Below are 72089 nucleotides of genomic sequence, written 5' to 3'. Positions count from 1 at the left end.
AGATAGAGAAATCCACCATGGGGGGAGGGTTTTGGGAGGGGTCGGGGGGGAATCCTAGTGCCTATAAAACTGTCGCATAATACAATGTAATAAAAAAAATGAAACAGCTGGAACTTGAGCTAGCACTCAAATGAACTGGTGCTTCCGGTAGCGACTTTACCTAGTATGGCATAATATGGGTCTTCCATACACATCTCAACAAATGATTTTCAATCCAAGCGTATCTTTTAACCATACAAAATATTCAGTGCAATTGTAACAACACAGGTATTGTACTTCCAGTTCTTAGTTCTGGTCTGCAAAGTTCACTTTGGCTTTCAGCTCCACCAAAAGCTCCATTTTGGGGTACTAGGCCACATGAATGGTGCAGTGCACTGCCAGTCTTGGCTGGGTGCAGGTATAATGGTGTACATTCAAGAATTACCCAGTGGGAGTTCATATTTGGTTAAGAAGGGATAATGCCCTTTGACATGTTTGATGCTAGTTTGCTTATCAAGAGTACTGTATTCTGAAAGCTATTACTAAAGAGTAAACCTTATACAAAATAGACCTGGGAAGAAGACAAATGCTGGTCATCTTCGTCACAACCAAAAATGCTAATTTAAAGATTTACCCATTTGTTCAGAAGGAGGTCAGTTAATAAACTGTAGAACGAAAACCCAAATATCTGGATGGACTCAATCTACAATTTGCTAATCAAAGCTAGATTTTAACTGGGTCAAGGATGCTGGCTTTGATAGATGTGGCAAAGGGAGTGGTGTTAACAGAATCAATTTCTTTTGTCTTTTAAAAATTGTCTAATTGTTAATCATTTACTCCATCAGTAAGCCTCTGGAGCTGCTTTCTTCTGATATAGTGGTGTACCTGATTCAGTCTAGTTATTAACTTTTTTGCAACCTGGTAAGCTCCCATGTGGATAACTGACAGTACTTAATGCCTGCTGGGTGGAGTCCGTGCCCCGGTTTTGGTAAAGATTGCTTGAGGAGAGGTTACTTAGTGGAATTGTCTGACAGGCCCAGAAACTAACAGTAAACGAGGTCAAGATTCATGGCTGGAATTGTTCAAAATTCCTGCCTTCACACACACGCAAGTGGTTCCTCTGATAATGACATTCCTACTTTATTGATCAGAAAAGTGAGGCATTCTGCTGTTAAACCTATGATGGCCTTTTGGTCTTTTGCCAGTCGGTACTCCTAATACTGTTTTCTCTTGATTTATGCCAATGTAGGCAGTGATGTGATCCATCAAAGGGAGTAACAGAATTGTGGAAAATGGATTCCCTGAAATTTCTAGATTTGAGTGGCTTGGGGTGAGACTTGGAACAGAGCCTGAAAATAGCTATGTTTTAGCAAGAGGGCGGCTCAGACCACCCTGGGGGCATTAGTTTAGAGAGGTTAGGGGTGTCTGAGTTACGTACTTCTGTACACCCTGAAGTAAGCAACTTATTTCTAAGTTGTGACCATGGCTGATCACAGTAACCAATGTGGCAGAAGGGTACAGCCCATTTAATTCATTGACTTCTTCAGCAGGTGCTAATGGCACCCAGGGGGTCTCCTGTGTAGTCAGCTGCACAAAGCAGGGAACACTGCAACACTCCATGGGACAGACAGGTATCCCCAAATTTTGGGTCTGGAGACTCTGGCTCCATTTGCTGACTTAGGAAGAGCCAGCTGCTCAGGTGGAACCTGTCAGTCTCTCACCTCTCTGTTACAGCATGTGGACCAAGAAACTTCTGCAAAAGCTTCAGGTGTGGCCCCCAGCACAGTGGTCCCTGCCAGAACTGGGAACTACAGAGGGAGTGTGCAAAGTTGGGGGCCCCTGCTCCCAAGAGTACCAGAGGGGGACAGATATCCTAATGGCGGGGAAACTCCCCTCCCCAGTACAAGACTTAAGTCTTGCCTTGTTCTCATGGGGGTTTCTGTGGTCCTTCTTCATTTTGCACCAGAACTTGACCTGATAAGGAGCAACATATTCTGGGTTTCTCTCACACAGTGTAAGTCTTCATCACCTTGGCCACAGAAGCATCGCTTGGTCTGATGACACGGGTGCCAGCACATCCGCAGGTGTGTGGTCATGAATGGCATGTGCGCCGCCTTACTGTGCTGGTAACCTACTGTCTGACTGCCTGGAGCCACTGTATGCTGCTCCTTCCTGCCACGTGTCCAAGGAGAGCCAGGAGGTAGCTCGAAGGGCTCCCTTTGCCAGTCAGCTGATGGAAGCACGGGCTGAGATCAGAGGCGAGGAGGAGGAGTTTTCTTCTCCTGGCTGTCCTGCTGTTGGGTCATGTGGCAGTGGTGTAGCTGCTCTGCAAAAAGCCACAGCTCTACTCATCCATCTTCTCTTGGAGCTGTAGTAAGGTTCCAGCCAGACTCTTCCACCTGTCCTTAATACACGGAGATATTTAAAATAAGACACAATTATAGGATGTTGGTATCACCCACCAACTACTCAGGATGTTGAGAATAGAAAGAGGAGTTATGGTTTAAGATTGTAGAAAATGGGGCTTTTATGTGGTCAAAGGAAAGGAAAGGCATGGCTCATTCACTGCAGAGAACTTGGACTTGAGGATCAGCTGTTTGAGCCAGGTCCATTGCATACACTATTCCATGTCATTCATCCAGTAGCTTTGTTTATGGCAACATATGTTTTTTCCTCCTGGTTTAGAAATAATGGACTTGTCTTGGGTTGTGCTGCTGCTAACCACTGTCAGTTAAGGGGCAGAGTCTGGATTTTACTGCTTCACCCTCAAGAGGGGAGGAAAATTGATCTTCTGCGTTAGACGCCACCTAGGAATAGGATGCTCTTCCTTGGCATTATAGGAAATTACAGTTCAGAGAAAGGGAGGCTGGTATGTCCCACACAGTGACATATTCTGGATATCTGATGCTTTGCTGTCTGGGCAGTGGGTGGGATGGCAGGAAAAAGGTTGCATCAGCAAGATGAGGGCAGAGCAACTCTGGGGGGATGACAAGATGCAGAATTTGAGCATGCCCCAACACTAACCTCACACATGTACATGCACATTTTCCCAGGATCACTTGCTGACTTTGAACTGAATCACAAAGGGAAGGGGGGAGAGGCACTTGGTTTAATGGAGCCGTGGCTGGGGAGCATCTCGCAGGAGGCCCTCTGTGCTGCCTGTGGGTGCCCTGAGAGTTTCCTATTGCAGGGGTGGGTGTGTTTTATCCTGCAGAATCATGTTAGAGTGTGACCCCATATTTTGAACTGGTTACCAAATACTAATTCCATTTGAAATTCACACTACTCTTCTGATACTAGCACTTAGAACTCTGTAGATAAGAGTGGTTTTGGATTTGGGAGGAAATGGGTTCAAACTGCAGCTTGCTCTGTAGTGAGTTAGGGTACATCCCAACTATCAGATGTTTCAACAAGATAAAGGCTATTTTCTTTTTACTTCAGTCTGTAATTGGTGACAGAGCTGAAAGGGGCATTCCATGTTGAGTGGTTATCCAGAAAGCAGGCCCCTTCAGTCTTGTTGCTGCAGCATCCATGGAATGGTGCTGTCACCGAGTATCAGATGTCTCATTATATCCTCAACATTTCAAACAGCAACAGGGGAAAGGAAGGGAAAGCAGGGATGCTTTTTCCTTTAAAAGCAAGTCCAGGAAGTCACACGATTTCCTTTCATAACCCATTGGCCAGATCTTAGTCTTGTGTGTATAGCTGGCTGGTAAGTTGGGAAATGTAGTCTTTAAAAAAAAAAAAAAGACTTTGAAAAACAGAGTTAGAGATGCAGGGAAATCTCCCATTCACTGGGCCACTCCCAGATGGACACAAGTGTGGGGCTATTCAGGCTTAGGCTAGGAAGCAAGAATTCCATCTGGATCTCCCAAATGGGTGGCAGGGACCTTATAGTTCATCTTCTGTTGTTTTCTCAGATGCTTTAGCAAAAAGCTGGATTGGAAGTAAAACAGCCAGTACTGAAGCTGGTGCTCTGATACAGGCTGCTAATGTTGCCAGCAGTGATGCCAGCCCCAGAATGTAATCTTGAAGAGGCCATGTGCCTATCCCCAAATCAGAGGCTCTCTTACTATGGGATCGGCTATGTTTCTTTAGAATATTTTACTCACTTCCGTGTCTGTATATCTACAGAAAATGGGCCTGATAAAAATGTACTTCATGGAATTGATGTGATTTAAGAGGAATATGTTTGAAGCACTTAGCAAGCACTCAGTAGAGATGGCTATGATGATTATTTGTTTATTGAGGCTTGGGACAATTATAGCACCACTTACTGACCTACCCAGCATGCAGGATGGCTGACCTTCCCACACCCTTTCTATGCAGGTGTGTGTTTGAATCCTCAAAGGACCTTTCTGGTGAGGGTTTACTGACCAAAATGCTACCTGCCAACAAAGAAAAGCCAAAGGTGCCTTCCATCTTCTAGGAGAGCAGGAAGTAGCACAAGTGATGATTTCCTCAAGGAGAGTGAGGGATGGGTGCTGGGAGATAGATGGCTGCCCTGCTGCCTCTACCCCCAGGTACACTTAGGTGTCTCCACAGCTATGCTGCCCAGTTGGCAGCAGAAGCCTGCTTTCTTTGCCTGGTGCTCTCCCTCCATGGTCTGGATCAGTCTGGCCCACCGCTGCCACCTGAGCCAGCTGTACATAGGTTAAAGTTAGCAATGCAGCTTGATTCAAAAGTGAGCTTTACAACTGCTTGAGTTGCTCTTGGCTGGGTAATGAGGCAGGGCTGACTTAGATGGGAGGAAGACAGTGCCATGCTCCAAGCGTGGCTCAGAACCTTGTCTGAGAATGTGCTGGCACTCTGGTGTGGCTAAAAAGGCCCTGTAAAAATCTGCCACTGAGGAAAGCTCTCTAAGCCTCACAGGACTCATTTGTCTGGTGGCCTATAAAATGCCACCTGGGCCATCCATGGCATCCCTTTGTTTTCAAGTAGCCATGGAATGCCACCATCCAGTCAACTGCTACCTGTCACCTGTGTGGCTTACTGTATGCCAGACACTCTTGTTGCTGTCAGCTCTCCTAGCTTCCCCAGGAGGTGTGATCCTCCTGCTGTCCCCCAGGAGCCTTCTGACTGCTTAGCAGTTATGCCTCAGAACTCTGTGCTGGGTTTCCTGCATTTCAGGGTTTGTTTCCTTGCCCCGATTCCTCCTCATGGAAAGAATTAACTTCCTTGCTTCCTCACTCCATCTGGCAGCACACACTGAGAGCCCATGGCCGCTGAAATATGCATATATTTTAAATCCATGGGGGTTCCATCTTCTTGGCTGTGAAGCAGTGAAGAATTTCTCAGCTGCAAGAGCTCAGTTATTAACACACAGAGATGCTAATCAAAGCTGATCTAAACCAATAGCTTTCTAAATTTTATTTTCTCTTTCTCCCTTTCTACTTGGCCCCCTTTCCTGCCTGTCTCCCTACTTCCTTCCCTTCTTCACTCTGCTTTCCTTCTCCATCCTTGCACACCCCAAGTCTTTATTTTCTTTCTTTGGAGATAATGTAAATCATCGTAGTAGTGAGGAACATGAAGGTTTGAGGTTTTAATGCACTAGATTCATAGATCAGTTAATCACTAGTTTGTCCTCCCAGCAGTAAACTGAACTTGTTTCCCTCTGCACAGTGAAGGCAACAAATATGAATTCATCTCCACACACTGGTTATCCACAGAGAGGTTTTATCCCTTGATACGCATCACTTATGGTAAAAACTTTGGCTTTCCAAATGGATTCAATGTCCTCCAATTCCATCTGGAGAGTGGAAGCTTTAAAGTAAAACAAAGGCAGCCCAGGGTTCAGCAAAGAATAAGGGCCATGTGTGGATTTGCAACTGTTCCTTTGCAGTATAGCCCACTTTCAACAACAGCTTTGTGAACCTCCTTCTGTGATAGCTTAGCACATGGCAGCAAAGCCTTTCTGCCAGTCTTTCATCTCTTTATTGAGTCTTGGTCATTGAGACCCAAGGAAATAACTTGGATTAAGCAGAATAGCTATGTATTACGATAGCTTGTTGCTAGGTGTGGTCTCAAAAACAGTTTTTATTTCCAATGTATGCCCTTTCATAATAAAATAACATGACCCTTCTAGTAATTAGTAACGCTTTCCGGCAATTGCCCTCACAGAACAAGTTGGCAAAACTGTTAAGTGTGGTTGTGTTTCCTATTAGTATTTGTACATAGATACAGAAAGGATGTCAAGGACTTTCAGAAATATTATATCTAACAATAGACAAGCAAAAAGATTTCAATTGTGAAGTGTCACCTTCAGGTTAAAAACAATTCTAAAGCACTGTATTCATAATGTGGTTTGTTTATTAAAGAAAACTAACTTCAATGAGGTGTAAAATATAACATGAAGATTCTGGTAACTTGAAAGAACTGTAAGACTTCTAAATCAGCAGAGATTGGCTTAATTATTTTTTTAATTCTAGAAAAAGGCCATTTCTTTTGTGCTTGCCTTTCTTTTTAAAAAATTTGTTTTTGATAATGTTTACATAGTTGAAGAATGCATGCCTATGTGGACCACTGACTAGGGTGGGAAAGGTCAAGGAATGGGGGAAAATGAGTCACTGTTTCCAATTTTTTTCTTCCTACTGTATTTGGAGGAAGAGAGAAGGGAAAGATGCACCCGGCATCCTAACCACATCAGTATCTGGGGATGGTCATCCAGTGTCATCCTAGCGTCCCCGACGTGGAGCAAGCTGAGGATTCTGTTCCACTACTTTTGATTTTTCTGAAATGCTGTTGATTTCATTGAAATCAACAAGGATGAGGAAATCCTTCCAAGGTCCATTGGCAGATATAGTTCACTTTAGAGTCTTCATTCACCCAGATACTTGCTGTCAACGTTTGACTGGGAGAATGTTCAGCCCTCCATCCTTTACTGTAGTACTAGATGTCCTCTGCAGACCCTAATGGACTGCTACATCCCCCATGTTCATCTAGGCATGTTGTCCACTATACCATCTTCAGCAACTGAAAAGGCCCGGTTCTAACATATGCATTCCACAATCAGACCACAGAACCTGCAATTCTCCCCATGGTTGGAGTTCTGAGTTCAGCAGCTCAGTTGGGAGAGGAGGTTCCTAATGAAACCTGTCTGAGGTGACCCCAGAACTGACTCTGTGTGTGCTAGCCAGTATGGGTCCAGCTCAATCTGTCACCCACATCAGCCTACACACACAGGTGGTTGCAGTTACTGGGTCAGTTCTATCTCCTACCTCATCTCCTATGCAATCCAAAGGATGCTATGGCCCAGCCCATCCTTGCTCTACCCTCATGTACACCAGTAGGAGCTGCAGCCCAGTTGGAGTGACCCCCAATAAACTCCCACTGGGCTCACCTTCAGCCTTGCACCTGATGGTTGTGCAGCAGACTGGTCTGGTGTGTCCTACAAATCCCATTAAGCTTTTGTACATACTAGTGAGTGCTGCAGACTACTACCTCAGCCCAACCAACCTCACTATCCAGCCAATACTTACGCTGGTGGGTGCTACCACCTATCCAGCCAGGTCCACCCAGCCACTTACCAGTTCTCCTGCTTACTGGTGGGAGCTGCAGCCCCTCAGAGAGGTGTGCTCACAGTTTCCCTACTGTGCTCACTCCCAGCCCCAGATCTTGTACTTTGCAGGTGGTTCTGCAGCCTAGCTTGACAGGACTTGCCCCCGTTCCTAGCACTCACCAGCTAATGCTACCGTAAAACCTGTCCAGCCTAAACTTACTCTGGCTCATGCATGCACCAGTGGATACAGTCTGTTAGCCCAGCCTGGCTCTCCCCTGAACCAGTTCACATGCAGGCCAATGGGTGTTATAGCCCTGCCAAGCGTAGTCTGCTCTTCATCCCAGTTCTCTCCCTCATCAGCAGGAGCAGGGCCCAGAAGGGGAGTCCTTGCTGGTAGGTACCAGGTGGCTCACCCTCCTGACCCCACCTCCCAGGTATTACATCTGCTGGTGGGTGCAGTGGCCCAGTATGGCATGGCCCAACTCACCTCGGCATTTGCTGGCATGTGCTGCAGCCTGGCCTGGCCAAGCCTGCCCATTTCTGTGATGTTATAAAATAATTCATAAGGTATTATACAAAGCTTGGGGAGAAATATTGTGCTTTTATTTTAAATATTTATTTTTATTATTTTTTCATTGGAAAGGCGGATATACAGAGAGGAGAGACAGAGAGGAAGATCTTCCGTCTGATGATTCACTCCCCAAGTGAGCGCAACGGGCCGATACTATGCCGATCTGAAGCCAGGAGCCTCTTCTGGGTCTCCCACGCGGGTGCAGGTTCCCAAAGCTTTGGGCCGTCCTCGACTGCTTTCCCGGGCCACAGGCAGGGAGCTGGAAGGGAAGCGGGGCTGCCGGGATTAGAACCGGCGCCCATATGGGATCCTGGGGCGTGCAAGGCGAGGACCTTAACCACTTGCGCCACCACGCCAGGCCCTGTGCTTTTATTTTATTTATTTATTATTATTTTTTTATTGATTACATTGTATCATGTGACACAGTTTTACAGGCACTGGGATTCCCCCCTCCCCACCCCAAAACCCGTTCCCCCTCTTCCCCATGGTGGATTCTTCCATCTTGTTGCATTACCACAGGTCAAATTCAGTTGAGATTTTTTTCCTTGCAAGGATCTACAAAGCATAGAGTCCAGCATCTTATTGTCCAGTTAAGTTCAACAGTTTCATGGGGAGACAGTCTCTGGTCTGAAGGTGCAGCCAAAAGAGTATCATCCCAATCAATTAAAAGCACTGACATTACATCAGTAACAATTTATAATGTAATGGAATTAGTTGACATGGTATTGTGTAACCAGCATGTTCAAAGAGAGAGAGAAAAAACAAACAAAAAAGATTGCAAGTTCTGAACCACATCCTATGACTTCTACATTGACATTACAATTATTAGTTTATATACAGCTGGGTTCTATACACCTTAAAATGGCTATAGATTACTATTCAGCTGTCTCATGTCTATTTTAATTTTAGTATTTAGCAGTTCATTGCGTTGAAGCATGATTTTGCAGAACCTGGCTGTTTTTTTGTGTAGTCTAACTCTATAACTGTAACAAGACATATGTCAACAGTTTAGGTGAACGGTTTTAGGAGGGGTGTGCAGAGAAATCTTCAATACCCTAGTTAGGAGTAACTAATCTTCGTGTCCCACCCAGTGAGTTATAAGTGCATCCCTACTGCCCCTTTCCTGTTTCTAAGCTTTCCTTGCTGTTCTCCATCTATTCTAGGTTTTTTATTTGTTTATGTGTTTATTTGTTTTGAGGGATTTCTGGAGCAAGTGCTTTTATTTTAATGTCAACATTTTTAAGATGTGTTTACAGTTTAAGTGAAAAATGTGAAATATCATGAGTCCAATTTTGCAAAACTGGAAAGTATGTATTAAGAGACTGAAAGTTTACTTACTACAAACGTAGCAAGTATTCCTCTGGATGCCAAGAGCTTCTATTCTTTGTTCTTTGGTTCTGCTTTCCATTCTCATAGTGATTGGGTTTTATTTTTTTTATTTGAAAGGTGAAGTTGCAGAGAGGAGACAGATCTTAGGCAGAATTACAGAGAGGAGAAACAGCTCTTCCATTCATTAATTCACACCCCACATGACCACAAAGGCTGGAGTTGAGGTGGTCCAAAGCCAGGAGCTTCTGCTGGATCTTTCACATGGATGCAGGAGCGCAGGCCCTCGAGCCAGTCTCTGCTGCTTTTCCAGGCCATTAGCAGGAAACAGGACCAGGCCAGTACCCATTTGGGTTGTTGATACCACAGGCAGAGGCCTAACCCATTTTGCTGCAGTGCCAGCCCTTTAAGAAAACACAAATACAAGGTTTTCTGTATCATTGGAAATAAAACGAAAATTTAGCAAAAATGTTGCTTTGATCAAGTGCAACTTTGGATGTTTTCTTCCTCCATTGACTCTTCCTGCTTTTCATTTGCCTTCTAGGGTCGGCAAACTTTCTGGAACAGACCAGAAAGTAGATATTCTGGGCTCTAAGGCCTTGCAGCATCTGTGGCTACAGCTCTGTCCTGATGTATGTGGGGCAAATGCAATCACAGATGTTGCATGAGTGAATGACAGGGCCACACCCTGACAAAGCTTTATTTATGAAACCTGAAATCTGAATTGAATCTATTATCCATATCCTCTCTGCCTCCCCACTGTTTGAAACATTTGACACACCGTTCATAGCTGTGTGTGCCTTCTGAGACCACGCGCCAAGGCCAGATGTGGCCCTCAGGCCAAATTGGCCAATCCCTGCTCTATTCTATTACATATTTTCCAGGAAGTTTAAAAATAAAGACACAGTCATTGTTTTCCAGTTTTCTTACTTTAATAATTGTCATAATAACAAAGTATACAATTAATGCATGTAGTCGGGTCACTCCCATTATAGGAAATCTCGTATAGGTAGGAACCAAGTGGGTTCTGCCACTCTACCTGAAATCCTAGGAGGATGGGATTCAAGGTTGACACTAGCTCAGAATCCAACTTGTGTCGATGAAAGAAAGGTGCCTTTCCCAGCTCCCTAGGCAGTGTCAGAACTATCCTTGCACCCCAGGGAGCTGGCTGGGGTGACTTTCTCTGAGGACCTTGGCAGCAAGTCTCCCCTACTGCTGTTACTAAAGGGGCTGAGCTGGGGACCCTGTCGCCACTGGCATGACTCAGCAGGAACTGGCTGCTAGTCCCTCTCTGGTTCAAAGGGGATGTTGTCTCCAGGAGCAGGGTAGCACCACGTGTGAGGCCTTGTGGTTCAATGTCAGTCATTTTGTGGCTCTTCTGGGTGGCTGTTGGAAGCCCTGGTGATTGGGATGGGAAAGAATGGCGTTAGGCCTTGTTTCTCTTTTCCAAGTTTGAGCAGGCTTGTTCATCTTGTTCATTCCTGGAGTTGTTTATTGTTGCTTTTCTTGTAAACATTTCTGTTTTGTTGTTTAAGTAAAACAAATAGTCTCTCTCTCATACACACACACTTCTACCTTCTGGTTCGCTCTAAATGCCTGAAACAGCTACGACTGGGCAAGATTGAAGCCAGGAGCCTGGAATGCAGTTGAGGTTGTTGACCTGGGTGGCACAAACCCAGCTACTTGAGTCATCACCTACTGTCTCCAGGGTGTGCATCAGCAGGAAGCTGCAATTAAGGGAACAGAGCCAAGCCTTGAACTCTGGTTGTCAGATGACCACCTCATGTGCCTTTTTAACTAATTAATTCATTTTATTGGAAAGTCAGATATGCAGAGAGGAGGAGAGACAGAGGAAGATTATCCATCCATTGATTCATTCTCCAAGTGACCAACAGCTGGAGCTGAACCAATCCAAAGCCAGGAGCCAGGAACCTCTCCTGGGTCTCCCTCATGGGTGCAGGGTCCCAAGGCTTTGGGCCTTCCTCAACTGCTTTCCTGGGCCACAAGAAGGGAGCTGGATGGGAAGTGGGGCTGCCAGGATTAGAACCAGCGCCCATATGAGATCCTGGCACGTGCAAGGTGAGGATTTTAGCCGCTAGACTACTGCGCCAGGCCCCATGTGCCTTTTTTAAAAAATGTTTTGGGGGAGGTATTGTGGCATCATGATTTAAACGACCACCTTCAACACCAGCATCCCAAAAGAGTGCCAGTTGGTGTTCTGGCTGCTCCACTTCTGATCCAACTCCCTGCTACGTGCCTGGGAAAGCGGCAATTGATGGCCTCCCATGTGGGAGACACACATGACACTCTTGCCTTCAGCCTGGTCATTGCTGACACCTGGGGAGTGAATCAACTGATGGAAAATCTGACCCCCCCCCAAGCTCTGCCTTTAAAATAAAGTTTTACAAACTAAAAGACTTAAAATTTTTGTCTATACCTACTTATTAGCTAGCTGAATGAACGGATTCATCCAAATTCCATTTTAACTATGTCATCATAACTGGGATATAAGGAATAAGGAACCCAGTATGCCTAGGGGAGGGGAACTATGGCAGTCAATACCAGACACCAGTTGAAATGATCAGTCAAGGTCATTGTAAGCACTTGTTAAATACCGTTAATGCTCAAGGTCTCCTTGGCCCCTGGTCCATTGGACTTGTTTTCTCTGGGTGTGTGATTGGTTAGATGTAATGGCAGGTTAGTGAAAAAAATGTGGGAACATTTTTTTGCATATATTTTTTATTACATTTAATTTATATAACATTTGATAGGCTCTGATGTTCCTCCTTCCCCTCCCCCTGCCCTCCCCCCATTGTGAATTGCTCCACCTTATTGCAGTATTACAGTTCAAATCTAATCTTGTTTCTTTCAATGCAAGCATGTGCCTTGCTTAGTGTCCAGTATCTTATTGCCCAGCTGAATTCAACAGTTTCTTGGGGAGACCAACTCTGGTCTGGAGTCACAGCTGGCAGATTATCATTCTGACCAATTAAAGGGAGCATTTTCTTTCCCATTTTACAGCTTAACAAGGTATTGCCTATCAGAAGGGGGTGTGGCTGGTGATACTACAGTCATGGTTAGGATTCTTCATTTGTGTTTCTCAGTAGTCCTGATTTAAAAACAAGAACCAAGTTGAACTGGAGATTCTCCGTTTTGTTTGGGGAAGGTATGACTGTAACATGGCATGCCCTAAAATAATTCAGCAGGAATAGAGGACAAATCTGATTTATTTCTGAGGTCCTGAGACGTTCGTGCAGCCTTGCAGGTGACTTCTGGTCTTCACCAGGCACTGGCACATCCCAGTGTCCCGTAAGGGCAGTTCAGCACCAGCTTAGCAAGCCAGGAGAGCTGGAGTGTGGCCCAAGGTCCTGGAGAACTGGGGCAGATCTAAATAGCCTCAATCTTAATCTGCTGTTTAATTCCATATTAAACCAGTAAGAGCTGTAGTTAACCAGTTTAATGAAAAGATGGATTTAGGTACCAAGGCTCTCTTGCACAGTGCTGTTGAAGGTAGGATGTCTGGGGCCAGGGGCTCCTAAGGGTTCTTCACACCTAGCGCTGTTGCAGGCTGGACTCGGCCCCCAGAGGGTAGGGGACAGTGACAGTACCCTTCACTCCCCAAGGCAGATGGAGGAAGTTCCCATTGTAAAGTGCATATTTCTTTTGAGGTAAAGAGAAAACCCCTCTGTAAATACCCATATTTTGACTCACAAGTAAGAAAACTTGACTTGTTTTGCAGAAATTTATGTTGTCCCTTTGGATCTTTTAAGTAAGTTAAACTCTGTGTTATCCTTCTAGTTTCGGTGAATCTGCTGTTTCCTGGGATTTTGAAACTGGGAGAGGTTAAGAAGAAAGACAGGTATGTATGTGTACATCAATGAATGAATGTGATTTGGAACTGTGTAACAGATAAAACTCAAAATTTATGAATCAGGTATGGGTTAAAAATCCTAGCTAATACCAACATTTATTGATGAAGTGGTTTGGGGTTGCTTTGGTGACCTCAGCTTCCTCACCTGCAAAATGGGCATAATCTTAAATATTGAATGTTATCTTGGTCACTAATACAGAGGTGAGGTTGTACTTAGCACATGCTGAATTACATTGTTAGCATCATCATCATCATGCTTTTAAACTCAAGCTAAAAATTTTTATGAAATTTATGGCCAATTCCTAGTTTTTTAAATTATAATGTAGCTTTTGATTACTTGATTAGAGAAATTTTGTGTATTTATTTGTGGGTTATGAGTCAAGATTTTGAAATGCGTGTAGCTGACACCTAATTTTTTAAATTTAAAAAGTGAAGAGATTACAGATACACATGGGGCATGTAGAGGGACAGAGCAGGTCTGGCAGAGAGAAATCACCTACATTGTTAGTCTTTCTGTCATCTCAATAATGAAGCGGTTTCCTGATACCACTCCAAGTCCCCAAAAGAAGAAGTGTGTCCTGGGGGATGGGTCATTTGATTTACAAAGAACAATGGGAGTGTGACTTCCAACTCATGACCCTAAGACAAGACCCTACCAGTCCCATTTCATTCTCTCTCAGATTTCTGATTTTGAAGGGCGATTCAAGGGTGCAGAGTCATCACATCTTCTGTATTTACTTTTTGCTGTTATGGATGTAGGGCTTGTCTATCCCAGATTCAGAACTTGCTATCTCATTGGTGGATCCCTCTCTGCAGCTGTAGAGCTTCCATTCAGTGCCACTGGCTGTTTCTCCCTCATCCCCATCATTACTCTGACATATTGGCTTCTTTGTACAGGGGTCAGCAATGTAGACAAAACAATCATGTGACTTGCACACTGAGACAAGACCACACACCTATAGATTTGGTGCTTATGAATGAAAATCCTGGCATGTCAAAGATCAACTTGAAATGTAGGAATCGGCTCCTTGCCAGTGCCAAAAACCATTGGTGGGTCTCACCCACAGCAAGTAGCCTGGTTTGGGGAGGCCTATGGTACCTGCCCCTCACCCTGGATCATGGGGACAATGGCAGTCTGCTCACCACCCTTACTCCCCACCTTGAAAATTTGATGTTAAAGAATAGGCAACTGTGCTAGCACATGTGTATAGATTATAGAGTTGGCATGACCCAGACCCAAAGTGACCGCTAGCTTTTGGATTCTTTCTAATGTTCACCGATTTTGAGAACCACTCAGGTCAGTCCAGATGGGAAGGTTATTAAAAACCTCCTTCTCCAGCAATTCTCCTGCATGCCCATGTTTGAGAACTGATCCCAGACATCCAAACATTTAGTTCTCATGAGTGTCGCTTTCCCAAAGCAGTGAGGACTGGGAAATTTTTACCTATTTGCTATTGGAGGGTTTTTTTTTTTTTCACTTTGTCTATGCTTGTGCTCAGCCATCCTGTCTTTGGGAAACTCTCTTCCTTCCTATTCTGGTATTTGGGATTTCAAGTGATGTTTCTAATTTCCAGGGAAACTGCTAACCAAACTTGCTACCACTTGTGGCTCACAGGGAGTCTATTTATTTGGCTAGTGGCCTCTAAGCTTCTAGTCTGCAGGTCTCTGTGTATTAAAGTGTGTCCAGTTCTTAGGATGTGGTCATGACGACTAAGAACCTAAAGCATGAATCATGGAAAAGCAGGTCAGTCAGTCCTCTTGTGCATGGTAGCCTTATCAGTTGTTATGAATCAGGGTTTGAGCAGGTACCCCAGGGACCTGCTAGGGCATGGAGGTAAGGCAGAGCAGCCACAGCGGGACCACTGTAGGCGCTGTGTTTGAGTTATTGTCTCCATCACTAGCTGTGTGATGCCTAGGACCAGGCATTTGCCTTCTGGAACCCCTGTTTCTTTACCTCTGAAATACAGTAGAGGTATGGGCTTAAAAACCCAAAAATATTTTAAACCTAAAATCATATGAAACAATAGAGCAATGACATATGCAGTTTCCATCACTCATACATTCTGCTTTTTTTTTCCCCCCTTATTGAGTACTGGTTTGGGTGTCACTTGGCTCTACTTCCAATTGAGTTCCCTGCTGATGTTCATGGAAATGCAGCAGAAAATGGCCCAAGTACATGGGTCCCTGCTACCTATGTGGGGAGACCCAAATGGACTTCTGGATCCTGGTGTCAGACCTCGCTGTTGATTATTTGAGGAATGAACCTGTAGCTTGAAGATCTGTCTTGATTCCTCTCTGTTACTCTTCCTTTCAAATAAATTTTTCAACAATAAGTACACCTGTCCTAAATAACATCTAGCATTATAGCATCATTTTGCTTAATGTTGGTACCCAAACTGATTGGTATGGTTACTCTTACTGGTTTGCTTTCTTAAAGTTCAGCATCATGTTCTCAGGGCAATCCATGTTGATACATGTCTTAGTGATTCATACCCCTTGAACTAACATCCTCACGCTGATTTAACCATTTTTTGTTGACACATCTTCAATTGTTAGGGATAGAAAAGTTTCAAGATCTACCCTAGTTTGAACATTTCAGAGTTTGGCACAAAAATGTGATTTTGTTAGGTTTTGAGCACCATCCTTGTTTTTTTTCATTACTACCAGTTATCCCCTTTTCCAAATAGTAGCCTATGAGCACACAGGAGATTGCTAGAAGCTTCATCTTCTATTGCTGGCTTCATCTTTAATAAGCAATGGAGGGGTTGTGTCTTAGTCCATTTCCAGCTGCTACCAGGAAATACTACAGGTTGGGTAATTAATAAAGCACTCTGTTGCAGTTCTGGTGACAAAGAAGTTCAATGTTGAGTCACCTGCACCTGGTAAGAGCCGTGTTGTCATCACATGATGAGAAGGCACGTGGAGAGAGCCCATTTTTTATAACCAATCATTCCTATGACACTGGCATGAATTTATTTTTCATGGGATGGGCCCTCATGGCCTAATCCCATCGTAGGGATCCATTGCTACGTGTTCCAGTGGCAATAAGTTCCAATGTGGGCTTTGGAGGGGATATTCCAGCCGAAATGGGCCTCATTGTGCAGTGGCCAAAAGCATGCACTCACACTTTGCATCTTGATTTGGCTACTTGTGAGTTGTGTGATCTTGGGCAGTTTAGATCACCTCTCTGAACCTGAAATTTCTTATGTAGAAAATGGGGAAACCAGTGCCTGTCTCATATGGCTGCCATGAGGGTGAGAAAAGGTAACAAGTATAGGTACTTAGGAGCACATTTGTCGCTTAGTAAGTACTTGATAAAGTGATACTCTGTGTGTATGTGTGTGTGAGTCAAGAGACCAGCATTTAACCAAGACCAGTACACCTGTTCGTTGTATTTCCTGAGGCATTTCTAGCTTACTGTATGCCCAATGACTAGATCATACTTGAAACATTTGCTGAAAGAAATGAATAAACATGTGGAAATGTACAAGTGAGGTTATTGGACAGATGCACGTGCCAGGTGACTGCCGGGAGCTAGTCTATGAAGTGACCACTGAAGAATTTTCCAGTGTTTCCAGTGGTAACTCACAAACAAGTTGAACCAACATTTTCCCTGAAAATCAAATATCCTGTCATGTATAATCAGTTACTTCTTTCAATTTCCTAAACAATACAATTAAAAAAAAAACTTGACATTTTAGGCAAATAATCACCCTTGAAACAGCAGCCTGCAGCTCAGAAATGAGCTATAGTTTCCTATTTGTCACACTGGCAGCTCCCTGCTCTCTCATCGCTCCATCCTGTCTGGTCAGCCTTCGTGCCTGGGGACAGCCTGACGACTGGAGCAAGTGTCCAGGGTTGCACCGAGCAGGAGGCACTTCCTGGTCGGCTCCTTCCAGACAAGGGGCCTCTGTTCACCTCCGGACTTGGGAGCAAACAGTCTCTGACTGTCCCAGCGGGTGAGCCGCACGCCCAGCCCTGTGACAGGATCCTTTACTGCACGTATTTTTGAGCAATGGATAGGAAGTAAACCATAGGCTGTGCTAATGCCAGTCATTCATAAAGCAGTCCTCAGCAGTCATGTTTACAGGCTGATGTTTAAAGAAAGAAAATGGGGCTCGTTACCGGGAATTCCTTCTCAGTGGTAGGGCGTGTGCAAAGGTGTGTCCTTCCTGCACAGAGGGGCTCTGACCAGGGGCCCCTGTGGAATGATGGTGCAGTGTTAGGATTGCTCAGGTTTACTTTGGAACTGCTGTCCGGACCTAACTCCAACCTTTAAAAATACTGGATGTACATTTGCTGAACTAGCTTAGTTTACTCCTATTAAAAAAGAGAAGCTATTACCTTCAGACCAGAGATGGTCTCCCCATGAAATTGTTGAACCCACTAGGATAATAAGATGCTGGACTTTATGCTTGATAAATACTACCAATGAAAGAAACTCAACTGAATTTGAACTGTGGTAATGCAGCAAGGTGGAGAAATCCACCATGGGGAGAGGGTTCGGGGAAGGGTGGGGGGAATCCCAGTGCCCATAACACTGTGTCACATAATGCAATACAATTAACTTTAAAAAAAAGAAGCTAGCTTGGGTTTCTGCTTGACTTTGAGCATAGTGCATGGAGGGGACTATGCTGTGAGCACTGGTCTGCTTAGCTTCAAGGGATTCCAATCCTGGCTCTGTATCAGCTGTGGCCTGCCCCAGGGGACACACAGGCGGGGGTGGGGTGGAGGGGAAGGAGGGAGGGCTTTTGTGAGGGGCCATCCTGAATGGCAGGAGGTGAAGGAATGACAAGTATTATAGGAGTGCGGGTTGCTATTGTTTCAAATGGAGAGTTCAGAGCTGAACTGCTTTCTGTGGAGGGGGTGGGTTGGGGAGAGAGGAGGAGAGAGAGCAGGAAGGAAGTGGGGGGGGGGAGGGCTGGCTGTCCCTCCCTTCTCTCTCCTCAAACCCATCCATGCCTTCTTGCTGACCCAGAGACAGAATATAAATGAATGCGCTGTTGGTCCAGGACCCTAACTGGCAGTGGCCGCTCAAGCTGAGGCCATTTTCTAAGCAACTCACTAATCAGAAGTGACGGAGGCTCTAAAGAGAACACAGCCTGGCCTTGGTTCCGCCCTCCATGCTAATGAAGAAGGCAGTGAGGTGGATAATTAAGGGCAGTGATGTGAGTAATTCCAAACTGATAATTCAGAGGTAATGAAATGCATTAGGAGGTTTTGGGGGCCCGTCGGTTTCCCTTATGAGGCCTGGCTGTTTTATGATAAAATGAGCTTGCCTTTTCTGAACCTGGAGCTGCCTGCCTGACTCGGCAAAGAGGCCGCCTGGGAAGGCAGGAGTAGCAGGGAGATACTAGCCTGGGATTAGGAACGCATGCAAGCCATTGAAAGCCATGTCTAGGCAGCTTGCATAAGAGCATGGGGAGACATGACATAATTTCAAGTGGAAAAATAAAGAATTGTGCAGTGAATTTTGGTGACCTGCAGCAATGAAGGGAACAAACTAGTTCTAGGTAAGAACTTTACAGGCATGCAAGAAAGCCTACTTCTACCAAGAAGGTTGTAGTTAATCCTGGTGGTGAGGCTCTGATTTCTGATGCTTCTGGCTACAGTGATTCACATGGATTTGGGATTTTTCCTTTGAGAAAGATAAGACACTATAAACAGCATTTGGTGTGGCATGATCTCTTTCTCCGGGGTGGACATCTGAAAAATGACATAACACTGACACTAGACTAACATGCACGGACGAGGGAGCTAGGCAGCCCACTTCTACTGCCAAAGAGAGGCCCCTTCTGGGTAGAACTGTTTGCTCTGTCAAACTCATACTGGATATAAACTTCCTTACTCTGACCTTCTGCAAGCTTGAGGTGTTTCAGAGTGCATGCGCAATATTGAGACTATTGTGCCCCGTGGGCTGCTGCATTCTTTGGTATAGCCGGTCTTCAGTGGTACCTGTCAGTTCTTCCTACATTGTTGGAGCAAAATGCCTGAGGCTGGGTAGCTTTAGATAAATGGTTTGTTTCACTCATGGCATTGGCAGTACAAAAACATGGAACTGCCATCAGTTCAGCTCTGGAAAGATCTCGGCGTGGATAGATGGTGTCACAATGGCAGGATCAGAAGCCAGAGAGAAGCAGACCTTGGCAAGCAGGAAGCTGAAGAGTGACTGGGAACTAATCCCTTGAGTGGACACACCCACAGTGTCCTAAGCACCTCCCACCTGGCTCTGCTTCTTAAAGATCCTGCCACCTCATTTCCATCACACTGAGGACCACCCTCCAACACCTGAGCCCTTGGGAGAATCAGTTACCTCTGAACCACAGTGTTGCATTATTAGTAACTTCAGCAGCATTTTTCCAATCACATTTCTTTCCCAAGTTGTCTTGCATTAGAACTAGTTGTGAACATGACCACTAAACATTGAATGCCTCTTTATTTCACTGAATTGTGAGGCTGTTCAGGCTGCGGAGTTTGTGGTAGATGGTTGGGAAAGGATGTGCAACCTGCAACCTTTCTCAATCTTACTGATGAAACACAAGTAAGAGCTGGTAGTGATTTCTGTTTTTGTAAAGAATTTTTAGTTAAGATGTGACCTACTTGAAAATAAAATTCATACTGCCATCTACAAATTGTTGAGTTTTCAAATGTAAAATTGACTATGATCTGAATGTTGGTGACTTCCTTCCACCCAACTTCATATACTGAAATTCTAATCCCCAAAGGAAGAGTGTGGGAACTTTTGGAAGTAATGAATTCAGGGAGTGGATCCTTATAAGCAATCCCAGGTCTGTTTGCCATGTGTGGACCAGGTGAGAAGTTGTCCAATGGACCTGCAGCGAAGACTGAATTGACTGGTACCTTGATCTTGGAGTTTCCAAACATGAGAATAATGGTAAATAGATTTTTGTTCTTCGTAAGTCCTCTAGTCTGTGGCATTTTGTTCTAGCAGGCTGAATACTGTAAGACAAGGTTCTCTGGGACTCTTGTTTCTTCTCACAGTTTGGGGGCTGTATCTACTGGATGTCTGTGCTTTGGGTCATGCCCTTGGTTAGGGTTGGCGGGATGTTTAATTACTGGGCATTTCTATGGAGTTCATTCCCCTTGTCTCATTGAGGTGAGCTGATAACAGCACACACTGCCATCTTATGCTACTATTCAGATTTTTAAGGTTTGTCCTCATTGTTTAACATGTATTCTATGAAATAATGTTATAGTTCCTTATATTACCTAAAAAATAAGAACAGTAACCTGGAAAGTTAGGAAGAGAATTAAATAAAATAGATGTAAAGTGATTAGCTAGAATTTGGCAGTTATTAAACTGTATGGGACCTGTAAGGCAGGTGTGTGCCAATTATAATACGCAGGTGCATGAAGCAAACGATGCCTGATGTCCTCAGGCTGTTCTGAGGGCTTCTTCTGGGTAGGCAGCCATGTTTACACTCCAAGGCCTTGACCTCTGACTTCTTACTGCACTTGAGGAGGGCACCCAGCCTGAGAATAATTGTTGTATAGGCTGGTTAATAGCTTATGAAGGTACACTTGTTTCTGACTACCTGTTATAATAGTGGTGAGCTTACTCAAACAGCTTCTCTCTCGGTGAACTGAAAATGGTGACATATAGAACACTATGGGACAATAGAGGCCAGTTGGAGGGCAGCTGAATCACTGAAGGATCTGTAGCTTTTGTCAGTCCAGCCCTTTTTTCCCCTATCTCATTTTTCTGGAAACAGATCCTAGCCTTCTAGCCACAGATCCCTAAACTAGTTCGGGCCGTCCCTCTGACTTTTCTAACTGTGCTGTCTGCCTGGTGTGGGCAGAAAGCTCTGTGTAGTCAGGCACCACATATACATACCTATAGGGATCAGGCAGGTGGCTTAGTGAAAAGTGACCAGGTGCAAAACGATGTGGGGGAAGAGGCCTACGACCAAGGAGAAGGCATGTCTGCCACAGGCAATCAAAATAAAGGAGACTTCATACCTGTCATAGCTCATAAAATAAACCAACACTTCCTGTGGCCCCTGCTGGGAGCTGGCTGCACCAGATAATATTGGGGTAGAAGCCAGGGCCTCATTTACTCACCTATAAAGAGTAGTAAAATCTAAATTAGATAACAAAGCAAATAATAAATGAAATTATTTCCAAAAGATTTTATTTACTCAACTTGAAAGGCAGAGGGAAAAACTCAGATCTCTCCGTCTGCTGGCTCATCCCCGGATGCCTGCCACAGACATGTCTTCTGTAAGTGATAGTGTAGGGCAAAATGACACAGGAAAAATTCAGGAGAAAGTTTACCAAGAAAACCTAACAAAAACAATTACTGAGTTTAAGGTGAAAGCTATTCAGAGAATGAAAGGGGACATTTTGTATGGCCAAAAGTACTAGTTCACTCAGTGTATGCATGAGCTCTTATGCACCTGATGTTGTCGCTTTGACGTGCATTGTCTCTGGTAAACTCACAGTAAAGTAAAATTGAAACAAATCTAAAAGCCCATCTACTGGTGTTTGGCTAAATAAGCTTTTGTAACAGAGAATCAGATCAATCAAATAATGATGGTGCAGCTTCTCTATATTGTACACAGGAGCATCTTTGCAGGATGATGTGTGGTACAATATAAAATCGCTTACATGAAGGTACATGTGAAACCATGCTATGCACTTCCTTTGTGGATATTTTTAAATGAAAAGGAAACACATCTTAAATACAAAAGCTGTAATTGTGGGGGCAGGGAAGGAGATGGAGGGGAGAATGAAGGTGCTCAATCAGAAAGGCTTATCTGAAGAGCTTTCATTTTAAAGAAATAATTGTTACTAGTGTTATGAATTTTTTAAATGACACACATCTAGAAAGTTCTGAAAGTCCTGTACTAGTTGAAGTATCAAGTTGATACACTTCACTGCCAAGAACAGGAAGCCTAAACATCAAGACATGAGCAATGAGCGTCCTGTTACCATTTAGGGCATGATGACCAGCAGGCAGGGGCAGGTGCAGGCTGGGGCCATCCATCCCAAAGATGGCCCATGTCTTTGGAAACACAGGTTCCTCCTATTTCTTTGCTTCAGTGGGATTTGGAAGCAATGTGCTTTTACATTTCTTTGCTTCTTTGGAGTCACTTCATTCTCAGGCTGATGGCACAAGGGTGTTAGCAGTTGTAAATCAATAGCATCTACAACAACATGATACCAACTGGCAGTTTCATGATGCTTACTATATGCCAGCATTTTAAATCCCTTAGGTCCTTTCCCCTGCTTCATAATTTATTTTTCAGAGTGAGGAACTCTGAGAAAGGCTGAGATTCACTGATTTTGTGACAGTTACATTTTTAGTTCAGTGGCAGATTCAAACCTGGGTTATCTGGTACAAGAAGATGTTTAACCTTGAGGTTGTGCTCTATGCTCAATTACCCTTGTGGCTTTTTCCCATCTCATTTGCTATAATTCTGTATACGAAGCAAGGAAGCTTTGTTTCTAGAATCTCCCCAATATACTTCTGTTCACTTCTTATTGGCACATACCTATTCCTGATTGAATATCTTTGGCCCAGATACTCCACCTTTGGAGTAAGAGGGGTTCAGCTGTCCCCAGGGACATTGTTGGCTAGGGAAGCAAAGACATGTTAACCAGAAATGAATGGTGGGAGGCTAATGCTAAGGAGATAATGGATAATATCCAATAAAAGTAATTTCTACTAGTCCTTTGTAGTACAATGACTCATTCATTTGAATACCTGTTATGTTGGGCATCCAAGTGAAAATTCCCAGGAAGCAGTTGGATATGTGTCTCAAATCTTGGAGAATAACCTGGGCTGGAGGGTAGTGGTCAGTCTCACCAACATAGATTATTATGGATATAAACTAGTAGAAAATTTTCATAGGAGAGAGCATAAAGCTTTAAAACAGGACTTAATGTTCTATTTTGCACATTAGGTAACTTTATTTTAAAAACTATGCCTACCTTTAGTGTACTTAATTGTTAATTAGCTACATAATTTTTATATATAATACATTTTTGAAAAGATTTAATTTTCATTGGAAAGTCAGATATAGAGAGAAGAGACAAGGAGGAAGATCTTCCATCTGCTGATTCACTCCTCAGGTGGCCACAATGGCTGGAATTGAGCTGATCCAAAGCCATTTGGCCTGCCCTCAACTGCTTTCCCAGGCCACAATCAGGAAGCTGGATGGGAAGCAGGACTGCTGGGACATGAACTGGTGCCCATCTGGGATCTTGGCACATGCAAGGGGAGGACTTTAGCCACTAGCCTACTGCATTGGGCCCTACATAATTTATTCTAAACATCATAAATGCACTGGTTCTTCACCAGCCCAAGATGTTGATGAAATCTCTGAAAGAACAACCTAAAATTATCCCCGATGAGATAGGAAATGAAGTAGCCTTACTTCTTGGAAGACCATAGCTTATGTGTAGCTTATTGATTTGGTTTAGACAAATTTTGTAATTGGCCCTCTAAGGAAAGACCCACCATGTGCGTAAACCAGGATAATTACCAAGGCCTGTATCAGCAGCTTTGGGAGGCCTCTCGATCAGGGCTGCAGGTGGTAAGTGTCACTTCTGAGCCACATCCCAGTGTCAGAATTTAGGCACATGTCACTGCTAACTGCAAGGAAGTCTCGGAAATGTATTCTAGCTGTATATGTGCAAGAGCAAGAAGAGGATGGGTTGCTGGGCATCTAGCAAGTCAGACATGATGGACTGAGCGAAACATGCTTGTCAAGTTGAGCTAGCACTTTGATTTGGTATCCATCTCATATCTTGTTCCTGTTCATCAGGGACTTTGCTCAGGCTATGTTCTTCCCTGATGACTGCAGCCTGGGAATTATTATTATTTTAAAGATTTATTTTTATTGGAAAGGCAAATATACAGACAGAAGGAGAGACAGATCTATCCATCGGTTCACTACCCAAGAGGCTACAACAGCCGGAGTAGAGCCAACCTGAAGCCAGGAACCTGTAACCTCCTCAGGGTCTCCCATGTGGGTTCAGGGTCCCAAGGCTTTGCACCACCCTCTGCTGCCTTCTTAGGCCACAGGCAGGGAGCTGGATGGGAAGTGGAGCAGCCAGGACATGAACCGGCGCCCATATGGGATTCTGGCGCATGTGTGGTGAGGATTTAACTGCTAGGTGGTCATGCTGCACCTGGGAGTTAGTAGTAGTTTGTATTTCTATCAGAATTCTCACATTTTTGGCTCTTGCAATTTATAGTTTGTCTTAGTCTGCCTTCTGTTGCTATCCTAAAACACCTGAGATGCAGCAGTTTGTAAAGAATGGAAAGCTACTTGGTTCATCGCTCCAGGTGTTGGCAGGTCCAAGAGTATAGAGCCAGCTCCTACTCAGCTGTTGGAGTCTTCCTGCAAGGGTGGAGGGCATCAAGAGTCAAGTCACTGCAAGACAGTGGCAGGTACGAGACCAGTGCCATCGTGAGTGCTCAACCCTTACATCCTTCTCCAATTCTCATTACTTCCAAAGGCTCCACCTGCAAATACCATTAGTAAATGAATTTGATGATTGACACAAGAACTTTTCAGGGCCACTTTCCAATTCTAGCATTGCTATTTTATTCTTTAAAATTCTCTTTGATTTCTCAGACTTACTTGCTCTCTCCTCCAATGTTCCAGCAGAACTCCTCAGTGTGTGTGTTTTAAAATGAAATGGGCATTTTTATGCATCTTAAGCCTTTTAAACTTTTCAGTAAGTGGCCATTCAAAAATTCACTGGATCATTAAATAAAACCTCAGAAACACAAAGAACTTGTAGAAACACTCTAAAGCAGGAAATTCGTGTTTCACACGAGTTGTAGACATTATAAACTAAGTTTTTTTTAAAAAGTAAATAGGTACTGAGAAAAACATCTAGTTCTTGATAAACCGTCCTTTTGTACCTGTTAACCGTCATTGTTAACGTTTAAAAATTAACCCACAGGCTTTTCATGTGATCTTGGCATGATTAGCTAAGAACCACACCCAGCTGACCCTTGTGGGAAGCACGAGCAATTCAGGTATGCTGATTTGCCTTTTTCTTTTCATTGTCATTACCATCAAGAACAACAAGGTGTTTAGGGATTGATTAAGCCACAGCTGTTGTAATTGATTGTACCCCCACAGCCTTCAGAGATGAACTCCAGCAGTGAGCAGTTTAGTTCCAGGGAGTGACACGTCCTAATAAGATGCCTTGGTGGTGTTCTTTAGGTCCCTCCCTGAACACAATCAGTAGCTTGACTGGGTGGGGCAGGGGCCAAGCCTGGCCTGGGGCTGGGTGGGGCTGGGCTGGGCTGTGCCTGGTGGTGGCAGCCTCATCCACACAGGGCTTTTCATTGGCTTGGCTGCAACCACACTCAATTACTGTAGCTGGGTGACTCTACCGTCAGCCAAGGGAAGCCGGCTGGGAACCACAAACAGAACATCTAACAATTAGCTGCCATTTTACAAGAATGATTCTTAGGACCATCAGTTAGCGTTTTATAGAATGTGGCCTCGCTGCTCAGGGTCACAGCCAGGGGTGGGCAAGGCTGCAACCCTTTCTTGGCACACTGAGTTTGCTGAAAATCCCTGACCCTTGTCTTGCCATTACTGGATTGGCATTTCCCCAATCTTTTGATGTGGGACAGGCAAGAGGTTAGTTTGGGATGGCTAAACTGGAAGACCCAGGCACCCATGTTAACTCCATCCTCCTACTTGTCCATCAAAATGCTACGTTTCCCCAGATACATCTGTTTCATCTGGAACCTAAAGGGGATGCCACGACAGTATGGCTATCAAGCTCCACGCAGAACCTGGCAGGGACAGCGGGTGGTGCCCTACAATTCTCAGGTAGCCTCATGCCCAGGTAGCAAGGCACTGCCCCACCTCGTAAAATGAGGCCAACAACTGGGAGGGGTTTCTTTCAGCTGCAGACCACACCTAGAAGGGCTGCCACGTGCTCACTCTTCTTCCGCTCCCTGAGCCCTTCTCTTTTTCAGGCAAATGTGCTGGCCCGCTGCCCACTCCTGATGGGCATTCTCCAAGAAACAACCCAGGCTCACATGTGTTAACTTTCTCGCCTTTTGAATGTTATCTCTGTGCACCTTATGCATGTCATTCTTCAGCACACTTGTCTTTATGCATGACAAGAGCCTGGAGTAAACAAATAGACACCCTCTTACCCACACCAATTGTGTCTTAACTAATAGCATGTAAAATCTTTGGTTTTTTTTTTTAGAAATGTGTTTAAAGTCTTGTTTTGTAACCTGCTCAGACCAGAATTAGACTGCTGAGTACTGTTAGTTTTTGCTGCAAACCCGAGATGCCAGACACAATAAGCAAGTCACACAAGAGGGCTTTATTTTTGTGGGGGAAGTAGCGTGGGGCAGGGGGAAAGTGAGAGCAGAGATCAAAGGGGAGAGGCATCTTTTTTGGTCTCGGGGTAGGGTCTGGGGGGCTTGAGGTCAGGGATTGGCAGATGCTGCTGTAGGTGGACACCAGGGATTGTTGGAGTGCACGAGTTGAACTTGAAGGTCACTAAGTTTATTTAGGCAAGTGGGCCTTAAAGGGGCCAAGACGTAGGGGATTTAAGGTGGTGCTGGGTAAGCAGGTACTCAAAGTGGCCACTGGGTCCAGGATGGCAGGGTCAATCTTGGGGTCACTGTTTGAGTCACTCCTTACAAGTATTGTGTGAGAGAGAATCTGGCAAGATCAAATCAGACCTGGCTGTTTGATTATTGTTGAGTCTGCATATCTTTCTCCCATTGCTCTTGCCTCACTAGGGTAACTAATGATTGCGCCTAGAAGTTATGGAAACCCAAGGACTGGGGTGATCCCACACTACACAGAGGCCCAAAATAAACAAGAGTTACCCTTCTATAAGGAGTATGTTGACAGATATGAACTTTTGCTCTGAAGTAGGCAGGAACCTAGGGCAAAGTAGGCAATCAGGGAAAACCAGAGGTACATGTTGTAACCAATAGTTTAATATTGTGTGCTAGTTCCAGGTGGGGAGTTAGGGACAGAGGTCTGAGGGTGGGAGGAGCCCACCTGCCTGCAGTGGGAGGTGATTTTCCACAGTTTGTATTTGTGCTACTCATTTCAAACCAAGACTATCTGCTCTGCCTTGGTACTGTGCACACTGGTTTGCTTCCCCGGAATGGCCACAACAGTCCAGGGCTGGGACAGACTGGAGCCAGGAGCTCCCACTGGATGTGAAGTTGCTAGAAGCAAGCAGAAGTAGAAATTGCACTAAATTGGACAGGAAGAGATGAATTGGAAAACTTTGGCCACTTCTAATGTTCTCCCTGCCAACTTAGAAAGATGTCCATAAGGGTGCCTAGAGCATTAGCCTAGCAGCTTAAGTTCTCACCTTGCACGTGCCCAGGATCCCATATGGGAGCCAGTTCTAATCCTGGCAGCCCCACTTCCTATCCACCTTCCTGTTTGTGGCCTGGGAAAACAGTCGAGGACAGCCCAAAGCCTTGGGACCCTGCACCCGTGTGGGAGACCCGGAAGAGGCTCCTGGCTTCTGATCAGCAGAGCTCTGGCCACTGTAGCCACTTGCACAGTGAATCAACAGATGGAAGATTTCCTCTTTGTCTCTCCTCTTTATATCTGACTTTCATATAAAAATATATTTTTTAAAAAAGATGTCCAAAAGTAAAATGCTACAGGGACAGATATAAAACAGTAAAGCCCAAGGAAGACGTGAGCTTTTAAAACTGCACAGTCCTGTGCATGGTCTTATGTTGGTATAACTACATCCAGAGAGGAAGGGAGCCACATTGGAAAGCGAAAGAATTGTGAATAGGATGTAGAATACACAGGTTTATTTTTTAGATAGTTTTCTGAAGTTTTTTCTAGAAAACACATAAAACTGGCTCAAGAACAAAATTGAGATCCTTAGAAACAGAGTAAATGGAGACTATTCTTAAGGAATCTTGGCTTTCCAAAAAAGGTGGGCAAAGGCTCTGTTTTTGCTCAACAGGTAAACAATTTTCATCCAGTTAAGCAACACTGTGGTGAATAGGCACACACACACACACACAAAATGCTTCTGGTTTTGCTTAGACTTGGAAGCCAGCACTGCTGCTTACTAGTTAATTAGTCTTGGCTTCCTCGTTGGTAAAATGCGGGTAATGGGCAGGTGTTTGGCACAGTGGTCACAGAGGCACATGCCATTTGGAATGCCCTCATCCCATATTAGAGTGCCTGGGCTTGAGTCCTGGCCCAGCTTCCTCTGAATGTGGACTGTGGCAGGCAGCAGGTGATGGCTGCAGAGGTTAGGTCCCTGCCATCCACACAGGAGACCCAGTACAGAAGTCCTGGCTCCCAGCTTCAGCTCAACCTTGCTGCTGTGGACGTCGGTGGAGTGAACCAAATGGATGGAAATTTTCCTTTTTGTGTCTCTGTCACTCTGCATTTCAAATAAATAAGGAGTAAGAAACTTTAAAAAGCAAAAGGAAAGGATACCTAATTGATGAGGTTACTATGATTAAATGAGTAATTTATGTGAATTCTCATAGTTTATGGCATGCTGATTAGTGGTAAATATCTTAGTAATTTATGCAGTAATATTTTCTTATCAGATATAGCTTATTGAAATGTCAATATCCTACTACTTTAGAAACGTTGCTCTCTATTGAATTTGGGCAAATTATATAATAATATTTACCTTGCAAGCATTGTCTATAGGATTAGAGTTAATGCCTGTCAAGTGCCTGTAACCTTCTCAATGACTATTAAGAGTGGTTGGTATAATTTTGAATTTCATTGTATGTCTGTTGAGCCAACTTTTTAAAGTACTTACTATGTGTTTGGCATTGCGTTCATCTCTTTATGGCCCAAATGTGGCCTATGTCAGTGCATATTCCATATGAGCTGGAGTATAATGTATATTCTGTGGTTGTTGGGTAGATTATTCTGTAAATGCCAATCAGATCAGACCAACTCAGACTGATTTTCTGCCTGCTCTGTCAATTATTGACAGGAGTTTTTGAAATCTACAACTATAATAGATTTGCCTGTTTTCTCTTTGCTTTCTGCCAGTTTTTGCCTCATATTTTAATTGTGTTTATTGCTCTATAATTGTATGCATGTTTTTATGCCTTAATATTTCCCCCACATAATTTTCACAAAATACACTTAAGGTGAGGTTAGTGGAATGCATATAAGTTAGGATTAGAGAAATAACAAGTTTGCTTGTTTATCGTGCCGATAAGTGAATGGCAGAGCCGGGTGTTGAACCCAGGTCTGTGGGTGGCCAAGTCCAGCGGAACTAGCAAGCCATTGCATAGTAGAATTTCGTAGTCTAGAAGCTTCAGCTGCCAAAAGTGGAAAGCAAAGTGTGTAGCACATGTGTATAAAGCATGTGCTAGATTTGTATGGCAATAGTTATATTAAAAATAGGGAATAAGAAAAACAACACCCAAAAGTGGTGCGCTGATGGAAGATGCACATCTGGACCCAAGAGCCACTGAGTGTGTCTATGTGGGTGTTTTCTGTACCTGCTCTGGCTCATGGGCTTTCACTCTGTCTTCGCTTGTTCCTTCTCACACAGACCAGCTGTTCTCAGCTGGGAAGCTCATGGAGGAGATGGCTCCATAAAGTGGGAATTAAGCTACAGCAACTAGAAACAGGGCTGATACCCTCCCACCCACCCCGGCCCAAGATTAGGCAATGGTTGGGCTGCTCAGAGAAGGGTGTGTGAGTGAGTGTGTGTGTGTGTGTGTGTGTGTGTGTGTGTGTGTATGCATGCAGTAGGGTGGAGTTAAAGAGAGGAGGTCATGAATCAGGATTTGGCCTGGGCGGGTTCTGAGTCACTTATCTGCTGTAGATAACACCAGGCAAGGTGCCTGGGGGTTGGGAAGCTATAGCAGGAGAGAAGTTTCCAACTGTCAGTGGTAGGGTATTAACTGGTTGTTTTCCTTGAGCACTGCTCAGTGTTCACTTGGATGTTTTCATTTGGATGCTACTTGGGCAATACAGGTGGTGCAAGACACTGGCTATGTTTATATCTAAAAATGCTTTCCAGGCCCTTTTTAACACATTCACACCAATTCCTTGGAGATGGGATCAGTCCTAAGCCTGTCCTCCACTGGAAGGTCCTTGGGATGGGATGAACCAGCTCTTTATGCCACTGCTGGGTGGTAACAGTGTCAGCATCCTCCAGGATGGCATCTGTCTTGCCCAAGAGTTCTCCCTACCCTCATGAAACCAGCTGGGAGCACCTCATCCAATGAGTCTGACTAGGGGGAAAGGGGAAAGGGTTCCTATTTTAATTCATTAGGTTGAATGAAGCGAACAGAGTCCCCATATTCTCTACCCCACATGCACATCCTGTCCCCGCTGCTGACGTTCCATGACCAGGTGGCATGTTTGTTACACTTGATTTGCCTAAATGGGCACATCATTATCACCCAGGGTCCATGCTTGACCTTCGGGCTCTTGCTTGGTGTTGGGCTGTCTATGGTTTCTGACTCACATGCAATGACATGTAGTCACCATTAATCGTGTGACACAAAATGGTTCCTCAGCCCCAGAAGTTTGCTGGGTCCTGCTAATTCATCCATCCCTCCCCTCTGGAAATTTGAAGGGTTTAAAGCACTACATTTAGCACCAGCTTTCTTTCTTTTTAATGGTTATAAGACAAGCTCTTCCTTTGAGAGCCGACCTTAAGTGTCTTCCCAGCTGGCTTACCCTTTCTCCCTCCAGCCGCAGAGGAGGGGGTGGTGGGCAGTGGTGAGGGTGAGAGGAGAGACAGCAGCCAACCTTGTTGTCTCTAAACTGCCGGCCTCTGCTCATCTGAGAGCAAATGAAGATAAATAACAACCTCAGCCATTTCCCTGGAACAGTAAGAAAATGTAAAGATTGGCACAATACAGGGAACAAATCCTATATGCTAACACATTATAGATTCTTTCCCCACTGTTACCTGCTTCGCCTCTTTGGATTCTGCTCATCTTGAATGTGAGGTTAAAAGCTCAGCCTCCTGCTGTACTGCAGAGTGACCATAAAAACAAAACAGCAACAAAGCATTTCTACTCATGGTAACACTATCAGGACACAAGAGGAAGGTCCCTCCTGTAGTTGTCTCCTTCGCATGGAGAAGTCAAGGTCACGAGCAGTGGTCCTTTTGCATCATCTGATGCAAATGTTCTGTTCTTGTCCTAGTCTCTCGATGTATTGACCCTTTGGCAAAACATGTAATCCTGTGTATTTCAAGTCGGCATTCACTCATGACATGCACAACACTGCTGAGTTCGCTGTTCTCATCTCCTTGCTTAATTTTTCCCTCAAAGTATCCCTCGTGCCTCTCCAGGCTGTGGTAAGAGATGTGCAATGATCTTGGCATTTTAGAGAGGAGCTAGCACAAGCCTAGAGGAGAAGAAAAACTTGACTAGAATCCCTATTGCAAATCTGCTGTAGAGTTCAGGAGACTTGGAGCCAGCCACATCTAGTGCAAACCTGAGTTTTTACTCTTAATTCCTAGGAGCTCACTGTGTAGTCTAATAAGGCAAAACTGACCATGGAGACCATGGGGATTAAAGTTGAGAATTGCAGAAACAGGAACTAACCAATTCAATTGCATTTGTAAGATCAGCTATGTAATTTGGGGTCTATGCAAAATGGCAGTGTTGAACTATTTGTTCAGAAATTATTAATGTCTGGTCAGTGGGCAATATGTTAAAATTAGAGAATAAGTTTTATCCTATGCACAATGGGATGACTATAAAAGATCAAAATCTGATTTTTAAAAACATTTTTGAGTGTTTTTGCCACAGTGAAATGATCAACGTTTGAGGCAGTTGATATGTGTATCCTGATTTGAACATTACATAATGCATAAGTAATTGAAACATGTGGTATCCCATAAATCAATTTTGTTACTTTTTTGTGTCAAATAAATTCTAAAAAATTGTTAAGGATTTCTAAAACAGTAACCATGAAGTTGATTGGTTAATGTGTCCTTTTAGCATTCTGTCTCTGGAACTTTCCAAATCTCCTCTGGGAAGATCTCCCAAAGAATGGCTGCAGGAAGTCTATGTCCAGATATTGCTGAGTTCCTATTGGTTGTATCTGACTGTGGTTATAGTCCTTGAAGCTTAACCACATTGCTGCAGTCATGCTGATGGCAAAGTAATGCACACATTGCAAGTTAACAGTTAGATTTCATTTGTTCCAAATAGCTGACAGTGTCACACTCAATTCTGTAGATGAAATAACCAATGTACTATCTCCCCAAATAACCCAGAAATATACATCATTTATTTTATTTGGTCAGTGCAAAAACAGCCTTGCATATATGAAGCAGGAATCTTTTTTCAGGTGGTGATCCTGACTTTAAGCTCGTCTGTAGCACCCAGATGGTGGTTTATGGCAAACAGAGGCATTTTCACATGTAAAACCCTAAGCAAACAGTAAGTTTGCTCCAAGGTAGGGCCTCGTGTGCCAAGACAGGACATGGAAAGGGGGTGAGCCCCACCAACTAGGCCAGGCTTCCGGGCAGACTCCAGGCAGTGCAGACAGCTGGGCCAGGAGCTCCGTGTGCAGAGCAAACTGGTCAGGGAAGATTGCACAAGGCTTGCAGAGACCTGCTGGAAAGCAGACACCCTGCGCTGCCAGGGTGGGGACCCCTCAGGGTCTCAGGAAACCAGGGTAGGACCTGGGTGGGGTCAAACCCACAGGAAAGGATTGGTAGGGCCTGCAGCTAATAATAATACCTAACACAGATGAGGCAGCTGGTCTGTGCCAGGCACAGATCTCCGAGCCCTTGACATGCCCTAATTAATTCAATGCTTCTCAAACTTGAGCATGCATTAGCGTCATAGCTTGTTAAAACATGGGTTGCTGGGCCCCACCCTCAGCATTGCTTTTACAGTAGTGTTTCTCTCTCTCTCCTTCCCTCCCCTCTTCCCTTCCATCTACTTTTCTTCTAAAGCCTATCAACCATCTCATGTTGTGATTGGGGTCTTCCAGAACGTTTCTGTGCTGTCTCAGCCATTTATTCTCTGAACTCTTCTTCCTCATAATGTTTACGATAAGGCTACGAATAGGATCTGGGTTTGAATGCTGGGTCTGTCACTTGCTCTGTGAATTTAAACAACCTTACTTTTTTTTCTCCAGGTTTAGGTTTGAATCCTAGGAAAAGAAAAAGGGCATTATAATATAGTACCTACTCTGTAGAATTGTTGTGATGACTAAATTTAAGCCAGCATAATAAATGTTACATTCAAGTATATGAACAAGGGGTCTTCAAAAATTTCATGGAAAATGTTATAAAAAAAATCTATGGATTTCAAAATTTTGTGCACCAAAATAAATTTTTTATTTTATTTATTTTTAGAGGAGCAGAGAGAAATCTTCCATATACTACTTCACTCCCAAGATGGCCCTGGGGTGGGACCAAAGTCTGAAGCTGGAACTCAGTCCCACCCAAGAGGATGGCAGGGACCCCATCACTTACCTAACTGTCACCTGTTGTCTGCCATGGTCTGCATTAGTGGGAAGCAGGAGACAGAGTCAGAACCAGGGCCCCCTACTGTTTTAAAAGATTTCTTTACTTGAAAAATGGGGTTATAGAGAGGACAGTGACAGACAAGAAAAAGAGAAGCTTTCCATATGCTGAGTCACTCCCCAAGTGGCTGCAACAGCTGGAGGTTGGCCAGGCCAAAGGCAGAGCCAGGAGTTGGTTTTGGGTCTCCCACATGGATACAGGAGCCAATCTTAGGCCATCCTCTGCTACTTTCTCAGGCACATGAACAGAGAACTGGATTAGAAGTGAAGCAGCTGGGACTCTAATTGGTGCTGGTGCTATAGGCACCAGCTGTACTTACTACTCCAGGGTACCAGCCCTGAGCCCCAAATCTGACTCACTTTGTGGAACGTGAGCATCTTAGCTGCCAGATCAAACACCTGTTGCTATATTTTAATTCCATTTTCCACGATTCTTCTGACGTGTCCTCATTTATGTACATAAGTAATCTTTATAAGAAATTATACAGTATAAGAAATTATATTTACTTTTCTCATTTAATTGTGATAATCATTTTTCTCTGAAAATTATAACTTTTTTTTTTAAAGCTGTTTTTTTTTTATTGGAAAGGCATATTTACAGAGAGGAAAGACAGAATGATTTTCTGTCTACTGATTCACTTCCTAGTTGGTTACAATGGCCAAAGCTGAGCTAATCTGAGGCCAAGAACCAGGAGCTTCTTCTGAGTCACCCATGTGGGTGCAGGGTCCCAAGGCTTTGGGCCATACTCTATTGCTTTCCCAGGCCACAAACAGGGAGCCTGATGGAAAGTGGAGAAGCTGGGACATGAACCAGCAGCCATATAAGATCCCAGCACTAGCAGGTGGAGGATTAGCGAATTGAGCCATTGCACTGGCCTAAAAGTTATAATTTTAAAAATGTAGAAGTATCTTTATTATTGAAGCCTGAGGACACTCTTTCAGGAGTCCAGCCCAAGAAGTGACCAGAAAAATGCTGGTGATGTTGGGTGGAACTATTAACCCGTGGCAGGAAGGCCTTGGCCATTTAATTGAGTAGAGGAATGTCCATCATCTCTGCTTGGCAAATGGGCTGCTCACTAGAGGCCACCCTCAGAAAAAGCAGGGAAGTGAAGGGAGGAGCCTTTGAAGATGAAGTCCCCTGGTAGGCGGGAGATGACACATTGGAACCAGGTTATGCAAGATAAATAGCATCCCAAGCATGCCTTTGGAGCCTCATGGGTGACCACACAAAGATCCCAGCTTAGAATAAGGTGGAAAGAAGCTGCCTGCCTCTGAAGAGTAGAGGCTAGATCAGTAAGTCCTTCTGGTCAGGAGATTGAATCTGACAAGTCAAACAGGCCGCGGGGCGGGGGGGGGGGGGGAAGCGGGGGAGAGGGAGTAGAAAAAAAGTCAGGGCGTGAGGTCAATGCCAGATCCACATGGAGGCTCAGTGAGGGAAGAGTCCTTGGGCATGAGGTAGGGCAGTGTTTTCTCATCCCAAGGATCAGGTGGCCTGGCAGGAAGTGTGCTTGTTAACAGCATCACTGGGGTCATTTGCAGGTCCCAAAGGGGAAAAAAAATGCAAGGGCCCTTGTCCAAAAAGAGGCAAAAATGTGTTAAAGGTGTTTCAATAAAAGGCATTTTTACTTCTAGGGTGTCTCATCCTCAACCTGTCACAGGTTTTATTATCTGTGAATGTGATGTTACCGACACACTGGAGCATAGGAACACTTGTCACAGGACAGATGCTGATAGTTACCTGCCCCTTGATCCAGAGCACATGCATGTGTCATCCATCTGCTTGCAGCTTCTCCCTCTCACCTATCCCCAGAGCAGCAGATCACCCCTGGCCCAGGGGAGACAGGTACAGGCCCATGCCCTGCTTTCTTGCAGTTCTATCACCTCCAGAAGATTGGGGAAGCAGGAAGGCTCATCCCACTAAGTTCTATGCCCAACTGTACTTATGCCTCCTGGGCACAGGGATGGCTCCTGCCGTGCTCAGCCCCAAGATGCTACAGGTAGTGTGCACTGGACCCTTATCCCTTCTGGCATCTATGCCTACCCCCTCTTGGGTCAGAGTACAACAGCAGGCATCACTGAGTGGGATCCATGTGTGCCCAAGGTGCCCAGTGTTAGGGTTGTGGGTTGTGTGTTTCCAATCTCTGGGAAGCCGCACAGCTCACAGCATTGGCTCTGGGCATCCCCGCTCTGCATACTGTCCTTTGCGACTTCATATACAAACTAGATATTCAAATATATAATTGCAATGCAGTGAATACAGAGCATGAGAAAAGTAACTCAACTAAGGGCAGGGACCTGGGCAAGTGCACGGATCAAATACCCATGAACTTGACCTGGGCTGTGAAGGGAGGAACTTATTCCAGTTCAGGGCCAGAGACAGGAGTGTGAGGGGACAGGAGAAGCGGGGAGCAGATTCTGCTGGAGATGCAGGCTCTTGTGGGACTGGAAAGGCTTGTCCACTTGAATGTTCTCTGAAGAAAGATTCTGAATATTTTGCAAGGGGTCCAAACAGTTCATGAACAATGCATACTGGGAAGAATATATAGCATAGATTTCAAAATAATTTTTGCACCCATTATCTTTTAATTCCATTTTCTCCACAAACATTTTGAAGTATGATCCTATTTCAGCATCCAGCATCCAGCCCAGAGGTAGGATAAAGGGACAACATTTGTGAGCTGAGTGGACTTGGTCAGCTGTGCAGTCAAGTTCAGGGTGGAATAGGTTAGCAAAATGTATTAATTTTCTTTTAGTCTCCCAGAAGACTATTTTTGTTTTCCATTTTCACTTCATTAGTAGAAATTTCTTCCTAGGATCACCATTATTCATACAGCTAAACAAAGAGATCAAAGGGTTCCCCACATTTAGTTAGACGGGCTCAGTGTCTCTCTGGAGGCCAAGTTCAAAGCCTGCTGGTACTGAATCCTTCCTGGCACTGGGGAGATGTGCACAGCTGAAAGGACGGTGCAGGAATTACAAGTGCTGCAGATGTCAGTCTGGACCACTTGCTAGCAACTGGCACACAGTTCTACAGAAGGGGCAGTGAGCAAGGAATGAGGATGCTTTGCAACTCTCCAAAACCCAGGAAAGCAGCTAGGGTTGCACTCATCCCCCTCACCACCATGAAAGGTCAGGTGGCACAGAGGGTTTGTGCAGGTTCAAAGGAGTCAGACCCAGCACAGAATGGTGGCTTTGCTGGGTTTCTAACCTCATCCCCACACCCCGTTGTTCCTCCCTCTTCCCTCAGTTTAACAATTCATTCACCCAATATGTATTGAATTCCTGCTTCATCCTGTTGTGTGCTAAGTGTGTTTCACTGGGAATGGGGGGGGGGGCGGGAGGGAGGCGATGGCCAACAAGGCAGACACAGTCCCTTCTTGGATGGAGCCCACGGAAGGGAAGCATGGAACAGTTTCTAGTAAGGAGATGTGTGCAATGGCAGGCAGCTGTGGATGCTGTGGGGACATGTAGCTAGATCAGCCAAGGTGAGGCATGATGGACAAATACTCATCTCTTCATTGTCTGCCCCCTCCCCCTCGACCTCCCCAACTCTGAAGTGTGAGGTTGCAGTAGTGCCCATGGCTGTCTAGCACCTTGCTTGTTCTAGGTTGACTCTGTGGCCACTCCTACCAGCTTTGGGATTCCTTTTGGGAAACTTACAGAGTCAGTCTTAAGCTGCACTGCTGGTCATTTTTTTCCGTTACCTTTGCTTATTGGAACTCTCTTCACCTGTTTCATCTTGCTGATTTTCTGAGGCTGAAGGTCCCTGGAGGGTCAGAACAGGTGGTTGCCTGCCTTTGAATCTCCAGAGTGCCTGAAGTGATGCCCTGTATAATGTAGCTGCCCAATAACTGTTGCTGGATCAAATGAGTTAAACAACAGTAATGAAAAAGAATCCCAGAGAAGGCATTAAGCATCCCAAAGGATGAGAAGGCAAACAGGAAGACAGAGGAAACTCCTGCTCTTCTGATAGTATCTCTTGGGAGAGTGAAGACAACGTCAATCACACTCCTCCCACCAATATCAGGCAAGGAAAATTAATAACCAAAGAAAGTACATTTAGTTGGGGTTTTACTCCAAGGGATCCTTCTTAATTAAGTGGTGAGGCATTAATTAAAAATCTAATTAATCATAATCTATCACTGTTGTACTCACCAGTAGGGGCAGCTTTGCCAAGAACATGAAGCTACAGGAGTTTTGAGCCATTTTCTAAAAAGAAAAAGCATTTTCCAGTTCCCTCCTAGTAGGTGATGAATCTTTGGGAAGGAAATGCCCTTGCTGGGCTGGCTTGGAGTTGCCTGTCACAAGCTCATGTGTAGACATGGACTTCCATGGAGCTAATGAACCTGAAGCACTGGGCCCCTCACTGACATAGGCCCTTCCAAAGGAGCAAACCTCCTGCTGCATTTGGTGTGTCTCTCTCTTTCTCTCTCTCTCTCTCTCTCACACACACACACACACTTTTAGATAAAGTTTTTTAAAATTAAAAAAATTGCAAAAAGTGAACAGATTTGACATCACAATAGATTTAGGAGTTTTCTGGTAGCTCCCCCCTACCTCCACTGCCCACTCACCCTCCTCCTTCCTAATTTTTCGTTCCTTTTTTTTTTTTCCTTAAAAATTTATTTCATTGGAAGGGCAAACTTACAGAGAGAAGGAGAGGCAAGGCTCTTGCACCCACTGGTTCACTCCCCAGATGTCCAGAGCTGAGCCAATGTGAAGGAAGGAACCAGGCGCCTCCTCCAGGTCTCTTTGGCTCACACAGATCTAGTTTTCTTGGCACCAGTTGTTGAAGAATCTGTCCTTTCTCCCTTGATTCTCAAAAATTAATTGTAAAATCAGTTTCAAAAGTGTTTGCAGGGTCCAGAACACTTGGGCCATCCTCTACTGCCTTCCAGGCCACCAGCAGGTTGCTGGATGGGAGTGGGTGCAGCTGGGACTTGAACTGGTACCCATACAGGATGTCGGTGCTTGGAAGCAGGGTATTAGGCGGTTGAGCTACTGTGCTGGCCCCTTTTGCTCCTAATTTTTACAAAGCATACTTGCATTTCTCAATAACAGATTTTGAACATTCCACTAGGTGACGATATTAATTCCTGGAAAGTAGAAAATAAAGAATAAAAAATCGAAACAAAAAACTTACTCTTCCTTGGATATGCAAACAGATTGTACACAGTACTCACCCAGAATATCACTCTCATGCCTATACATTGCATCTTGTTTTAAAATTTTTGATATAAAAGAAGTTGGGATACTGACCGCTTGGGAGTGGCATAACCAGCTTTTTAAACATCATAATTATGCTATGTATTAGTTATGGATTAGAGAAAATCTACACTTGTCTTTTTAGGACTGACTTCTTTCACTATGCATAATGGTTTCCAGTTGAATCCACTTAGTTGTAGAGGATTTCCTTTTTTGTGGCTAAGTAGTATTCTATATGATGTAGTATGTACCACATTTTCTTTATCCACTCATCCATTAGTGGGTACCTAAGTTGATTCCCATCTTAGCTATTATAAACTGAGTTGCTATAAATATGGAGGTACAGATGGCTCTCTCATAGGCTGACTTCATTTCCTTTGGGTAAGTTCCCAGAAGTGGGATGGCTGGGTAATATGGTAGATTTATTTTCAGATATCCGAAGACTCTCCAAACTGCCTTCCATAATGGTTGCACTAGTTTGCATTCCTGTCAGCAGTGGAATAGAGTTCCTTTTGCCCCACATCCTCACCAGCATTTATTGCTTTGTGATTTTGGATGATAGCCCTTCTAACTTGGGTGAGGTGAAGCCTCATTGTGGTTTTTGTTTTTTCCCTGATGGCTGATGATCTAGGCATTTTTTTTCAGATGTCCATTGGCCATTTGTATTTTATCATTTTATAAATGCCTGTTCATGTCCTTTGCCCACTTACGAGTTGAGCTGCTTTGTTGTTGGCGAGTTTCCTGAACTCTTAATAGATCCTACATATTAACCTTCTATTGCACAGTTTGCAAATATTTTCTCCCATTCAATTTGCTGCTTTTTCATTTTGGCGATAGTTTCCTTTGTGGTTTAGAACCTTCTCAACTTGATGTGATCTCATTTGTTTATTTTTGTTTTGCCTGTGCTGGTGGGATTCTTCTAAGAAGTCTTGCTATGCCTATGTCTTTCAGAGTTTTTTCAGTGTTTTTCTTTACTAGTTGTGTGGTAGAAAGTCATAGATCTAGATTTTTGATCCATTTAGAATTTTTCATAAAAGGTATTTCATACTTCTGCTCACATAGATCCAGTTTTCTCAGCACTAGTTGTTGAAGAGTCTGTCCTTTCTTCCTGGATTGATTTTCAAAAATCAGTTATTAAATTGGTTTCAAAATTTGATTGTCAGCAATTAGTTGCCTGTAGATGCGTGGGTTCATTGCGAAGATTTCTATTCTGTCCCATTGACCTTCACGTCTATTTTTGTGCCAGACCAGGTAGTCTGGTTTACAACTACCTTGTAGAGTACTCTGAAAGTCTGGTATCAGGATACCTCAAGATTTGTTTTTGTTTTTTAGTTGCTTTAGCTATTTGGGTTCTCTTGTGTGCCCATATGAATTTTAGCATCATTTTTTTGTACATTTGAGGAGACTGCCACAGATTTTTTGATAGGGTTACACTGAATCTGTAAATTGCTTTTGATAGTGTGAACATTTTGATATTCAATCTACCAATCCAAAAACATGGAAAGTTTTTGCATGTTTGGGTGTCATCTACTATCTCTTTAATGTTCTGTAATTTTCAACATAGGTTTCTCTCACATTCTTGATTAAATTTATCCCAAGATATTTACTTTTTTTTTTTGCAGCTATTGTGAATGGACTGAACTTACAAATTCTTTCTTAAGTGTAAAATTATTTGTGCTATAAAAAGGCTGTTGATTTTTGTGTTAATTTTATATTCTATATATTTTTTTAACCAAACTCTGAGTTCTAACAGTCTTTCAGTAGAGTCTTTTGGTTCACTTATATAGAGGATCATATCTACAAAAAGGATAGCTTGACTTCTTTTTCAATTTGCAGTGGTTCAGGCTAGGAATTCCAGGGCTGTGTTCCACTAGTTCTGGCACATAGTGGAAATGCCTCCAAATTCCCCCTGTTCAATGTGATGCTGACTACGGGTTTTTCATGTATTGCCTTGATTGTGTTGAGAAATCCTAGACCCAATTTGCTTCAGGTTTTTATCATGAAAGAACGTTGTATTTTATTAGTGTTTTCTCTGCATCTATTGAGACAATATGACTTTTATTTTTCAGTTTATTAATGTGATATATCACATGTATTGATTTACATATGTTGAACCATCCCTATATACCAGGGATAAATCCCAGTTGTTTCTGGTGAATGATCTTTCTAATGTGTTGTTGGGTTCGATTAGCTAGTGTTTTATTGAGTATTTTTGCATTTATGTTCATCAAGGACTTTAGTCTGTAGTTTCCTGTTGTATCTTTTTCTGGTTTTGGAATTAAAGTGAGATGCTAGCTTTAGGAGCTGGGGAGAAGTCTCTTTCAATTGTTTTTGAATAGTTTGAGGGAATTAAAATTAGTGCTTGAAAAGTTTGGTAGAATTCAGCAGTGAAGCCATCTAACCCTGGGCTTTTCTTTGTTGGGAGGGCCTTTATTGCTGACTGCATCTTCATCTAAATAATTGGTCTCCTGAGGTTTCATATTCCCTTATAATTCAGGTAGATTGTATGTGTTCTTTTTGATTTTCCAATTTGTTGACATATAGTTGTAGTAATTCCTAATGGCTCTCCATATATCTGAAGTGTCCATTATATTTTCCTTTTCATTTCTGATTTTATTAATATGAATCTTCTCCCTCTTTTTTGAGTTAGTTGAGCTAATGGTGTACCAATTTTATGTTTTTAAGTAACCAGCTCCTCACTTCACTGATCTTACATATATTTTTCATTTTTACTTATTCTCAAATTTTAATTTTTTTCTGCAAACTTTGGTTTGCTTTTCTAGAGCCTTGAGATACATTGATATGTCATCTATTCGATGCCTTTTGTGATTTCTTGATATAGGCACTAATTGCTATGAACTTTCCTCTAACACTACGTTAGCTGTATCCCATAAATTTTGATATGTTGTTTGTCATCTTTCTTCATTTATAGGAAATTTTTATTTCCCTTTTTAATTCTTCTATGACCCACTGTTTATTCAGTCTCCATGTGCTTGCATATTTTCTGGTAGTTCTTGAGTTGTCAGATTGTAGCTTCATTCTATGGTGATCAGAGAAGATACATGATATGGTTTTAGTTCTTTTGAATTTGCTGAGGCTTATATGGCCTAGCATGTGTTATATCCTACAGTGGGTTCCATGAATAGATGAAAAAATGTGTGTTCTGCATCTGTGGGATAAAATGTTCTGTAGATGCCAGTTGTGTCCATTTTGTCCGTAATATAGATGAGCTCCGTTGTATCTGTTGATTTTTTTCTGTCTAGTAGATCTACCTAATGATGAAAATTGAATGTTGAAATCCCGGTTTTAGAGTCTGTTTTCCTTCAGATCTATTAACAATTATTTTAAATAGTTAGATGCCCTGGTAGTGGATGCACATAGATCTGCTACAGTCACTTATTTAATTGATCCCTTAATTATTATGTAATGCCTTTGTCTCTTTTAATAGTTTTTGTGTTAAAATATATTTTGTCTGATAGAATGGAAACACTTGCTCATTTTGCCTTCCTGTTGGCATGGAATATCTTTCCATCCTTTCACTTTCAGTCTGTGTGTATCTTTGTTGTTGAGGCATGTTTCTTGCAGGCATAAAGTTTGCCAGTTTGTGTTTTTTGATAAGGGGAGTTTGGGCCTTTTGCATTCAGGGTTATTATTGAAAGGTAACAACTTGCTCCTACCATTTTTTGAGAGATTCATATTGTTTGCTTTGGATTTCCTCTGTACTTAGGAGATTTTATATCTTTGCATTGTTTGATTGTGGTGATTCTTTTTCTGTTTGTAGCATATTCTTAAGCATCATTTGTAGGGCTGGATAAAATTTATAATTTCATATTCTCTTCCATAAAAAATGATTCCTTTAAGCTTCAAACCACACAACCTGAACTTTTGCTATTAGCATGTTTCTCAGGAAAGACGTAGGTTGAGGTCGGAGAAACTCTGAAATTGGCATGATAGAGCTGGGTTCTGTAAGTTACATTATCCTAAGAGTAGCATACACTAGGAGGAAATACACAGTATGTAAGTAAAAAGTCTCATCTTTATTCTATCTTCACTGTCAAGACCATGTCATGGGGCGGGCAGCTTTAGTGAATCAGGTTGGAGGGTACCTTCAGCTCAGTAAGATTGGGTGCTAGAACCAAGTTGATAGTCAAAAAAATAATAATGATAAAAAGAACCTTAGAGCTGCTTCTTAGGCTACCTTCCCCTGGGAGTGTACAGGCTTCTATATGGTCTAGCTCCACAAGGGGGGCCAGAAACTGGAGGAGAACAAAGGGGTGTCCACCAGATGTCTCCTGGGGATCTGTTGCATTCACTGATTGGAGATTCTATCAGCTCCTTCTTATCATGACTTATTTCCAGGCATAAAGGCTAGAACCAGAGAATAAGAGGATGGACTCAGATTTTTTTTTTTTATGAACAAGAAAATAGGATTCTTGGGTAACATGATAGTGTTGATTGTCAAGATTGAACTTAACCAGAAGTTTAAAAGTTGGTCTAGAACTAGAAGAGGAAACAACTCTGCTTCCTTGGGAACCGAGAGTGGTTCCAGAACCTCCATCTCAGGGACAGGAGTAGGATTTATCTCAGGCACAGAGGGTGAGGCTAGGACCAGTACAGGGACTAGGCAAAACGAAGACCGAGGCAGCCTTGAAGACTAAGCTGGGAAAGGGGAATCCATGAACTCCCGGGAAGGAGCAAGGAGCTCATCATTCATGGGGTGGAGCTGGGAGTGGCACTGAATCAGAAATGGGTGTCTACGTGTAGTTTCTACCTACACACCCTTGTGAGCCAGGTGCAACCTCTTCTTTGCCTGCACCTGCAAGGCCTAGGCTCGCTGGGTCCAAGGTCTGGTCTCACCTGGGTTGGAAGCATGTAAGGAGCTTCCTGCTCAGGGCAAGGATTTGGCTCTGAGGCAAGTTTTCCTTGCCAGGGTTCTTTTGTCTGTGCCTGGGCAGCATGGCCAACACTTTGACCCCCAGCTGCTCAGTTTCCTGACCCTCCTACTCAATGGAGTCCTTCACATTTAGTCTTGGCTTTTCCATTCCCAGCCTGTCACACCAGGAAACATGACCAGCACCTGGTGCCCCATACAAGAGACTGGGGTTCCCCAAGGAGAAAGAGAATTGGGTAAAGGCTGAGGCTGGAGAAATGCCAGAAAGAGAAATTATCCTTTCTTTTTATTTCTCAGTAATGTTAGTAACCCATGAATTTAAAATCTAGGAAGCCAAACAAGTGGATGGGGCTTTATCAGAAACACATGTTTTGTCACTCTTAGCCCCTGAGCAAACAACAAGGGATAGCACCCATCACAAAAGTCTAGGAAGCCAGATCACATATGCATCTGAAGAAATGTAGAGCCTCTCTAAGCGGAATCTGTTCTCTCTCCAGCATGAGGAATATGTGCTGAATCTGGGCAAGGGTTAACCACTTCAGGAGATTGTATCAAGCTTGCGTTTAACTTTTAAACAAGATGCTAGAGGGCATGTCTTAGCTGTCATACTGCATTGTGAATTTGGAGTTTGGGTGTGGAAGATGTGCTCCCTGCTTTGTAATCCACACAGGTGTGCAGCAGACTTCAAAAGCTGCTTCTCAGAGGTTGCTGAGAATTACCTCTGGGGATAAAAGAAATCCCACAGAACAGATGGGGAGAGAAACAAGCTACACTCTTTCTTGGGCAAGTTGCTGTTACCCTCATTGTAAAATTCGTAATCTTTGTCTTGAGCTCTTCTTGCTCAAAGCCGGGGGAGTCTCCACTTCATAGTATGGTTTTGCATTTGAAAACCTGTGCTGCTTTTCTGAGAGTCCTCTAATGAAAAAGCTAGCAAAGAAAATTCAGATGAGGCTATTGAGTAGAACCCAGCCCAATTCTGCCTCCCGGACTTTCACACTCTACTTTTTTAGACTTTGCTTCTTGCTATTAAGCTAACAGCTAGTATAATTTGATAATGAAGAATATTAAAATGTGGCCAGTTTTGCATTGGGTTCTCTTCTGTAAAAACAATTAGATTAGTAAGGTTAGTGTATATATATATGTTTAATGAAATGATGCTGTGTAATTAACTAATGTTCGCTAAGGTATACACTTGGAGTTGTTTTTCAGCAGTGATGTTGGGTTTGATTGTCATTACCATATGGAAAAAAATTCTCTCTACCTCATATCAATATTTAAGTCTTGCTAGAAGCTGAGGGGAATTTATGCCTGTGGCTTAAGGCACATTTTGTTAGTATTTTCAATGATTTGTGGCCAATGAATCATGAAAATGAAACCTTAAAGCCCCAAGAAACCAAGCAAGGCATTGAACATATTTCATGGTAATTATTCCCACCCTACTCCAAATCAGAAATGTTTGTTTTTCCCCAATTTGTTTGTTCTCAAAATGTCAATAAATGAAAACTTCTAGATTAAATTGTCTATTTCTTTGAGGGTAAGATAACTACAACTGGAATTTGGAAAGTCCTGTTTAGTCTAATCCATCTCATTCTTCATCAGAAAATTGGAAAGAGAATAGATTTTTTTTTTTCTAGAAAAGGCTCTATCATTGCATTGGTTCATAACTGTGATGTACAGTACTTAAATTAAAACTCCTAACTCAGCGCTCTGGTTAAAGTGTTTATCAAGTTTGGTCATTTATTTTCCAGACAACAACTGCAATAATTCAACTTGCTTAACCATTTGTCCTGTTATCTTCTGGCCTGCTCTCCCTAGCCAGGCTACAGATACCGTGTATTATTTTCTTCCATTTCATCTGATCTGATAGCATTCATTCTTCCTAGTTTTTCTTAGTGCTTTTTAATTTGGAAAACTTCTTTCCTTAGTTTTGCATAGTTTCTTATGGCAGAGGCCTTTATTGTCCAGTCTCTTTTCTCCCTTCATTCCTAATAACAAAACCCACTTCCAGGTTGAACGAAGTATGCTATTCTACACTTCATCTCTCTTCTAAAATGTGATTGCACAGCCCAGTCTTTGCTGGCAGTAGTTAGCACCATCGGAGGGGAGCAGAAGTGATGAGCAAAGCTGGTGTTCATGTCTGTGTAAGAACATTGTTCACCCTCTGCTGCTGCTTCCCTGGAGGCTTGGCTGCAACTTGGATATGATACTGGTGAGCCAGACATAGCTATATAGACAACACCCTGGAGGATAGATATTTTTTATTTTTAAAAAATATTTGTCCTGGAAAGACAGATTTATAGAGAGAAGGAGAAACAGATCTTTTATGTGCTGGTTCACTTCCTAATTGGTGGCAATGGCTGGGGCTGAGCTGATTCTAAGCCAGGAGCCAGGAGCTTCTTCTGGGTCTCCCACACAGGTGCAGGGTCCCAAGGTATTGGGCTGTCCTCCACTGCTTTCCCAAGCTACAAGCAGGTAGCTGGATGGGAAGTGGAGCAGTGAGGTTGTGAACCAACACCCATATGGCACTTCCAAGGTGAGGATTAACCAATAAAGCCATCATACCAGGCTCAATAGAGACACTTTAAAGAACGTTCCATGTGTAAATGAACCACACATCCATCCTTGGCCACCTGCCCATTTCTGGACTGTTCCATGAGAGAAAATGCCCTCCTCTTCTTGTTTGAACAACTGTGTTGAAAAGTTTCTTTATCCCAGAAACACAACTGCTATCCTAACCTTGACATATTTTGTAAACCAAAGAAAGGTTGTGACCTCCATCCTGAAGGCTACTCAGTTCTTACTTGGAAAGTAGTGTTCTCATCTGTGACTTACAGTAACAAAAGACAAAATCGGAAGTCAGGGGTTTGCAGGTGAGAGCAGTAAGAAAAGCAAAAGTCTGAAAGCTGAAGACACTGAAGGACAGACCGAGAGGCTGAGAGGAGGAGTGTTCTTTTCGGATGTCAGGAGCAGTTGGCTTTTGTGTGTGTGATATCAGTGCAGTGAGTAGGACCTAATGGGAGCACAGATTTTGTTAAAATGAGGAACACTTCTGCTGATGGGTTGACTTTTCTGCCCATTGGAGGTACCTCAACAGAACCTGGATAACCATTTGGCTGGACTTTGGAATGACCGTGCGTCCAACAGACAGGTTACATGAATCGACTCAAGTTCTTAGAACAGCACTAGCAGTTTCATATCTTCACCTCCATCTGACAGGAAGGGAATTAGTCCTGCACAAGTTAAAATTTGCTCCAGATTACATGCCCTTTAGTAGCAGATTCCATGTTCTTTGTTCTACTTTGAGCAGTTTATTTGAAACTGGGTTAAAATTTTATTCTAAATCTGAATTCTAGGAGTCCCCTGGAAAATTATTCCAAATCTCTGGTTGAGTTTTGAGCTGTCTGAGCCAGAGACGTTTCCTAAAATTTGTCTGATCTCCTAAGTTTAACCCTGTAGTCAACTTACTTGGGGTATGCCAGTAATTGGCCACCTGGTCACCTCTCTTGGGGCACAAGAGGAATTTGTCCTACTTCCCTAGATGTGGAATGTGAGAATGGACCTGGTCCATAGAAATTGCTGTATTCTTCCTTCCACTGCTGTTAGATGTTGACATATGAAGTGGCCTTAAAAGTTCAGTGCTGAAGATAGCAGAACCTGACCTTTGGCCTTGGGCCCTGAGCAGTGTATTGTGCAGAGCATCCTTGGAGCTACTTGGAGCTGTTCTGGTCTGTGTGAGTAAAATATAAAATCTACAGTTGGTACCATTTTATACTGTGGGGTCTGTTGTACCTGGGTTAGCTTACTCTAATATTTATCTGCAGTCACCAGCTATCAAAGTCTGGATCACAGGACTCTGATGGGTCACTAGACTTATCAACAAATCTACTAGGCTAAACTTTACCTTTTTTTTTTTTTAGTGTAGCGGAAATGAAGATAGCCGGTAACAGATTTTGTTTAAGTGCAGTTTGTCATTAAATGCATTCATGTTAGATATCCATCACTACCATATATCTTTCATATTAGAAAAACTACATGCCAATCAAATATTACCACCCTATGTCCCCCTCCCCTTAGCTCCTGGCAACCACCATGATACTATGCCTCCATGATTGTGTCTATTATAGCACCTCAGCTAACTATCATCACACACTTTTGTCACTAGCTTGTTTTACTTAACATGAAGTCATCCATCTCATGTCTGAATTTCCTCCTTTCTAAAGGTTGAAGGATTTTCTGTTGCATGGAGATATGATGGTTTTGTCTATCTGTCTGGCTATCAACACTTGAGCAGCTTCCATATCTTAGCCCTGTACATAACGCAGCTGTGACTGCACACGTATCTCTTGGAGACCTTGAATTCAGTCTTCAGGGAATGCACTAGAAGCACAATTTATGGCTCACAGGGCAATTCTACTTTTGCCTTTTTGAGGAACTTAGGCATAAGCTTTTAAAACTCCAATATCAGCTCCTTTTATTGACTATACAAAGCAGAACCTTAACACTGTTCACAGAGAGAATCTGATTCCTTCCAATCCACATTCTTCTGACCCCTGCTCAACTTTGCCCAGTTAACAAAGAGGGGTCAGCTTCTCTAAACAGCAACATTAGGGGAGTTGTAAGGAATGGCTTCCCAGGGACAGAAGGAATGCTGACAGTTTATCACTAGGGACAGATTCAGTCCATTGACTTTGCAATTTGGACTCCTCAGCATTTTTTTCTTGTTTAAAGGTACTTTAAACATCTGGAATTTCATACTGATACCAACTACAGTGATACACTGATATCAAAATCAGCTGACACTCGGGGTCCTCTTTTTAAAATGTGTACACATATATATATGTTTAAAATGATTCATCTTTTTATGAGAGATTATTTTAACTGGTTCATTCCCCCAAGTGCTCCCAACAGCTGGTACTGGGCAAGCCCAAGATAGCACAGATCTCATTCTGGGTCTCCCACATGGGTGAAAGGACTCAAGCACTTGACCACTGTCTGCTGCCTTCCAGGATGCACAGCAGTATAAGCTGGATTGGCATGGGGTAGCAAGGACTCGAGGCAAACTCTCCAGTTCCAAGTGGCATGATCTTGTTCCACAGTTGCTGATCTTTAGCTTGTTGTTTGGGGATCCTCCTCAGGTGAATAGTAATCTCTCTAGTTCTCCACAGACCCAAGAGTCCTTTTTGCCCTTGACAGTGATGTGCTTAGCCAGTGCCACAGCTCTTGGTGATGCCACTTTTCTTATATGAGTTCTTGCTGGCCATTTAGACTGTGATAATCAACTGTTGATTAGCCCCTGCCTGAGTGTTGGTTTTGAAAGTTAGATTTCCTTTGGAAGGCAACAAACGTTTCATGGGAATTGACAGAAAGTCTAGAAGAGTTTTCCCATTATTATGGTCTTGATCCTCGCTGTGGGTGCTCATCTACCCAGGATATTAAGACTTAACCTTTTTGGTTCCCAGCTTTCTGTTAGCAACTCACTCATGGGACATACTGTGTACTCATGACTTCGCACACAAGGGCTTCCTTTGACAGAAAACTTAACAATAAGTTATACAAAGTTAAGCACTGAGCTTCCAGAGACTTTTATAGGTTTAGGATATGAATCAGGGAAGGTAAATGAGAGGAGTATAGTCAAGGTGGTTTTGCTCATTGAGGTAAGCATGACAGTTTGGGGTGGCATATAGATATGTTCTGTAATGTGCATTAGAAAAATGGCATTTCAGATTTGTGGTTGAAGGAGTTATCATTTGCTCTTTCTACCTATCTGTCTGAAAGATAGACTTTTTGCGGGGGTTGTGGGGAAGATTTTCCATCCACTGTTATACCCCTCATGGCTATAATGGCTGGGCTAGGTCAAACTCCGTGTCGTGTAAGGAACAGGAGCCTAAGCACTTGGGCCATCAGCTATTGCTCCTCAAAGTGCATTAGTAGGGAACTGGATCAGAAGTGCAGCCCCAGAGGCTTGACTGGTGCTCACAGGGAATTCTGGCACTGCAGGAGGCAACTTAACCTTAACAACATCAGTGGAGGCAACTTTTGTTCTAAGTCAAGTGGAATTACAGGCACCAAATAAATGTACTCTCCTGCCTAAAGTTGCCAAAAATAAAATGTGTATATGAAGCACTAATACTCAGAATTGGGCATCAGGTAATGAAAGGTAGGAGCATTTGATTGATGGCAACAAATGAGGTGATCCTACCACCTCCCAAGTACTTCTGGCCTAGAGGGAGCTTCCAGGTGCTGGTGCCGCAATGGAGAACCTGAGAAAGCTGGGAGTGGTTTTCTGGTGTTGCAGAGACAGATCTGGGAGTTGGACAGAGTCATGAAGAACTGTGCTGGGAGTGTCCCAGGGCACTCTATGTCAGGAGGCCCATGATCAGGGTCTGGGTGTGCACACATCATCTGAGACGGTGAGAAGTACCTAAGAAAACTACAGGGGCAGTGCCCAGACATCACCGTCTTCTCAGTGAATGGTGCTGGGAATCCCGATTCTTAGGAAGCAAAAATAAGCAAGCAATAAAAAAAAGTTGATCTAGATCTCATTCTAAGCCCAAAGATGAACTCAAAATTGATCATAAAACTAAGTGTAAAACGCAAGACTTAGAAAACTCCTAGATTATAGAAGAAAAATCTTGATTCAAAATAGATTCCTTAGATACAACACAGAAACCACTGATCTGCAAAAGCCAAGGTTGCTAAATAAAGCTGGAACAATGTTAAGAACATCTGCTCTTAGGAAGACATTACTAAGGGAATGGAAACATAAGTCTCACACTGGAAGAAAATATTTGAAAATTTCTAAGTGGCTTGTATTTAGAATACATAAAAACTTTGAAAAGTCTCAATAATAAGAAAACCAACACCTCAAATGAGGTGTTGGGTCAAATATTTGAACCTATATTTTACCCAAAAAGGTATGATTAGGGGGCCAGTGTTGTGACACAGCAAGACAAACCATTACTTGTAATGTTGGCATCCCACATGAGTGCCAGTTCAAGTTCCGGCTACTCTTCTTCATATTCAGCTTTTTGTTAAGGGACCTGGGAGGGTAGCAGAGCACGAGTCAAATGCTTAGGCCTCTGCCACTCACATGGAAGACCTAGATTGAGTTCTAGGTTCCTGGTTTTGGCCTGACCTGTCTCAGCCATTTGGGGAGTGAACCAGTAGATGAAAAATCTCTCTCTCCTCTCTATATAATTGTTTTCAAATAAACGACTCTAAAGATGATTAAAACATCATTAACTGTTAGGGAAATGCATACTGAAACCATAATGATGCTCCCAGTCACTTGTTAGAATCTCTAACATTAAGAAAGGACCATAACAAGTGTTGACCAGTATACAGAATAACTGGAACTCTCATAACTGATAGTTGTAATGAAGTGGGGTAATTCAATCTGAGAAACAGTTCAGCAGTTTCTTGAAAATTTAAATACATGCCTACCTAGGATTTGGCCATTTTACTGTATTGATATCTAGTAGATATATAAAAGAAATCAGACATGTCAACTTTATGGGTAATAGGCAGATATTGAAGACAACTCAAATGTCCATCAAGATGAATGGGAAAACAAGTTGTAGTGCATCTATATAAGGGTAAATGTCCCAGGCTTGGAAAGAAGTCATCAGGGCAGGCATTTAGAATGGTGGTTAAGATACCGCCTGAGTGGCCTGTATCCCCCATCGATGGGTCTGGATTGTAGACTTGGCTTTGCCTCTGAGTTGAGATTCTGCTAATGTGTGCTCCTGGTGGCAGCTGATGATGGTCTAAGTTCTACTGTCCTTATCATCAATGTGGGAGACCCAAATGGAGCTCTACGCTCCTAACTTCAGCCTGGTCCAGCCCAGGCTATCACAGACATTTGGGGACTAAACTAGTATGTGGAAGGTCAATTGTTCTGTCTTTCAGGTAAACACAAACATACACAGAGCTATACACATACCTATGTCTGTACATATACACCTAAATAAACATGAAAGGATTTCAAAATAATTATACTGAATTCTCATAACCAGAGATTAAATGAGTCTACTTATAGACTAGTTTGCATTTGTAGAATTGTATTTCCATAAAAGTGAGTGGATGCCTGTAGTTGGAGGCCAGGGAAAAGAGAAATGACAGAGTAACAAAAACCAAATTTTTTGGAATGATTAATACATTCTGTATCTTGATTGTGTTGGTGATTTCATGGATGCATATGGAGTTTTATCAATTGTAAAAACATGTGCTACTTATTATGTGTCAACTATATAAGGGTACTTCTACATCTCATGGAAAATGGAGTTAAAGATACATTTATTTTGATGCAGTGAACTTTAAAATTCATGCATGGGTTTCTTGTTTTATGTTTTTCATGAGCTTTTTGAAGACACCTTCTATACAGGCACTCCAAAAGATTTTACATTAAAAGTTAAATTTCACTTTCCACAAGTTTTGAGTTCATTGTCTCAAAGAAGCTATTAAGAAGATGTGACTATATATGGCAAAAATTATGGAGATTGGATGACTACATTTTAGAAACACAGCTTAAATAAATCATGTTTGTTTTGCTTTTTCTCCATCCTTCCTCTCCTCTTTCTCTAGATAAGTAAAGGGTAGTACTAGTTTAGGATCATCGCATAGGAGATCCTAGAAGGACATTGTGACAATTTCTGAATCTTGTGAAACATTTAGAATTCAACTCTTGTCCAAGTTTATGGCCATTTCTAATGTCAATATTTTATCACAATAATCTCTTTCAAAAATGGGGAGCTGTGTCCCCACGGTGGCATAAAGAGGTGTAGAAGCAGACGGAATGCAGCCTGAAGAATGGGCCTCAAATTTGTGCTTGGAGCTTTTGCTGTTGGCCTCCTTCACTGTATGAAAGAAGGAACGTTGAGGTACAAGATCAAGATGTAGAGAAGACAGGAGAAGCAGTTCCTTGGTTGAAAAAAGGTAGAGCTTCAAGTACCGTCTCCGTGGCTCCCATCTTGCACCTGCTTGCTGTGGCCTCTTCTGTATCTTCTTGGACAGATAGCTCTTGTTTGTCCCAGCTCTGAAATGCCATAAACTCTTGCTTGCAGTGGGAGTGACTGAGGGCTATGAGGAAAAAAAAAAGTTCAGTAAGAACTTTGAAGGTTGGGATGAAAGTTGGACTTCCTCTTTTTCACTTGAGAAAAAGTATGTCCATTTAGAGCAAAACATGAAGTTATATTCTTTTTAAGCAAATCTTTAATTACAACATTGATCATCTCTTTCCCAGACAGAGTATAATACAACTACTATTTACCCAGCCCTTTTTCCTCTGAGAAAGGAAAAATTTTTTCCTTTAAGAAAAGGTTTCCAATAGTGGTTTGGTTTAATGACAGCTTGGTCAGTTTGTTTTCTTCCCTTTAGACCATATATTTTTTTTCAAACCTCCTTAACCCTGAGTATGAGAACTGAGTTTGACCACAGGAGAAGGGATGTTCTCTTTCCATATTTGTAACAACAATAAAAGCAATCACAGTGAGCATTTACTGAGCACCTAGTAAGTGCCAAACACTGTGTGGTGGTTTGATGTGTACCTAGGCTGGGTACACTGACAGGTGGTCAAATGTCACTGTGGATGTGTCTGTGAAGGTGGTGTTTGGATGGGAGTTACCTTTGAATGAAAAGGCTTAGAGAAAAGCCAAAAGCATATTCCTGATGGTAAGGTGGGCAAAAGGGGTTCATCCAATCCATGGAGGGTGCATGTGGCACCAAAGCAGACCCGTGCAGGGTGAGAGAGGTTCTTCGCTTGTCACCTTGACTCTTTCAGGCTGTGCAGACTGCCCATCCTCAGTCAAACCGTAGTACTCTCCTGAGACTTCCTCTGTCCAACGTGGGACTCAGCAGGCCCCCCCCCGCCGACACACACACACACACACTGTCATGGAGCCAATTCCTTTGAAGAAATTTCATTCTGTAGAATTCTAGCACAGAAGCAAATTGAAAGCATTAATTAATGCATCATTTAATTTTCTCAGCACTTCTATGAAGTCAAAAAGTCCTTTGAGAAGTGTCACTAGTTTTGCAAGCAAAAGAACACAGGTTCTGTGTTGTAAATCAGAATGCAGAGTCTTGAACCTTTCAAGGAAAATGAGTTTATTATAGAGCAGGGTGGCAGCTATCTCTCAGCACCCCAAGGGGAGAGCAAAATAGGGTTTTTATAGTTGAGGTATATATACAAAAAGTCATGCTATGTGCACAACAGCAGGGTGGTCACTGGTAGCAGTCTGTTAATGCCAAAAGCAGTAACATCAAGCAGACAAAGCGAAAGTTGCCAAGGTCAGCATGCCCTCAGACAGACAACAACATTAAACAGGCAGAGGCTCTCAGCTTTCCAAAGCCTCCCCTGAACACTTTGGCAGAGTTCATGGTTGCTCTTATCGTGGTTGTCCGTCTTAGCTGATCCATGTAATACTTGAAATTGCCCATGACCATCCCATGATGGCTCCCTGCATCTCAGAAGCTGAACCCCGCCACTGCACTTTACCGCAGTTATCACTGCTTCTATTCCTGACTCTGCTCACGCTGGGGCCTCCTGGAAAGCTACTTGGTGTCTTTCTTGGGGGGAAGGGGTAAAGCAGCAAAATCTAACTACTCTGTGGCCCAAAATGCCAAGTCATTCTTCATCTGCTACACCACAGTCTCTTCCTCTGCAAAAGCAGGGTGAACAACTTGGCCAGCTTGCTGCGAGAATTAAATGTGAAAGGGTGTGTGGCCCCCATTTCAATGCCTGCACATAACTCATACTTCCAGGTAAAGTTCCCTTCTCTTCCCATAGTGTTCTAATCTCTGTTGAATTGACACTGATTTGGTACAGTGGGATCTTGAATCCTACTGTTCCTTGTTGACTTTCTGTATGCTATTTGTTCTCATTTATTGGGCTTCTTATAACAGTTTCAAGGACTGGGTAACTTAGCCAACAGAAGTTCACTTATGCTTTGGGGGCCTAGAGATCCAAGATGCAGGGGTTCAAGGCCTCTGTCCTTGGCTTGCAGGTGACTTCTGCCTCGCTGTGTGGTCACAAGGCTTTCACTCGATGCATGCGCATCTATGGCACTTGTGTCTCCAAGTATCCTCCTATTAGAACTCAAGCTGACTGCATTTGGACTCACTTTTATGGCCTCATTTAATTTCATTTCCTCTTTAAAGATGGCATCTCCAAATACAATTACATTGTAAGCCACTCCAAGTTAGGGCTTCAATATAGGAGTCTTGGAAGATAAAATGGTGGTATGGGTGGCTACATTTTATCTCCAGCTTCCAAGGACCTGCTTTGACTTTCACACTTGTCCCTACTGAGGTTATGCACCTGCCTGGGTGTCCTTTCAACCCTTCTGCAAATTTGGTATGATTATTTCAGGGTCATGCTAAGAGCTGACCTGAGCTGGTAATAGTAATTAGTTTTATAGGAGGGTGGTTATTTCAAATTCTCTATGTCTGACTTTGTACATTGATTATAAAAAGTTGAGCATGACAAGTGTCAGGCACTTCTGTAGAAGTCGTTTTGTTGTCTGTCTGCACAATGAGACTACAAGCACCAAACAGGCTCACAGCCCTGCTCATAAAAATACTCTAGAGAGCAGAGCAAGGAAGCATGCTGAAGTATCTGGGACAGTTCTGTAAGGACTGGGCTATCACCAGCCATTGCTCTCAACCATGGAGACATCGTGGTCTCTGGGAGGTTCCTAGTTGTCTCAGGGAGTGACTTCTCTTAATGCATACACACTATTCACTCCTTTTGTACCCTAAACCCCAGAGAAGCTGTGGAATAGTGGTCAGCATCCAGTATGCATTGTCCATACTGATAACGGTTCTTGGGCCCAAAATTCTGTAGAGCACAAAATTTCTCCTGTCCCACTTATTTCCAGTTGTCTTTTGTTGACACGCACTGCTGGGCCCAGTCTGGGATAGTTGGGACATTATATTTCATTCAATGAAAATGACAACTTACTCAGAAGGAGGCCCTGTGACCAGGTTCCTGGGAAGAAAGCACATGTAGGCACCACACCCCACAGATCCTTCTGGGGTTCCCGAGGGTCCCCGAGTAGCCAGCATGTTGGCAAGCCTGCCTGTTACCAGGATGTTCATGATCCATTGGACGGAACAAGTGAGCTTTCCAACTCCAAAAATTAAATACTACAACTGGATAAAACATGGAGTTCTGCTTTTAAGTCATTTGAAATCATCTCAAAGATAGAGGAAGCCAAATTATGAAAGTATAAGGTATGTTTGGAGATAAGGAAAATCTACAGGATAAAGAACTCCAGAGTCTGAATTTTTCCCTACCATTCTTTATTATTATTCTTTTGGTCTTTTTGTCTTAAACCAGCAGAGGCCACATTCTCTGTTAAATGTTGCTTAAGTTAATATGTGATTTTCCCCTTGCTTTCCTGTTCCCTTAAAGCGAGCTTTTCTTAAACAGCCCAGGGATCCATACAGGACTCATTCTGTATTGGACTTCTGAAAGGCAGTGGAAGGGATTAGAACATGTAACTTGTGATTGATGCCTGCCACCAGCACCCACCTGTCCATCCCTTTCTTCCCCCTGAAGGCTTGGGTACATTTTACCTCACTCTCCGTCATATTCCTGAAGTCAGGACTTCAAATGGGGCATGATTATAACTTTAATAGCTATTCCAGGTAGCACTGACTCGGTGGTGTGGGATCTTGGCAGTAGTTTAATGACTTTAGGGTAATGATGCGAATCTCAGCAAGCGGCCAATTTCAGCATTGCTGGCTATTATGCACAGTAATTAATATGATTAAGTGTGCTGCTTTACAAACTTTTATTCCCATCTCTGCAGAGTTTGGTTGCAGGGTGGGACTTGGTCCTGAGAATGCACATATCGTAATTTATGGAATATGAATAGTTTCTGGAAACTCCGTAGAGATGAATTAGAGGAGGGAGTCGGTGCTGTCTCCATCACCTTCCTCCTGTCCCCCCACTTTCCTCGCTTGCTGCTGCTGTTTTTATTGCCTTTCTCACTTTGCATGGTTCTTTCAAAGGGAGTCCCCTCTCTGAGCACCAATACAATGACGCCAGCCAAGAATGCTGACACTGTTGATCATTTAGTTTGTGTCAGGACTCTGTTTTGCTGTCTTTGTCAATAACAGAATGGTTCCTATTTTACAAAAAAAAAATTCTATGAATTAGGTGACTTGTCCAACAGTTTGTACTAAGTGCAAACTTAGTAAATGATGATGCAGCCACATTATCCAGGTGGTTTGTACACCCATGCTGAAATTGATCTAGTGCTATGAAAATGCTTCCCTCTCCACCCTCGACATCCTGTAGCATACATAGGTTGAAGGCTTGCTATAGACCAGGGTCAACTGAACACAGCTCCGGCCTTCAAGGAAGTCAAGCCCTTCTGATTTTTAAAATTTCTTTCTTCATGAACCTAAGCAGATAAGAGATCTTCACCTAGTGTGGTTGTTTAGAGCAGGGATCTAGCAAACTCTTTAAGAAAACAGTATTTCAGTTTTGCCTAAAATACAGTCTCTGTTCAACTAGTTAACTCTGTCAGTGCAGCGTAAACATGGTACTAGGGAGAGGCTGGGACCATGCAAAGAGGCCATGAAGCTGCTACCAGCATCCCCTAGGGTACTGGTTTGAGTCTTGGTTGCTTTATTTCTGATCCAGCTCCCTGATGATACACATGGAAAACCAGCAGAAGATGGCCCAAGTGCTTGGGCCCCTGGATCCATGAGAGACCCAGAAGAAACTCCAAACTCCTGGTTTTGACCTGGCACTGACCCTTGGGGAATGAACCTATGGGTGAAAGATCTGTCTCTTCTTTCTCTGTAACTCTACCTTGCAAACAGTTTTAAGATTTACTTTATCTGTCTTGGAAAGTCAGATTTTACAGAGAGAAGGTGAGACAGAGACGAAGATCTTCTGTTGCTGGTTCACTCCCCAATTGGCCTCAATGACTGAAGTTGATCTGAAGCCAGGAGCTGCTTTTGGGTCTCCCACGTGAGTGCACAGTCCTAAAGCTTTGGGCTGTCCTTGACTGCTTTCCCAGGCCACAAACAGGGAGCTGAAAGGGAAATGGAGCAGCCAGGACATGAAGCAGTGCCTATGTGGGATCCCAGAGTTTACAAGGCGAGAATTTAGCCACTAGGCTATTGTGCCAGGCTCACAAACAACAAAACTTAAAAATAATTTCAAACGGTAATAGATAATGTACAAATGAACAACTGTGACACCCACTGGCTTAGAGCATTAAAGGTGATGAGAGAAAAGGAAAACATAAGAGGCTGGTATGCTGTAGGCACTCAATAATTGCTCATTTTGCTTCCTATTAGGTGAATGGCTCATGAGAGGTACAGTATTTGTGCCTCCTTTTGAGGTGCCCACAGTCCAGATGAGGTGAGAAGGCACAGAAAACATGCATACTAACACAACTTTTTGAGTGCCAGTTAGAGGGATTCGGTGAAGGGAACAATTACTGTAGGAGAAATGGATAACCTGCAGTGAAGACAGGACTCCAGAAAGGGAAATGCAAGGAGACAGAAGACTGTCATCAGTGTGAGACGGCGTGCCTGAAGAAGAGGGCTTGTGTGTGTGAACAGTGCACGGATGCAGGGTTTAGGAGTTTACCTCTCACTCTGCAACTTCCACCCAGTGTGCTGATGTTTGTGAAAACACCATTCAACACACATCTAGAAAATGAATGAAATCTAAATGATTTCCAGGATGCCTGAGCAGAAAATGGTAGTTAGGCTCAGGAGACAAGAGTCCAGATCAGAGTGATGGCCGGGAGCAGGGAGGACTTCCCTGAGATGGTCTTGGTTTGTTATTGCTGCTGTAACAAACGCCTTCCCTTTTCAGCACTGGACACTGTTTAAACTTTAGTGAACTTAGCAGTTGGACAAGTTAGTCTAGTTAAAGGGTTCAAGTCAAAGACCGAGCCTGGAAGTAGATACACACTGATGTTAGAAAGTGATTGCTCATAGAAATGGGCAAAAAGCCTTAATTTTAGAAGTTATATGAAGACCAAAATCAGGGCACCTTGCTAGGAAGTGAAAAGTATCTCTCCAGGGCATTCCAAATATGCTCACAATGGAAATGCTGAGATTAAAAATGCTGTAAGACCTTGCCAAAACTGAAACCAAAGATCAGGAGAAGGAAATAACCCCCTGTGTGAGTGGGCATGGGGATAAATCCTCTCACATATCCAGCAGAAATGACCCTGCCTGGGGCCTGCATTATAGTGCATCATGTCAAGACACTGTAACGCCAGCATCCCACATGGTTACCGGTTCGAATCCTGGCTGCTCCACTTCTGATCCAGGCCCTTGCTAACACAGCAGAAGGTGGCCCAAGTCCTTGGGCCCCTGCCACCCATGGGGGAGACGTGAAAGAAGCTCTTGGTTCCAGCCTGGCCCAGTCCTGGCTGTTGTGGCCATTTTTGGAATGAACCTGTTGTTGGAAGATCTCTTCTTCCCCTCTCTGCTCTTGGGATTGCTCACTCGCAGTCTTATTTTTCCATTAGGATTAGAGGACAGAAGACAGAAATGCATCACTGAGAGTAATGCATAAAAAGCTCTAGGACCTCAGCACATCCCCCAACCATGGCTAATTGAATCATCACTTACCACAGCTATTTCCAGAAAGATCCAAATATGTGATGTTGCTGAGTGTAATTTGATGGGACATCATGCAATTTTCAGTAGGTCTCCAGCAGATCTATCTTTCTTGAAATCTTGCACCTGTCACACTTTTCTGGCTATTGCTGGGAGGAAGGGAATTCCTTTTAACTAGCAGAAGAATGAGTCCATTGGGCAAGAGACAGCAGAAATGGATCTTCCCAGAGAGGAGCTGTGTTCATACCTAGAAAAATCAGAAAAGTGTTTCTTACCTAAAGGCATCACAAGATTGTAACTCCTTAAACTGGGGAGTTAGAGAGAAAGCTGTTGTCACTGGGAACGGTTCTTAAAGGGGCTCTTGCTTCCCCCTCCCATTTAGCAATTTCTTGAAGCCTCTGGAATGCACAGGGCTGATGTCATGTGGAGGTCGAGCCCAGCAGTCTGCTAGGGAATACGTAACAGTGAAGGAATCACAGGACTTTACCAGAATTTGCCAAGTTTAAACTTCTAATTTTTTTTTTAAAGGGAAAACTCAGTCTGTCCTTCTCCCCACCCCTGCCCCAGACTGAGAGACTAAATAGCGCAGCAGGTGCACTGAGTGACCAGGGTGGAACCCTGGCTCCCAGGCCATTCAAGTACCTCTTTGGTCAGAGTCCCTTTGCCTGAGGCTGGGTGGATTGTCTTAGGGTAGAAATTGGTCAGAGGCCATTTAATCCAACAAGCACCAAAAACGCTTAGCTGAGGGAAGGTAAGGATGCATCAGTACACCCCACTCCTAACAGTACTTGCCAGGCTGGCAGAGTGGAGACCTGGCCACCTATGGGGTGGGGGAAGCAGAAATCCCAAAAGGGCCAGGCCGCATCTCTTTGATGCAGAACAGTGAGGGCACCCAGCCCTGCAACCTAGCTATTTAAAGCCCTTGTCTGTGGCCAGAAAGCCCCAGTTTGATCAAAGGCTGGGACCACGCAATCCCAGGGAGCAGGAAGGCCGACAGTAGGGGGAAGGGCCCTTTGTCCGACAGGCCTGGAATCCGGATGTCTTGGCAGGCAGGGCGGGGCTGCTGGCAGAGGCCCCGGGCTGTCCCCTGCATTCCTCCCCTGGCCAGCTGCTGCTCCACACACCAACCCTTAGCCAGTGCCCCCACCCAACCCTCAGTGTCCTATTCCTTTTCTTCAGTCCCCTAACCATTAAAAAAAAAAAAAAGGCATTTCCCTAGCCCTCTAGGTTTTGAGTTCTTGTGAAATTCTGCAGCCAGAAAAAGTGGGAGCAACAATTTAACTCTTTCAGCCTTTCTCTCAATGTGCAGTTGCCTAAACAAATATTCGTCTTTCTCTCTCTCTCTCTCATTCGGGTCACATTCTTGACCTTGTTGTTTCAGGTGCCTGATAATTCTGGGCTAATGACAGCCCGGCCAGCACTTTACCCAAACCCCCACTCCCTGAAGCTGCCTTTCCTCCCATCCGCCCAGCAGTGTTGCCTGGGCCCGTTTTTGTCCTGGCCTCTTCATTAATTGCCTTTCCTCTGTAGTCTTTCTTTTCTTTCTCCAAGTGTGTGCTCTGAAGGCTTGCTCTTCAGATTCCTGGCCCCGCTCATTATTTAATTGTCCTCTCAGTCCCCTGCCTGTCAGCCGTCTGCACACTGGCATTGTTTTCAGTTTTGAAAGTCTCCAAGCAAAGATTGTGGTCATGCAGATAAGCTTTCAAAGATTAGAATGATTTGTGACACATACACTAACACACACACACACACACACACACACACACACTACAAAGTGTGTTTCGGACCCACTCACGGTTTTAGAAGCAGAGAATTTTGCTGATGAAGTTCATGCAGTCTTCTGGCTCTGACAGCAACCCTAACCCTAAAGCCTGCAAGTTGCTTAGAAGAGTGTTTATTAGTTAAACAAGTCTATAGATAGAGAACATTCTAGAGGCTTTTCAGCACTGTACTAAGCTGGATTGAGGCATGCTAGAGCCCCCGTTTAGTCGAGCACATTGTTAGAATACATCGAAGCTGCAATGTGTAACAGTGTAGCCACACAGTAAAGCATTCCAAATAATGACAGGGTAGGACAGATTGGCCTCTGGGATGAGGGGTACAGGTTGAGCATCCCTAATCCAAAAATCTGAAATCCATAATGCCCCCTCAAATGCAAAACTTTCTTTAAAAAGCTTTAAAATTAAATATCCACAAGTAGATAATTTTACACCCAGTCTCATGTGACAGGTTATAGTGTAGGCACCAGAAGTAATTATAAAATTACCAAATTTTACCTTGGGTTATGTGAATAAAGTACATTTGAGACATAATTATCCAGAAGAGGTTCCTGGCTTCAAACTGGCACTTAGGGAGTGAATCAATGGATGGACGATCTTCCTCTCTCTCTCTCCTCCTGTGTATCTGATTTTCCAATAAAAATAAAACAACCTATTATTGGACAGGCAAGCACAGGAGGAAGACAAAGTGCAGGCACAGATGATGGCCATGTATAACCGATGGAGAAGAACCACTGGAGGAGTCTCCCTGAGCCCAGACTTACAGCTCAAGAACTGTGAGAAAATAAATGCCCATTGTTTAAGCTACCCAGTAGTACATTCTTCTTTGCTTAAACAACATCCTTGCATTCGTTTTTTTCAAACATTGGTATTTCAAGATGGCATTAATTTTGGATGGACAATGAAATGAACCAAATAGTAACTTCTGGGCAGGAGTGGTTCTTCTGACACTTAATTCTACTTTTGAACAAGGAGTTAGATGTTCAGCCTGTGTAATTGGTCAACTATTTCCAGCCACACAGTGTGAGCTAGGCCAGTGATCTGAGATGTACCACCTGTGGTTACATCTAGTTTATAGATGAGATCAGTGTGGATGTGTGGTGAGGAGAAATCTCCCTGGGACCTAATGGCTTTGGATATTGTAATATAAAGTCTTGAGTCCTGAAGTACTAGGCAGAAGCTTATAAAATTTTTGTGTTGATTGAAAAAGTTGAACTGAATGCAATATTAAAAGTGGATTGCCTTCTGGAATAGAGAATGGATATTAGTAGAAAAAATGGATGAAATCCAGTTGAAGTCTAATAATAATGTACCAATGTGAATCCTAGTTTTGTCAAATGCACCTTATGTAACATGTTAATATTGGAGAAAGTGGGTGAAGAGAAACAAGAACTCTGTGCAATCTGAAAATCTTAAAATATTCTATAAACCTAGAATTATCCCCAGATTAAAAGGTATGCTCATAAAAAGCTCTGTTATTGTTAGTTTTGTTTTGCATGATTTAACCTGTTTGCTAAAATCTATAGTTCTTGGATTTTAAAGCTGGCTGACATAGCCTTTTAATTAAATGGTTGTAGGGTTTACACTTCAAGTGTTTTAATTCTAAATGTTTTTAAATGAGTGGTCGACTTCTATGCCTTGGGATCAACACCATAGAATAGCAAGGTAGCCCTCTGCCTGCAGTGCCAGCATTCCAAATGGGTGCCGGTTTGACTTCCAATCCAGCTCCTTGCTAACGTGCCTGGGAAAACAGCAGCAGAGAGTCTGAGTCCCTAGGTCCATACTGCCACATGAGAGAGCCAGAAGAAGCTCTTGGCTTCAGTGTGACCCAGCCTTGCATCATTGTGACCATTTGGAGGGTGAACCAGCATTTGGAAGGCCTTTTATTTTTATTTGTTTCCTTAAGATTTGCCTTTGTTGGAAAGTCAGGTATACAAAGAAAAGGAGAGACAGAGGGAAAGATCTTCCATCCACTGGTTCATTACCCAAATGGCCACAATGGCCAGAGCTGAGCTGATCCAAAGCCCGGAGCTAGGAGCTGCTTCTGGGTCTCCCACACAGATGCAGGGTCCCAAGGCTTTGGGCCATCCTCTGCTGCTTTCCTAGGCCACAAGCCAGGAGCTCGATGAGAAATGGAGCAGCTGGGATACAAACCATTGCCCAATTGGGTTCCCTGTATGTACAAGGTGAGAACTTTATCTACTAGGCTATCGTGGTGGGCCTGACCTTTTTTTTAAAGGCATTAAAGATCTTGGGCCTTGGCTTCTGAATGTTTTACTAGTTTAGCTTAATTAGTTGTCATTCTGGCCTAGTGTTCAAGGACAAAGGGCCTAATGCCATTGCTGGGGGACAGCCTAGAGCCGGGACTGGCTCCATCCTCTAGACAAGGAGATACCCTAGGTCCTAAAGACTCCGTGCTGCTGGACTGTGCTCACCACCTGCCCGGCCTCTGGTGGCCACTCTGCATGTCTCCTCCTGTACCTGCCCTCGGCCACCAGTGGGCACCTAGCTCCGCCTTCTTGTAGGAGTCAGGGTTCTTTCTGCTCCTGTGGAGGACCCTTGGTTTCTCCTTTCTTGGGTCATGAGAGATTGGATGGATTGGATTGGATTCCCCCAGGTTGTGGGGATTTCAGGTTCTCCGTTAGAGGAAAAAGTTGCTTCCAGTTCTACTCCTGGGACGAGGGAATTAATCTGCCCTCAGATATGAGACTCGTTTCATCTGGTTGGCAAATGCTTAAAGTTGTAAAGACTGACATGCTGCACTGTTAAATGGGGAAAGTGTCACAAAAATGTCTAACTATTGGACTTCTCTTCAACGATCAGCTGTTCTGGCCACATTCGGACATCAGCAGGACCAGCTTGTGCTGAATATTCTCTATTCTAGGGGCTTCAAGTTCTTGCTGCCACAGTGCTCTCAACTCACCTGCCACCTGCAATTTAATCAGTACTTTTCAAACTGTAGTTCATTCCATTGTCAGGAGTAAAAGCGGTGCCCAAGGAACCAGCACCCAAGCAGGGAAAGGAGAAGGGGGAGGCAAAGGGAGAAATAGAAGGCATCAGAATACACTGCAGATAGTAAGGGCTGATACAGTTTTGTGAAAGCTGGAGCAGCACATGTGAGCACAATTGAAACTATTGGATCACAATATAAAATAGATTTCTTCCTGTAAATGCAGTTAAAAATACGGAGAAAAATGAAATAACCTTTTGGTTAAGCCTTTGGTTTGCTAATTTTTTGGGTTACTCATTCTTCATATTAGCTGAGAGAGGTAGATATTCATCATTTAAGCATATACCCAGAGTTCACACACACATGGATCTCGTGAATGCATGCATACAGAGAATTTGTAGCAACGAATTGGAGCCTCTAATTGAGAACATTTCTCAGTGTTTCTCAGGCTTATGACCCACCAAATATGATTGTGCCATGGCTTATATTAGGTCATATTATAATAGGTTGTGAGGACAACTACCATAGCTGGATCAGCTCTGTGCAGTGGAATGTTCTGGATGATGGAAGCATGCCACACCTGCACATTCAGCATGGTAGCCAGCAGCCACCTGTACCTTTCTAGTCTTTGAAATGCAGCAGTTGTGGCAGGAGCTGCATTCCCTATTTTAATTCTCATTCATTTAAGTAGCCATTGGTGATACATGGCTGCCACACTGAACAGCTGTCTCTTGGGAAAAGGATGGCTCTGTTTTTGCTTTCCATTACCAACCCATCAATTGGTCTGAGGCCACTGTCTATTTAACAATTATAACTAAAAAGTCATCAAAATAGTAACAACAATAACAGACACTTAAGTGCTTACCACTTTCCCAGTTCTCTGGTGAGGACTCCATGTTTTCTCCCATTTGTTCCTCAAAGTAATCCTAAGAAAGAAAAAGCAATATCCTCGGTAAGGAAATCAATGCTTGGAAAATTGAATTATTAGCTTTTAAGATTTATTTTTATTGGAAAGCCAGATATACAGAGAGGAGGAGAAACAGAGAAGAAGATCTTCCGCCCGATGGTTCACTCCCCAAGTGGCCGCAATGGCTGGAGCTGAGCTGATCCGGAGCCAGGAACCAGGAACTCTTTTGGGTCTCCCATGCAGGTGCAGGGCCCCAAGGATTGGGCCATCCTCGACTGCTTTCCCAGGCCACAAGCAGGAAGTTGGATGGGAAATGGGGCCGCTGGGATTAGAACCGGCGTGCATATGGGGCAAGGACTTTAACCACTATGCTATCACGCCGGGCCTGAATTGTTAGGTTTTAAGTGCACTTAAAGTTTTTATGTTGTTATGCACAGCTAATTCCCGCAGCCAAGTCCTCTTTTCACGATTAGTTTACCGCAAGCCGAAATACCAGACACGAGGAGATATTAGGCGATGCAGCAGGGTAAGAACAGGACCAGGGATGGAGGGGGAAAAAACTGGAAGGGACACATCTCCTGCCATGGTGGCAGGACGGGGGCTGCTAGGGCAGGGGGAGGGACAAGATGGAGGAAGACAGGGTTGGTGGGAGAGCAAAGAGGATGAGAGAGGGGCATCTGGGGGCCCTTTGTCATTCAGGCGAGCCTGCAAGGTGTCTGTGTGTTGGGGGGTATTAGGAGGATTGAGGGCAGCCCCAGGGGATTGCTGCCTGAGATTGTCACAGGTGATTGCCTAAGGATGATTAGTAAGTGGGCAGGGGTTAGGAAAGGGGCCCAGGAGAGACTGGGTGTAGGATTCTCAGGTAAGGTGCCAGGTTACTTCTGACTGGTGGACAACCAGAAAGGCGTGAATTTCGTAAGCTGTAGGGGAGGGGAAGCAGGAAAGGGTGCAGGGTCCAAGATGGGATGTTCACATCACTCCTTGCATGAATAACCTACAAGACCTCTCAGAAAGTGAGCCAGAGAGTCAGAATGTGTATCACTTGTGTCAGACTACACACCCTTCGGTAGCTTCTATGGGTCTTAGAAGATGCTAGTTAAGTGGTTTTTCCCTTCACACCACTTTATCCTTGGCAAAAACATGCTCCGGGATGAATTCCTGATGACCACACTGGGCCAGGGCTGGGTTTATGGTGCTGGGTACTTTTCCTGGGTCTACCCTTGTATCCTTGTATGCTGTTCTGGTCGCATTGCAGGAATAGGCCTGAGGGCTTCTCCGGGATACAGCATTTTTTCTTTTAAATTTTGGGGCCCTTTAATCCTTACTTAAAAAAATTGTATCATCCTCTGTTGGTGCAAAGACAAATATGCAAATATCCTGCCTTAAGCTATTTTTCTTCCTGAAATTTAATTGTTTTCTTTTGCTTTTAAAAGGAAACATTTTTTTTTCCTGGGTTGGGCAGAATAACGGCTTCTCCACAGATGGCTGTATTTTGGTCCCTAGAACCTGTGCACATCTCTCCCTGCAATGGCCAAAGGGCCTCTGCTGGTATTGACCCGGGAAAGTGATGCTTGTTATTCCAGGGGACTCACTACAATTGCAGGGGCCTTAGGGAGAGTTGGAGCAGGAGATGAGAGGACGGACACACGTCATAGTCAGGCAACATGAGCAAGCCTTACCCAGTGGCTGCTCTCCTGGAAGATGGAAGGGGCCACAGGCCAGGAAATCCAGGAAGCAAATGGTTAACACTATCAGTGTGTAAAGAAGCCAAGAGCAGTGCTGAAAAGGATGCTTACATTTGTAAGGAATCCCGGAGTGAAGAGCAGTGTTGTATAATTGGTTAAGCTGCCACCTGCCATGTCAGCATTCCATATGAGTGCTGATTTGAGTGTCAGTTGCTCCACATCTATTCAAATTTCTTCTGATGTACCTGAGAAAGCAATGGATGACAGTCCAAGCCCTTGGGCCCCTGTGACCACTGGGAGACCTGGATGAAGCTTTTATTCCTGGCTGTGTCCTGGCCAAGCTGTTGCAGCCATTTGGGGAGTGAACCAATGGATGGAAGATCTCTCTTCTACCTGCCTACCCCTCCTTGCTCACCCACCAGTCTACCTTTTAAACAAAATAAATCTTAACCATGAAAGAAACTTCACTATCGAGCAGCCACTTCTAAACAGATCCCCACTGAGGTCTAGGAGTGTCTTTTTCCCTCTAGCACCAGAGAAACTACTGGCAGTCACCATCTGCCTCCCACAGTCTTTGTGATTCTGAAGTGCAGAAACTGCATTTGGAAGGTCATGAACAGCATTGGAGAGATGCTCTGAATGAGAAGATAAACAAGTACCATGCTATGCAGTTCAGCTCTGCATGTGGCTTATTCCCTAAGAGTGCATATCTGGAAATTTAGTCTGCTGTAAGAGGTTGGAGGCAGTTGCATGGAGTGACTGCCATTGGAATGGACTAACATTTCTCATGATGCCCCCAATAAGTTCCCACAGTGGGTCTGACTCCCGCATCCCCCCTGGGCTTCCTGTTGCCCCCCTGTCACCCTCCATGACATCACGTAAGCACGGGGGCCCTGGATGAAGCCAGTGCCACACAGGTAGAACTTTCAGCCTCACCACCACAAACTAAGTAAGTGTCCTTTCATTACAAATCACACAGATTCAATTATGTTTTGTTACAGCAATGGACTAACAGACCAAGAGCAGAGAAGAAGTGAAAAGCAGCAAGGCCAAAAACCCTATCTGAAGATGCCTAAAAAAGGGCTGGGGGTCAGAGAAGCAAAACTTCAAAAAAATACAAACAGATATCACAAAGTCAGCATGATGCAAGCAACTTGACTTGCAGGGAACCAGGAGGCAACACAGGTAAGACAGGAGATGAAGAAAAATCCACAGGGTTGTCTGAAAGGAAACTTCCCTTCCCTCTGCAGCCGTGATGGCCTTCGCAGGCCAGAGGCCATCTGCAGCCACCCAAGCCCGTGCCCATAGTCAGTGAGTATCCCACCCATGGGACGATGGCAGAGTGCAGCCTGAGAAATGAGGGGCTTCCCTGGTCAGGGGCTGCATTCTTTCCACTCTCATACAAAGCTGCTATTGACATCAAAAGTAGCTCCCTGTGACTGCTGGCACGGGCCCAGCTGCGTCTCCAGGCTAGGCTGCAAGTCTTGAAACCAGTGATCTTAGGGACTCCATGCTACACCCAAATTCATAAGTAATTTCTACGTATTGTCAAGTTTAATGCTTGCACCATTTAACTTTAGCTGACCTTTTCACCTCTTAATATCACTTAAGGAACTTAAAAAAAAAGACAGTTATTAAAACATGTGTATACATATATACATACTTTGGCATGTGTTGACCATGGACATGTTAAATATGAAGATATGTGGGCCCACACATGTATGCCCACATTATACCTTCATATATTCCATGGAAGTAATAAAATGTCAGGGTGTTTTTCAATAATTCAGTGGTCTTATTTCCACCTTAATGTTTTTAAAAAGAACCCATTTCACCATGAGACAAGTTTCTTAGTTCTCTGGGGGATTAACTGGAACGATCTTAGATCTTTTCAATTTTTCCCCTTTCTATGGACTTTTGTCTATAGGATCAGTCATCTCTGTGGACCTTATTAAAATAATTTTTTAGAAAACAATTTTTGTACATGTGGCTCAATTGTTCTGCCCCAAAGTGTGCTGCCACATCCATATTCCCAAGGACTGGGTTTGGAGCGCACTCAGTTTTCTCCTGCTGGACTGCACTGGGTGGTCCCCAAGCCCTGTCTGGCCTGGAGGTGTCACCCACAGCTCTGTCTTATGTTTTTCACACAGTTCGCTCTTCTACTCTAGCCTCGAGGTTGAGATATTACTCCCCCTCCTTTCTTTTGAAGTGGTTCTTTTTCACCGGGGATGGGTTTCAAATCTACGCCTTGATGACCAAACAGGACAGTGAGTTACTGTGACTTCTTCAATGTTAATTTTCAAGTTTGTTTGTATTTCCCTTGCCTGGAAGTGGGGAGTCAAAAGTGTTGACGTGTTTTAATCTCTACTTAAATAATTTATTTAACCAGTACTTAGAGCCAGTTGACTATATACAAGGAATGAATAGGAAATGACTTCCAAATGTTAACTAATTCAATGCCAGGAGTACCTCAGAAGGCTATTCCTGGGATTTTGTAGATTAAGAGTGGCACAGAGAGGTAAGCAACCCATTCAAAGTCATAGATCTGTTAGGCACAGGGTCCTGAAGTCAAATCTAGACAACTGAGTCTTGTATCCCAGCTATTAGCAACTACATAGGAATTTAAAAAAAAAAAGTGGGGCACTGATTTTATGCAGTAAAACCTGCAGAGGAGGTCAGTTCAGTGTTTCAACCTACCATCTTGTCTCCCAATAGGACCCAAGTGCTTCCTTTGCCAAGTACTACATGAAAGAACCTTGCAACCCCTAACAAATGCCAAGCCCTAGGCACCTGCCCAGGTTTTTGGTTTGCATCTTTCCCTGTGTTAGATTCCAAAGGGCTGAGTCCCATGACCCTGGTACCTCTTGCCACCATGCTATCCCCATGACCTCCCAATCAGTTCTGCCCGAGCTTTTCCACAAACAGCCAAGGTCTGATTTATGTTTTGAGAGCCACACCCTTTTCAGCAAAAACACACACAGATGCCATACATAAATAAAAAGTGACCTTTACCCATGAAAAGAATTTTGATGAATTGCAGGAAGTAATATATTGTGCAAGGAAAATACTCTTCTGACCTTTTCTTAAATGTAAATCACTTCCTATGAAGAACAGTCTGAGTCTAATGAGGTCAGGGAAGTGGAGACTGCAAAGATTTTCAGAGTATTGGAGAAGGACTGCGCATGTGCAGGCCTCTGGCTTCCTCCTCCTCATGGCGTGTGCATATTGGGGAGGCAGGAAGAGGTTGAGGGCTGTGGGAAGGATTCATCAAGAGCATTTAGATGGTTGTAGCAATGAACATTTGTTGGTTATAGAATAGGGGCTGGATGCTCCATAGCAACATTTTCAAACCTTGGACTCCTAGCCCTCAGGGGTCTGTGAGATTGGTGTTATAGGAAATAGGAAAATAAAATGTGTGGCGAGAGGACATTGGTGTGCATGACACAGAAAAGGGGCAGGAAGTGTTTTGCTAAGCCTTGGGAAGTCCTTGTCAAGGTGGGTGGAGGCAGAGCGAGGACACTTAAGTCCTGAAACACAAATTGTATTCCTTACTGTGTATCATGTTCAAAATTAAAACAAAACAAAACAAAAAGACACTGTTGCAAGCATGGACATTCTTAAATTACAAGGCAAAAAAAAAAAAAAAAGAGGCCATTCTTATGATTCTAAACTGTTAGGGCTATTCAGGCTGTTTGGACAACAGCCATGAACTAAGAGTGAATTAAAACAGGAGAAAATGACCCCGCTGTTTTTGCTACTGAAGGTGAATTTCTCAGCCGAAGTCAAAGAATTCTAAAGCCAGAGGTCAAAGGGCAGCACTATGAAGGGTGCCTGCTCTCATGTCAGGGGCTGGAGGAAGGCCCCAGCTGCACCTGGATGGTGAAGGTATTTGGTGAGAATATTCTCCTGGTAGGAAAGGCACAGGAGGCAGAGGGAGGAGGCTCTAGAAAGACAAGCTGGATGTCTATAAACAGTCAGGTTTACATAGATTGATCTGGCATTTAAAAAATATATTTGGAAAGGCAGAGTTGAGAGAGATCCATTAATCTGGGTCAGGCATTGAAACCCATTTTGATCAACCACAAACTCACTTGAATGTCTTCAACAGAATATGTGTGTATGTGTGTATTGTCTTTTCAAAGTAAGGGGTGGCAGGAGAATAACAGAAATTGTATATATCTGAATGGTGCCTCGGGAAGTCATTCATAGGGGCCAGCACCACGACATAGTAGGTTAAGTCTCTGTCTACAGTACCAACATACTACATGGGGGCTGGTTTCGAGTCATGGCTGCACCAGTTCCTATTCAGCTTCCTGCTGATGTGCCTGAGAAAGCTGAGGAAGAAGGCCCAAGTCTTCTAGCCTCTGCACCTACATGCCCCCGGTTGTACACTGGCCCAGTTCTGCCCATTGTTGCCATTTGGGGAGTAAACCAGCACATTTTTCTCTATGTGTCTCCTCTCTAACTCCACCTTTCAAATTAAATCTTTTTTTTTTTTTTTCTAAGCCACTGACAGAAGTCCAGGCCAAATGCTCCATTCCCCGATGCATCCCACTGGAGCGGTTCTGTGGATACAGTGGCCCAGGGTTGGAGTTGGGGTAGCTGCCTCTGCCCCAGGTGCATGTTCCACACCTAGGCAAGTCTTGCAGAAGAAGGGTGGGTTTCACTTGGAATTCTCCATATAAATGTTCTAGAAAAAATATCTGATTATCTGTAATCTCAACCTATGGGTAGCCCAGGAGCTAAGTCAGACACAACCAGAAGAACCAAATCTAACCAGAGTAACAGAGCAAAGCAATGAAGCACTCCGCCAATAAGGCAACATCCTGCTGGGATACACGTAAGTAAGCAAAGTCCTCAGTCTGCCCGTCTTTCACACCACGCAAGCGAGAGCTGACAGTGATTGGGCTGGGTTCATCAATACCACAAGTCCAGGAAGGCAAATTGGATCTGACTGAATTGTGCGCTTTAGATTGTCTGACGATTCTAAATCAGATAAGCCTAAATACTTTGTATACACAATCATTACATATTAGATTTTTTGAGCCTTATAAGCCATTGTACACATACACATGCATTTTTAGCTTACAAGTGCAGAATACAGCTTCCAGGGCTCCAAGAGGGAAGGTCAGAATTAGGAGTTATTGCAGATACAAAAACGGGGGCTCAAGGTTGTAGGGCAGTAAGTGTCCTTCCTTCTGTCTTGGTAAACTTGCCCTGCTGCAAGCTCTACTGATGCGGCAGTGCATGGAAAATGAGAGGATCCTCAAAGAATTCTTTTGGCACTGAGAAAATAGTGTTGTTCAACCTACACTCGTCCGTTGTCGTCACTACGT

General features: G+C 43.6%; 1 long non-coding RNA gene across 1 annotated transcript; it reads left to right on the top strand.

Annotated features, from left to right (window-relative positions):
• The first annotated feature begins 13173 nt into the window (after positions 1–13173).
• Positions 13174–67826, top strand: LOC121146631. Its single transcript, XR_005882231.1, has 2 exons — positions 13174–13233; positions 67755–67826. It is a non-coding gene; the product is annotated as an uncharacterized LOC121146631 (long non-coding RNA).
• The last annotated feature ends 4263 nt before the right edge of the window (positions 67827–72089 follow it).

Source organism: Ochotona curzoniae, unplaced genomic scaffold, assembly GCF_017591425.1.
Source record: "Ochotona curzoniae isolate NIBS_2020 unplaced genomic scaffold, NIBS_Ocur_1.0 scaffold_4505, whole genome shotgun sequence".
Lineage (NCBI taxonomy): Eukaryota > Metazoa > Chordata > Mammalia > Lagomorpha > Ochotonidae > Ochotona > Ochotona curzoniae.
Note: the sequence above shows the minus strand (reverse complement) of the source record. Positions and strands in the feature narration are given on the sequence as shown.